Source organism: Culex quinquefasciatus, chromosome 2 (genome assembly GCF_015732765.1).
Source record: "Culex quinquefasciatus strain JHB chromosome 2, VPISU_Cqui_1.0_pri_paternal, whole genome shotgun sequence".
In the NCBI taxonomy this organism is placed as follows: Eukaryota; Metazoa; Arthropoda; class Insecta; order Diptera; family Culicidae; genus Culex; species Culex quinquefasciatus.
Window position 1 is genome coordinate 200,297,730 of NC_051862.1, and position 69,007 is coordinate 200,366,736.

Sequence of the window (69,007 nt, forward strand, 5' to 3'; positions counted from 1 at the left end):
TTAAACTTGAATGCATTACAAAAATGCTGACGTCAATGAAACCGATAAGCTTATCAACCTCCCATCAATGAATTGCAAGCTTTTGGGGTTGTTTATTCGAATGGAACTTATAGGCCATCAAATGTGAAAAGCAATATTTTTCCTTTTTTAATTTACCCCCGTTTTAGTAACGTGTTTTTTAACAGATTTGAATGTTTTGAAAACAGTAAATTATGTATGATTTGAATTTGTCACTTAAAAAAACACAATCGTTTTCGGCTTAATCTCAATATTTTAATATTTGTATTTAACTCTTTTAAAATACGTAGTTTGGATATCTTATCGTCAAAGCAACTACAAAACTAAAATAAAATCACAGAAAATAAATATTAATTCCCTACTAATTTCAATGCAGCGTCGTGTACGACCGCTGCAACTCCGGGGCAGCTCCCGACGCTCCCGAGCCACTCGCCGAAGAGCTGTTCCTCGCTTGAGACGACATAAACGCCTGCTCGACCCGGTTCGTCGTTTCCCGGACCACTCCGGAAATGTCCAGATCCGGCAAATCCAGCGTGATGTGAGCCGAAAGGCGCTTGTAAACGGAACTATTCGAGTCTTTCTTCGGTCGCCGAGATTCGACGTACTTTAGCTGTTGCTTCAGAAAGATGGCATTCTTCAGCGCTTCCTGAACGTTCTTGAGAGACTGGTCGGCCGCCTCGATTTCCTTCACGGCACTGAAAACAATTAAAAAAAAAGTTGTTAAAACCTAACTTTCCCCTTCAAATCAAGCGCAAATCCTACCCTATTGCGTACTCCATGTCGTAGCACTTGCCCTGCAGGTCCTGCTGCAGCTGGTACACCTCGCCCCGCCGTTCCACAATCAGCGGGATGACCTTCCGGACGTGCTCCTGTATCCGGTAGAAGGCCAGGCTGGGCTCGTTCGCGATGATGTGCATGTTTTCGGAGATTTTCTCCGTGGCTGAATTAAAATAAGGGTTAATTTTACTACAAAATATAACAACGGATAACGAACTTACTTTTCTTCACTTTTGCTTGCAGTTCCGGGTCGTTGACGGTGGTCATTTTGATAAAATTACTGATTTTTCGCTAAATTGAACTTGCCTGAAATCAGAATCTAAACAAATTTTAAATTATTTACATCACGGTGGGTTTGCGAAGTTCGATTATTCAACCGAAATGTCATTTTAATGACAAGTCACTTTAGGAAGGGGTAGGAATGTTGTGCGTATGTTATTCATGACACACTGAGAAAAAAAATATCAACTGTTTATTTATATGATTTTATATGACATAAAATTGGATCCATTAAATAAATTTTGTCATTTTTTTTTTCCAACATTTATTAACTATGATTAATATCATCTGGTTGACCTGCAGTTAATTAATCGAAAGTTTCAAAGTTATAGTTATAAGACTTTGAACAACGATTTTTAAAGTTGTTATCTAGATTGGGGTAGAATTGACGAGAAAAGTTACAATATTTTATTTTCATTTTACCTAAATAAAACAAGCACAACAAAAACTACAATTATCGAGATTTTTTAAAGTTCCCAAAAGCTATCCAGGTTTTTAAGCGAAGATGGCGTTCGAAAGGTGAACGTCACAAATATCAAAATCGCAAAGAAGCACCAACATTACAAAAAATGGTGGTCATGTCATGGAACACTTTTTTCGCAATGTTGGTACCACTGCTTGAATTTGACATTTCGGGCGTTCACCATTCGAACCGAGATTCGAACGCCATTTTCGCTTAAAAATCTGGATTGGGTTTTACATATTTAGAGGATTTTTAAACAAAAAAAAACTCTGGAATTGGAAGTGAAGTGCGCAAAATCCTAGACAAAATCAGATATTTTTTTCAATTATAATTTTGGATATATTTTAGGCTAAATTAAAAGAAGCGTAAATTCGCAAACCAAAGTGGATCCAAGAGTGGATCCAAATTTGGGATCATACCCAGTCACGAAATATTCTAGCAGAGCTGGTTCTGCCAGAATCCTGCTAGAACGGTTGAACATTTCTGCTAGAATGGTGTAAGAATATCAAGCTCTGTAAGAACTCTGCTAGAATCCTGCTAGAAAGTCGGGACTGGGCTAGTGACTGGGTATATGCTGAAGAAGTTAGAGATACGGCATGACGAAATCAATACCAACAATTTTGGAATAACGGTGAGAATCTCGGTGAGAATTTTCTGCCCTCTCAACACAAGACCATTTCCAGAGTTTTTTTTTTAATAGGTTCTATAAACATATGAAAGACAATAGTTTATAGGACCTTAACAACAATCAAAACTTTGGCTTTGTCAGTTTCATGGAATTTTTTTTTTAGATTTTTAGGAATTTTGATGCTTTTACCTTGAATTTCAAATTTAATTTTTGAAGTTTAAGATTTAGATTTTTTGAATTTTTATGTGTTTGAATGTTTTAATTCTAGATTTTTTTAAATTTCCGGATTTTGATTTATTGTAATTTTCAAAGATTAGATTATTTATTATTTATATTTTTAAATTTCTATATTTTTGAATTTTATTATTATTTTTTTTGAATTTTATTATTTCTTGATTTTTTTTAATTATTCAATTTTTTTTCTCAATGTTCGAATACACATTTGAATTTTGAAATTGTTTTTAGTTTTAAAAGTCTTAAATATTTTTTATATTTTTGAATTATTGTTTTGACTCAATGATCCGAAATCGATGATCGTATTATCCCAAGTTTAGATTATAGGATAGTATGTAGATCGGAAGGAAAGGGGTCAAGAAACAGCTTTACGAACAGCAGAACAAAGGAGAGGGAGCGATTTCTCGGGGCTTTTCTTCACCCTCTCTGACTTGCTTGCGCTGTCAAGTCAGAGAGGGTGAAGAATAGCCCCAAGAAATCGCTCCCTCTCCTATGTTCAGCTGTTTGTAGAGCGTATCCTTGACCCCTTTCCTTCCGATCTGCATACTAGCTTTCTGTTAAAACCTGCAAGTTTGAAAAATAACAAACTGTGTTATTTTTTTAAAAATTGAATATTTTTATACATTTCCCTCAGTGCTTTTCTCAACTTTCCTACCCCTACACGCAAAAATCGCGTTTCGCAATTTTTCTGACATTTCCAAACGCCAACAAGCCGCAAAACGAAGAGGAGGATAAAAAGAGCCCGCAGAGAACCAGAAACCGATTTTGCAAAGTTTTCGTCGGTCGGCCAAAAAAAAAAGGTTCAAATTCCGGGTTTTCGCAGCTCCTGTTGCGCGATTCCGGACAGCTTGCGCCCCCCCACCCGCCTCGGCAGTGGCAGTGAAGTTGGGGTTCGTGGTGACTCCGCCCCGAGTGTTGTTGTTCCGTTCGGTCCCGGCGACATTCTTTGAAGCAGCCCCAAAATGTCCGACCTCGACGATGACTTCATGTGCGAGGACGAGGAAGATTACGGATTGGTAAGTGGCCAAGTTTGTGCGGGACCGCGAGATGAGATGTGCGTGATTACGCAGCTCTTCTGATGAGGTCACTCGAAGGGGAGAGGGTAGAAACTTCCGAGACTGGGGGAGGGTTTGAGGTTATGTTTTCTTTGTGATTATTTTTATTTACGTTTTTTTTTATTTGGGCGCTAATTCGTTTAGGAATATTCCGAGGACAGCAACTCCGAGCCGGATGTGGACCTGGAGAACCAGTACTACAACAGTAAGGCGCTCAAGGAGGAGGCCCCGCACGATGCCCTGAAGTCGTTCCAGAAGGTGCTGGACCTGGAGAATAACGAGAAGGGAGAGTGGGGATTCAAGGCCCTGAAGCAGATGATCAAGATCAACTTCAAATTGGTGAGAAAACATTGCGCTGTTGGGAATCTGAGTCTATTTTAAACCATTGAATTCTTTGCAGCAAAACTACCCGGAAATGATGACCCGGTACAAGCAATTGCTGACGTACATCAAAAGTGCTGTAACCCGTAACCATTCGGAAAAGTCGATCAACTCGATTCTGGACTACATCTCGACCTCGAAGAACATGGAGCTGTTGCAAAACTTCTACGAAACCACGCTGGAAGCGCTCAAAGACGCCAAGAACGATCGGCTCTGGTTCAAAACCAACACCAAGCTTGGGAAGCTGTACTTCGATCGGAACGACTTTGGCAAGCTGCAGAAAATTCTCAAACAGCTGCACCAATCCTGCCAGACAGACGACGGCGAGGACGACCTCAAAAAGGGCACCCAGCTGCTGGAAATCTACGCGCTCGAGATCCAAATGTACACCGTACAAAAGAACAACAAAAAGCTAAAGGCCCTCTACGAACAGTCCCTGCACATCAAATCGGCCATCCCCCACCCCCTCATCATGGGCGTCATCCGGGAGTGCGGCGGCAAGATGCACCTGCGCGAGGGCGAGTTCGAGAAGGCGCACACGGACTTTTTCGAGGCGTTCAAAAACTACGACGAGTCCGGCTCGTCCCGGCGCACGACCTGTCTCAAATACCTCGTCCTCGCGAACATGCTCATGAAGTCCGGCATCAACCCGTTCGACTCGCAGGAAGCGAAACCGTACAAAAACGACCCGGAAATCCTCGCCATGACGAACCTGGTCGTGAGCTACCAGAACAACGACATCATGGAGTTCGAGTCGATCCTGCGGAACAACCGGAACAACATCATGGCCGACCCGTTCATCCGGGAGCACATCGAGGACCTGCTGCGGAACATCCGCACCCAGGTGCTGATCAAACTGATCCGCCCGTACACCAAGATCACGATCCCGTTCATCTCGAGCGAGCTGAACATCGAGCCGGTCGAGGTGGAGAGCTTGCTGGTGTCGTGCATTCTGGACAAGTGAGTAGAAACGGGTGCTAACGATTTCGGGAGGGTATTTATCACATTTCTGGAGCAACATTTGAAAACGGCGGTAAGACATTGCTCTTACGGCCTTTCATTACACGTGCTTAAATGGAAAGAAAGGCCAAATGTTGTGCCAAATTTTGCATGAAGAATATTAGAGAGTTAAACATAAGGAATCCCATAGAGTTATCTAAGCCCTAGCTCACGCACACTAGCACCCCATTTGTTTTGCTGGCGGGTACAAAATTTAACCTCAATCTTTTTCGTGTACGTATACGCAATACATGCGCACGTAGATAGCTCTATAGCATATAGGATCTTTAAAACAACTCCAAAATTGTTCATAGAGACGATTGGCAAACGTCAAACCAGTACAAATTGCTGCCGGATCTTTTTCGGTACAACGCATTCTGGCTCTTTTGAAATGTTTGTTTTAAATTTGAAACCCAGAAAAAAATATTATTTTCAGAATTTACTAAGACAGTTTTTTTGTGCGACTCCGATTCAGACTTTAAAACAAATTGAAAACATTTTTCATATGCTACTAATACATATTGGATGATGACATGCATTTGAGTAAAAAATTGCTCAACTATTTTCATGAATATATTTTTTAATCTTGACAAATGCCGTTGCAAATATTTTTCCCTTCAAAAATGTTCCGAAAAATCAGGGGGCAAAAAAAATATTTTATCAAAAATTTAAATGAAACTAGAAGTCTATCAACTGAAAACAAATCTGAAATGCATTATTCTGCATTGATAATAAATTTTAGCATTTTTGGGCTCGCTCGTTCAAAAATATTTTGCCGACTACGTCCTAATCAGGTCCCAGTACCGAAAAGGACCTAATTAAAAATAATTTTATGGAAATAAGAGCTTTTAAGCTAAGTACGGAGATCGGAACGAACGTGCTCAAGATATTCTTTCAACCATTCTTTACTTTTATTCTGGAATAAAATTTTAAATTTGCAAATCCTTTAATTCTTAAATTCCTTAATTCTTGAATTTCCTGTTTCAAAAATTCATTAATTCTTAATTTGAATTACTAAATTGTTCTTCCAAACTCAAAAATTATAAAATTTCTAATTTGTTATTTTTTTAGAATTTTCGAGTTTTTTAATTTTTAAAATTCATTTTTTTATTCTTTAATCCTTAAACTTTTAAATTCTTAAACTCCTCAATTCTTAAATTTCTTAATTCTTAACTTCTTAAATTCTTAAATTCCTTAATTCTTAACTTCTTAAATTCTTAAATTCTTAAATTCTTAAATTTTTAAATTCTTAAATTCTTGAATTCTTAAATTCTTAAATTCTTAAATTCTTAAATTCTTAAACTCCTCAATTCTTAAATTCTTAAATTCTTAACTTCTTAAATTCTTAAATTCTTAAATTCTTAAATTCTTAAATTCTTAAATTCTTAAATTCTTAAATTCTTAAATTCTTAAATTCTTAAATTCTTAAATTCTTAAATTCTTAAATTCTTAAATTCTTAAATTCTTAAATTCTTAAATTCTTAAATTCTTAAATTCTTAAATTCTTAAATTCTTAAATTCTTAAATTCTTAAATTCTTAAATTCTTAAATTCTTAAATTCTTAAATTCTTGAATTCTTGAATTCTTAAATTGTTAAATTCTTAAATTCTTAAATTCTTAATTCTTAAATTCTTAAATTCTTGAATTCTTAAATTCTTGAATTCTTAAATTCTTGAATTCTTAAATTCTTAAATTCTTAAATTCTTAAATTCTTAAATTCTTAAATTCTTAAATTCTTGAATTCTTAACTTCTTAAATTCTTAAATTCTTAAATTTTTAAATTCTTAAATTCTTGAATTCTTAAATTCTTAAATTCTTAAATTCTTAAATTCTTAAACTCCTCAATTCTTAAATTCTTAAATTCTTAACTTCTTAAATTCTTAAATTCTTAAATTCTTAAATTCTTAAATTCTTAAATTCTTAAATTCTTAAATTCTTAAATTCTTAAATTCTTAAATTCTTAAATTCTTAAATTCTTAAATTCTTAAATTCTTAAATTCTTAAATTCTTAAATTCTTAAATTCTTAAATTCTTAAATTCTTAAATTCTTAAATTCTTGAATTCTTGAATTCTTAAATTGTTAAATTCTTAAATTCTTAAATTCTTAATTCTTAAATTCTTAAATTCTTGAATTCTTAAATTCTTGAATTCTTAAATTCTTGAATTCTTAAATTCTTAAATTCTTAAATTCTTAAATTCTTAAATTCTTAAATTCTTAAATTCTTAAATTCTTAAATTCTTAAATTCTTAAATTCTTAAATTCTTAAATTCTTAAATTCTTAAATTCTTGAATTCTTAAGTTCTTAAATTCTTAAATTCCTAAATTCTTAAATTCTTAGATTCTTACATTCTTAGATTCTTAGATTTTTAAATTCTTAAATTCTAAATTTTCTAAAGAAAATGCCGTCATTAAAAAAAAATATACATTTTCAATCAACTGTTTTTTTTAATTTTCATGTTCTTAGGTTTTTAAATTTTGAACTTTTGATTTTAAAAAGATTTTTCACTTATTAAATTTTAAAATTTAAATAATTTATTTTTGAATTTGTAGCATTAATAAATATTTGAATTTAATGTTCTATACTTTTAAATTCTCGATATACTCAAACCCCGATGGTTTGACTACATTAGTTGTCAAACGAACGGAATCACTTTTTAGTTTGACACCCCTTTTACACGGAGTTCACAGACACTGCCAAACGTTGGTTTTGATAGTGTGCGTGAGCGCCGTGTGAAAAGTGACAGTTCGTCACTTTTTAGTTTTACTAATCTTTATTTTTTCATTTTAATTTTTTGAATTTTTCAATTATTAAATTTTAAAATGCTTGAGCTTTGTTATTATGGATTATTTGAATTATGAAGATTTGAATGCGTGATTTATTGATTTATTATCATTTATTTTTTATATATTTGTGTTCTTTAATTTTTGATACGCAGATTTATTATTTTTTTTATTACTCATTATCATTTGTATGTTTGAATTCAGAATTATTGCTAACATTTCCAGGCCTTCAAATTAATAAGTTTGTAAAAAATTTTTTTTTGATTTTTTTGATTTTTGACAGAAAATTTAATGTGATTTGTTTAAATTTCCCTTTGTTTTTTTTTTTTTTTTTTTTTCATTTGGAAGCAAAAAACAAAATCCTTCCTTATAATTTCAGGACCATTCATAAACCACGTGAAAACTGTTTTGGAAATTTTGAGTTCCTTCCGAGCTCCGTATCAGCCTTCAACAATAACCAAGCTTTTGAAAAAAAACCTTGTTAGAGCCGAATTTTAAGAATTATCATCAGCGTAATGTTTGAAAAGCGATTCCAATTGGAGTTCGACAACATTGTTTTTGTACTTAATATTTTTTTTCAATAATTTTATTGAAGGAGCTATTAGACTATAACAAAACAAAGCTCGCAAACTTGTTTGCGGCAAACTCGCAAACAAATCCTTATGTATGCCGGCTGACGATTCTACAAACAGTTGCAGGCAAACTGTCAAAAAGTCAACTATCAAATAGAATCAAAACGTTCTCGTTTTAAATGAACAAAAGGTTTTTTTTTTCACTTTTCGAAAATATGAAAAAATATTGAAATTCTAAAAATGACAAAATAATTACAATAAATAAAGAATAAATTTTCTTAAAGCTTTTTTTTAAATTTCGCGTTAAATGAAGGTAAAGCATGAAATCATAATAAAATACTGACAACTTGATAAATCAGCATTGATTATTAAATTTAACATCAAAATCTACTAAATTTAAAAGAAAGCTTGTTAAAAACATATTTTTAAACGAATTCTTAGATGATTCGACATTTTTGAAAGAATAATAGCAGTTCATTAATGTTCATGCTTTTAATAAAACAAATAATAAAAATATAATTTTAAATTTGGTTAATTTCAACTTTTTGTATTTTTTTAACTTCTATATTTTCAAACAGAGATGTTGAATTGATGTTTATGTTTGGCAATTATTTAAATGAAACTTTGTAATTTCGTGTATTGTAATGGTTTTAATTAGTTTTTAAAAACTTATTGTTTTCATTTTCTTCATGAATGAAAATAAGGGTTCTTTAATGTTTGAAGTTTTGTATTTTTAATAAATAAAGTTTGTTGTTAAGTTCATAGTTTAACTGTTTATGTTGACAGCCTATTTTTGTATTTTTAATTGTTTATTTGGACATTTTTAAGATAGTTTTACAAAAAATTATTATTCATATCTTTTCTCTCGCAGCACCATCCAGGGCCGCATCGACCAGGTGAACCAGGTGCTGGAGCTAAACAAGGAGGCGCGCTGCGGCGCCCGGGACAGCGCTATCGAGAAGTGGTCCAACCAGATCAACTCGGTACAGACGGCCATCATCAACAAGATGGCTTAGAAGCAGGAGCAAGAGATGAAGACGGAACTGAACGGTGATGAGCCCCCCACAGCTGAGAAATGAAAAAGCTACTTACGATAATATTCGACAGACACACAGCAAAAGGTAAAAACAAAAAGAATCCCACACACAATAAAGCAAAAACGGATGAAACGCGCTCGTTGTTATTAAGAATATTCAGCTGGTTTGAGTTGTTTTGTCATCGTTAGAGAATAAAAGAACGCCCTTGAATATGTTTTTCTCTTAATTATTATTCAATACTTGCTACGCATCAACCACACCCCATCAGACGACACCGGCGGATTCGGTCGTAACCTTCGAACCACCAAAATTACAACCATCGTTATCGCTAAGATTAAGGTAACGGCCACAATGACGCCTAGCGCCACCAACCCGTGCCCCTCGTGGGCGTGCAAGCAGTCCGGATCATCGACGGAGCAAATAATCCGCGACAAAAAGCCAGCCTGCGCAATCTCGTCCGAACTGTCCACCGCAATCGCCGCCGACGGCCTCCTCGAACCGGACTCCATCTGCAAGCGTTCCATCCGAGGACCACCACTACTCGATCCGCCGCCGCCGCAGAACGCATCACGATGGTTCAAATACTTGACGAGTCGTTTTCCAGCTCGATTCGCTGGCGATGCACAGCGCAAGTCGTCCAGTAGGTATTGTAAGTCTTCCTGGTCGTAGAGTTTGGGCAGGATGACGTCCACGAGCCACTGTTCGGTGCAGTCACAGTTCAACGGGTTGCCCTGGAGGTTGATGCCACCGTGCAGGTCGTCCCAGTTTACGAGGGTTTGCGGGATCGAGGTCAGTTGGTTGTAGCTGAGGTCGAGCTGGAAGGGAAATTTTTGATTTGGGTATTTACTGTTTTTGGAACTTTTTCTTTTTTGGATATCTAGGGGAACAGCATCTAATTCCAGCGTGCCTCTAATGTTGGCAGGTCAGAACTTTGACATTTATTTAAAGCTGATTACACTGGAACGCCCAACGCATGTCAAACTTACACGGACGCCCAAGCCTCCCAAAAAAGGTGGAACGGTAACTTCAACTCGCTGGTTCTCGGGCATTACTCAACCAATTGGGACGATTCTTGTTTCCAGTGATTTGTTAGGATGTTTAGATGATTCTAGATTTGTGCAGAACTTAATTTGATCAAATCTGTAATTTTTGCGACCAAAAACATCGTTCCACCTTTTTTAAAACAACTGCCTCCGCGGAATTTTTGGCGAATTTTTTTACACGCGAAAAAAAAGTGGGAACGATGTTTTCGATCGCAAAAATTACAGATTTGATCAAATTAAGTTCTGCAAAGTTCTAGAATCATTTAGACATCCTAACAAATCACTGAAAAGAAGAATCATCTTGATTGGTTGAGTTATGCCCGAGAACCATTGAGTTGAAATTACCGTTCCAACTTTTTCGGAGCCTTTGACGTTGGAATGTTAAAAGCGTTTTCAACTGAAATCGAGTGATAATTTAAATAGCTCAAAAAGAAGTGAGCAAGCAAGTTTCTATCAAAAGTTTTGCAAAATTAGTTGTTTAAATAGTGAAAATCATCAAATTGGATGGAGTTAGGAGCGAGTGCTTAACCTGCCAAACATACAAGAATTTCCCCTATATAATTTTAGGGGCTGCTAAATTTACTGAAGCTGAAATTAATGTGGCGCAGAATATTTTTTTATTTTAATACTTCACATTCTGTTACCATGGTTATTCACATTCTTGGCAGTGTTGCACTTTTTATTTATTCTTGAAGGGTTATAAAAATTCCGACTTGAAAGAAATAAATTTACGCAAAAATCGAAAATTATTTTAAAGAGACCCGTACGGAAGAAGCTTGTAACATTTTTTGTGTTGTTTTACGATTTCTATTTTGTTGTTTTCTGTTTTTTGTCTGCTGTCTTTGGTTTTTTTTTTTGTTTTACGTTGTTTTGATTTTTTATGTTTTTTGGTTTGTATGTTTTGTTTTCTGTGTTTTTTTCTGTTTAGTTTTTTTTTGTGCTTTGATTTTTTTTTGTTTTCTGTTTTTGATTTTTATGCTTTATGTTTTTTTTTGTTTGTATATTTTGTTTTTGTATTAGATTTTTTCTTGTAAAACAAAATCTGAATACATATAAATTTAAAAAAAAACTTTTTTTTGTCGTGATTCGATTACCCGAAGTTTCGATTATCCGAAGTCTTGACTGTATTTTTTGTGTGTTTTGATTTTTTTGTTTGTTTTTGTTCTGTTTGTTATTTTCTGTTTTTTTTTTTTTGTTATTTTGTTTTCTGTGTTTTGTTCTTTTTGTTTCCTGTTTTGTTTTTAATTTTATGTTTTGATTTTTGTTTGCTGTTTCCTGTTTTATGTTCCAAGTTTTTTGTTTTGTTCTTTGGTTTTTGTAGTTTTCTCTCTTTTTTGTATTTATTTTGTTTTGTTTTTTAGTTCGATATTTTTTGTTTGCTTTTATTTTTTTTTTGTGTTGTTTTATTTTTTACTTTGTTTTTTTTTTTGGTTTTCTGTTTTTGGTCTTTTGATTTGTTTTGTGGTGTAAGTTTTTTGATTTCTGTTTTTGTTTTTTTTTTTTTTTTTTGTTGTTTGCTGTTTTATGTTTTGTTTTATTGTTTATCTTTGTTTGATTTTTGCTTTTTTTGTTTTCTGTTCTCTGATTGTTGATTTAAGTTTTTTGTTTTCTTTTTTTGGTTGTTTGTTTTGATTTTTGATCATCTTCATTAAATGATTTGAAGATTTTGAAAATAATTTTAATTTTTCTGTTTTAAAAAGATTTTTAGATTTAATTATTTAAAAGAGATAAAAAATATTCGTTTCGTTTATATTCTCATAAAATTTCCCCCCAACAACAATCATTTCTAAGGAATAGGCCATCCTGGCGAATGTATTTCTGAGAAATAGTATTCAGGAAAATGGTCTCTTCTGGAGAATGATTTTTTTTTAAAGCACTGAGCCGTTTGAAAGCAGCAAATTAGATTTTAAAATGCATTCCCCTGCATTAAGAATAATTTTAGCGTGTTTGGGTTTATTGAAAAATTTCGAAAACTTTGCGGATTTTATTTTTTATAGGGTGAACACTCAAGTCAGAAAAAGTCGTGTGTGTGTGTGTGTGTGTGTGTGTGTGTGTGTGTGTGTGTGTGTGTGTGTGTGTGTGCAACCAACCAAACGGGACCACGCGGTCGCTTCTTACAAATTGAGTTGTTTCCATGTATTTTTAGATCTACATTCTATACATGCAAATAACTCGCATAGGCATTTGGAAGGTTTTAGCTCTGCCGAGCTTCGGTGACCCATTTCTACGCTGGCTAGCCGAGCGCGAGGTACTTCAGCTTTATCGACAAGCCCCGCCCTGAAGAACGTTTGGACCAATAGGATTCAAACGTTATTTAGAACTTCCGAACCCTTGTCAAATAGACAAGGACCCAGCGCGTATATAGTTGATGGTGGTAACAGTATTCCTAATTCCAGTCATAGCTCACCAAGTCGCGATGGCCTAGTGGTTAGCATTTTTGCTTACCAATCCAAAGGACGAGGGATCGAACCCCGACTCGAGCGACTTTGATTTTTCGTTCATGTTCAGAGTTTCAAGATTTATATTTCCTATACTTTCTCGTTGGGAGCAGATGGGGATCGAACCCAGGATCATTCGCTTACAAAGCGAACACCGTGACCAGTCAGCCACGGCCGCTCCTTAAGTCAGAAAAAGTCGGGTATTCTCAAAAATCCCCAAAAAATCTAGAAAAAGTCGGAAATTTTTCTCAAATAGTCGGGAATCCTAAATATATATATTTTTTTTAATATTTTCTAAATCTTGAAAATTATTTTAGTATTTTGTACAATTTTAAATTTACATTCACTCAACTCTTCCATAAGAACTTACATTAAATTTAAGGTTCCTTCCACTATTTCAATCTATTTGAGAATGAAGTGGTTATTTAAGACATTTAAATTCCTGGTAAATATTGGACGGATTTGACACAGAAAATTCATGATATGAAACAAGAGACTGTTATTATTTTATCAAACAAGAGGTAACATCTATCTTAAAACAAAGTTAATGAAAAACTCATTAAAAAATAGAGCCTAATTTTAACGATTGTGACCAGCGTAAAGTTATGATTTTGTTTCATTTTGTCACATTGATTGAATGTCTGAAAAAAAAATTTACAAAACGTAGCAAATGTTTTTAATTGTTTAACTGTTTTTTTTTAAATTTAAAGTTATTTCCAATATTTTTATTTTACAAATATTTTCATTGAGCTTTCTGTGAGCATGGGTAAATTACTATAAATAAAGCTTGATTTTAGCCATCGGAAAACATAAATATCGAACAAAATCCAAACGTTGTTCGTTTTGAATATTGAGATTTTGCAGCGCGACTGTGTTTCAAATGTAGGTGGCGCCAAAATGGTGTTACTTGCCAAAAATCGTATTCCTTTCTGCTGGATTGAAGAACAAAATCGCTTATTTCTCATGATTCCCTGCATCAATCTTAATGAAACTAGTTGCAAAAGACGAGAAAATTTTTTTGCTTTAAAATAATGAACATCATTTTTGGGCGCGCAAAAATTTGTGAACTTTTTCTTTAAAAAACATGTTGTGGAACACGAAAAAATGAGTTTCCCCGTAAATATCAAAGAAATAAACAGTTATATAAATGATAACAGATGTGTTAACGTATATTCAACAATTTTCATTGATTTTTGACAGACTTTCTTGCCAAATAGTCCAAATTACTATCTTTTTCTAAATTTCCAGTTTTCTCATAGAAAAATCAAACAAATATTGGAAAGTTATACACCAAATTGTTGGAAATATTTTTTCTCATCCGAATCCGACATAAGTTCAATAAAAATGTTGATTTTGAAGGTTAAAACACATTTTTTCGAAAAATCATAGGTTTACGCTATTTGTTCATAGGTGACGGCATGTGTCTTTTAGCTTTGCTGCAAATTCTCTATAAAAAATGGAAATAAGTTATTTTCGTTTTGAAAACATGAAAAAATAATTGAGATCACAAAAAAATATTCATGTTATTTTTATTTAAGTTATTGCAAATATGTTTTTGCAATTCCGTCGTAAAACTACTTACTTTTCCTGTCATTCTTGAACGATGAAATAGCCTACTTTTCTGTACCAAAAATAACAGAATCGAATAGCAACACTTTTCAAAATAAATGCTGAAAAGTTCTACTTTTCAGCACTCAAATGGGTGCTGAAAAGTTGAACTTTTCATCACTTGTTTTGAAAAGTAACACTTTTCAACATTTTTTTGATTTAAACGATTTATTGACAAAATACATGAAAATTTGACATCAAATTTCACTCAGTGTGTGTTTTTGGAATTGCAAAAATGTTGTATGGAACTCGTTGCAAAACTTGATTTTTTCAGCACTCTTCGTATTTATCCAACTCGGTGAACCTCGTTGGATAAATGTACGACTCGTGCTGAAAAAATCCTCTTTTTGCAACATGTTGCATAAACTACTATTTAACAATTTGTCACTTTTAGCATTTCCTATTAAATAAGTGGTGAAACATGAAAACTTACCAAACTGAATTCTTCATTGAAAAAAAATAAAACATTGATTAAAAAATCCAATAGAAAAATTCACAACATTAAAAGCGGAACTTTGTAAAATCATGTTCAACCAACTGAATAATTAAGTTTCTGTTTTTTACACAAAAAAATGTCAATAGTTTGATTTGCTATACCTAATTCATATAGATATTTTTTCGATGGTTGGTATTGACTTTTTTATAAAGAGTTTTTTGTTTCAAGTCATTTCAAGATAGGAAATGCCTATTATTTGAGTTTCTGGAAAAGTCGGGAAAAAATCGGGGATTTTAAAATGGGATTTGAGTGGTCACCCTGTACTAGATAAGTTTTTTTTGCTTGCTCAAAATTGCCGTTTTCTGAGACGTTCCTCAACCTTACCTTACAAATGGACGTCTCTTCAAAGGCCTTCGCATCGATATGCCGCAGCTTGGGACAGTTTGAGATCCGAATCTCAACGCAGTCCTGCTCCTTTTCCGACTCAGCTCCCACTAAAAAAAAAATAGTATTTTTGTTATTTGTGGATTAATTTATTCAGTAAACAAAAATTACCCAGCTTCCAAAAGCTAAACGCATCCAAATCGGTCAGCTCCGGCATAGAATTCAGCGACAGCAAACTCAGCGGTACTTCCGTCTCGAAGAACACCTTCTGCATGGGATTACCATCGAGCACCAACGTGCGCAACTGTTTGCCCAAGTTGCGCGGAACGTCCGTCAACGCGTTGAACGACAAATCCAGTTCGGTCACCTCGGGGAATGAATCTCCGGCAAATGTGTCCAATCGATTGTTGCTGGCGTTCAGGATGATCACGGAAACTTGCTGGCCGGTGCTCAAATCGGTTATGGCGTTGTTCTGAATCTCCAGGATTCTGAGGTTTTGGGAAATTTTGTCAAATGGCCACCGTTCCATGCCGTTCCCGGCGACGTTGACCATCGTCAGGGCTTCCGGAAGGACCAGATTAGCCTCCAGATTGGTCACGTGATTGTACGACAGATCTAGCCGTTCCAACAGCTTCAACCCCTCAAACGCCTGAGGATCAATGTGTTGAATTTCGTTGTAAGCCAGATAGAGCGCTTCCAGCCGTTCCAACGAGGCAAACGTGGTCGCCGAAACGACGGTCAGCTTGTTCCGGTTGAGATTGAGCACTTGCCAGCGCGTGGGTCGATCGCCGCTGTCCCAGTTGTAGATATCGCACGCCTCTAGCCGGACGAGGCTTACGGACTCCAGGGCGCGCACCAGCTGATGCGAGACGGCCTTTAGCTTGTTGTGCGATAAGTCGATCGACTCGAGTGCTTGGAAGTGCGCGCGTTCTAGCGCCGTTACCGCGGTTAGGGAGTTGTTGGAGAGATCCAGCTTCAGGAGGGTGTTGGGAGCGGTGAAGAAGTCTGAAAGATAAGTTTCTTTAATTTTGAAAAAAAAATGTTAGTTAACGCTAACGTTACCTTTATCGAGTGAAGCAAGGGCATTGTTGGTAATGGAGAGGACTTCCAAGTTCTTGAAGTTGTCGAAAGGTTCCGTGAGGAGAGATTTGATCGAGTCGTTCTCGAAATGCAGCTCGATCAAGCTGGTGCTGGTAGGAAGTCTGGAAAAGCGATTTGAATGTTTTTTTTTTGTTAATGCAGTTATTAGTACAGGTGGGTCTCGTGGCGCAGGGGTAGCGGCTTCGGCTGCCGATCCCGATGATGCTATGAGACGCGGGTTCGATTCCCGCCTTATCCACTGAGCTTCTATCGGATGGTGAAGTAAAAAGTCGGTCCCGGTTTCTCCTGTCTCGTCAGAGGCGCTGGAGCAGAAATCCCACGTTAGAGGAAGGCCATGCCCCGGGGGGCGTAGTGCCAATAGTTTCATTTATTAGTACAGTTGTAGTATAATAAGTGCAGTTGAAAATTAATTTTTAACTGTTAGTAAAAATTGTATATCAGGCAGGGCTTGTGAACATTCGAAATTTCTAGTGAAAGGTGACTGACTGGCGCTCCGCCTTTACTTTGTCAACCTGACTTTGATATTCATCTCGCGCAGAGCTCGTTCGTTTGCATTGAACTGAAATTCGGATCACCGTCCCCTTAACTGCATTCAAATGATTGCTGTCAGTGTCACCACGCAACACCGCACAAAGAGCATGAAAGAGAGAAAAACGAAAGGAGAAAAAGCATGTGCCTTCGTGTCGAGCTCGGCATTCGTTCGTTTCAGCTTCGTGTGCATTCACTGACGGTCACGTCTTGATAAAGATCAGACAGGAGCGCGTTCAACATTCAACGACTAGCTCTTTCAAATGTCGTTGTCTTATTTTTGTTTGTAAAGCTTAAGATGATGATTGTAAAGCTTAAACTAGTTTGAAATGATCTAGATTTTTTTAATCCAGGATGGCGGCCAAAATGGCGAAAAAAATCAATTTTTCATTTAAAAAAAATGGGGTCGCAGAACTCGAATTTGATGTTGAAAACAAGAAAATTAAAAAAATGCGAAAAAAATGTCATGATTCGAATATCCCAAGTCCAATACAAACCTTCGGATAATCGAACTTGGGACAATCGAAACTTTGAATAATCGAGTCTGGACTGTAATGTTAAATGAATGTTAAAGTTCGACCAAAAGGAAACTCAAATTTAAGATTCAAAAATTTAAAAATCCTCTAAAATTTTATTTTTTCTGCCATCTTAGATATAGAATATAAATGACTTTCAAGAATTTCTGAAGCCATATTTTATCGATAGAGACCCAAAAAAGAAAAAAATATTGCCAATTTTGCACCTAATTCGTCGCACAGCCAGAAAATATTCACACCTCAAATATGCACACATCAGAATGCACACCACCTCTCCACCCCGCTTGCCTACTGTGGTGAGTGTCCAGGATAAAAGCTATCATCGATTTGAAGCAGAGCTTTGGGGTTTTAGACAGTTTTTTTTCTGCTGTAGTTTGAGGTGTGCACATCCACAACTTGCTCGATTGTCTGAAAATCTTTGTAATCCGCAATAAAAGTTGTGTAATTCTATTATTCGCAGATTTTTTTAATTTTTTGCAAAAAAAAATGTCTTAAATTTTTTTGAATTTAAGATTTCTGGAGTTTTTTTAAAAAGGTCCAATATACCAAATTTCCAGTTTTTGCTTTTTGGGTGTTTTTGAAACCGCCTAGAGTCAGGGGTATTAAAAAACACTCAAAAAGCAAAAACTGAAAATTTGGTTTATTGGACCTTTTAAAAAAAACTCCAGATTTTTTGAACGATTGAATTTTTAAATTGTTGAATTTTTTAAATTGTGGATCTCTTAATTTCAAATTATTTTTTTAAGATTTCGAACTTTTTTCCATTTTTCAATTTTGCCTTTCTTACTAAAGAAAGGTATAGGTTTTACTTTAAGGCTGGACGCCATTTTCATCTCGGTAAATAAGACGATACAGCATGAATTTTAATCCGAAAAATCGTCAAAAAATCACACTGCATCGATTTTCGTCGCCCAGTCGACAAGTTGTCAAGTTGAGCTTCGAATACTGGCGCGAGAATGCTGGCGCATATGTTTCGGCTCGACTTATACTCGTTCGTAGTAGCTTGTCTACCGATGTTTCCTTCAGTTTTTGCATAACTGTCCAATGTTTATGCAAAAACTTTTGTGACATAGGACATTCATCCGGGTACAAACAATTTGTTTCCCTTGTGCTCCTAAAATCGCCTTTAAGTAGGCTTCATTTTGTCGTGATTTCGTAAGTTTATTTAACAGAGTTCATTGGATTCCAACAGGAGCTTTCTATGCTTCTAAGCTTTATATCGTTTTCAAAGTTTTCAATGCTCGCGACGCCAATGGCTATCTACCTAAGGTATTGCGATTGAGTGTGTAGTGGTGCGGTTGTAAAAATATTTACCTCTGACTCTCTCACTTTCGTAGACGCTGAATGGCAAGCTTCCTACTGTGCGGTTGACTCGGTTTTGCTTTGCGCCTGCTTTGTTCGGTTTTTGGGCTCGTACCAAAACTAGAAAACCAAAACCGCGGTGTGTGTCGTCACTTGCGCATTGGAAGCTAGCGATGCTAGCGTTTGTCATAAACGCTTGTTTGATTAAGAATTTGTACGATTAAAAATAATCTATTGGTGAAAATTGCGTTTTCAATTTCTTTTAGAAAACACATCATTAATAATACCTTGCTTACATCATAAGATTTTTTGTATTAAGTCGATGTTGTGAATTGAAAGAAGTTATATTCTTTAGTAAGAAAGGCTCTATCTCACCCCTGGTGGGATTAAATCGGGTTTTTAAAATCTTGAATAAAATATTTTTTTGTTCTTGATTCGATTATCCGAAGTCGTATACAAGTCGGAATTACGTAATACCGAGACTTCGGATAATCAAGTCTGGACTGTATCTGAAAATTTGCATGGGAAGAATTTTTTTTCTGAGTTTTAATTTGTTTTCTTACTTTTAACATCAAATTAGTGTTCTGCGACCCCATTTTAGTCAAATGTGAATGGTTAATTGCCTATTAAATCAAAACAAAATATTTCTAAAATAATTTATTACCGCCATGGGACCATCCACAAACCACGTGGACACTTTTTTTTGGAAATCTCAACGGAATACAGGCCACCGGAAGATCCGAATGTTAGGAAAAATTACCAGATTTATCCAATTGTTAACTGATACGCTTTCTTCTAATATAAAAAAGTCATGCAAAACAATCTTAGAATAATATGAAATACCATAGGACTCATTGGAACCGGTTCCACCAATCTCCGGTGGCCACATCCGGAACCCGTGGTGGGAAACAGCATAAACTAGTTGTGCAACGTATCAAACTTCTTGATTTTGGATGGGGACATGAGTTATACACTCCTTTTTTTAAAACATGAAGTTTGATATGTCGCAAGAGTGGTTTCAGGAATTTGCCAAATATGATCTTCGGATGTGGCCACCGGAGAACCTGGGAACCAGTCAAGGAGGCAAAAATACAACTTTAAACTACTCTCCATCCAAAATCAAGAAGTTTGATACGTCGCACGACTAGTTTATGCTGTTTCCCACTGCGGTTCCGAATTTGGCCACCGGAGATCGGTGGAACCGGTTCCGATGAGTCCTATGGTATTTAATTTTATTCTAAGATTGTTTTGTATGACTATTTATAGTAAAAGAAAGCGTATCAGTTCACAATTGGATAAATCTGGTACTTATTCCTAAAATCCGGTGGCCTGTACTCCGGCCACCGGTCAATGCAGTGGGATTTTTCATCGGAATATTGTTCCTGGTGCAAAAACTAAGCTTATGGTGTATAGCAATCGATGGTTTGCGCGAAATCATGTTGCGGCAATTTTTTGGGCCCTTTTATCCCACTGTGCGATGGTTTGACACCAACTGTTGTCAAACGAACGGGTTGATACCCCTTTTTACACGGAGGTCACACACACTATCAAATTTTTGTTTTGATAGTGTGCGTGAGGGCCATGTAAAAAGTGACAGTTCTTCACTTTTAGTTTGACTTTGACCAACCAACGGGGTTCAAATTAGAAAGTGTCAAACGAAAAAGTGACCTACCACCAAGTTTCACGAAATAAGTTGTTTAAATAGTGAACATAATCAAATTGGATGGAGTTGGGAGCGAGTGTTTAACCTGGTCAATATGCGAGAATTTCGGTGATTGTTGTTTTTTTTTGCCGCAAAATAAAATGATTATTGTTATGGCTTTTCCCTCTGTTTTACTTCATCGTGAGCAAAAAACCAAGTCTGTTCTTTTAATTTTAGGCATTTCAAGATTCTGCTTTTGAGCAATTCTCTACCAAAACCGGATATGGATTTTATTTGTATTTTTTGATTAGGCTCAAACTTTGTGGGGGCCTTCCCTATGACCAAATATACTATTTTGTGTCATTGGTTCACCCATACAAGTCTCCATACAATTTTGGCAGCTGTCCATACCAAAATGGTATGTAAATATTCAAACAGCTGTAACTTTTGAGTGAATTTTCTGATCAATTTGGTGTCTTCGGCAAAGTTGTAGGTATTGTTGAGGACTTTTGAGAAAAAATAGGTACACGGAAAAAAAATTGCAGATTTTTTTATCAACTTTTTTTTCACTAAAACTCAATTTCCCAAAATACGTATTTTTTGATTTTCGAGACTTTTTGATATGTTTTAGGGGACAAAAATCCGCAACTTTTGAGCCATAGAGCAAGGTCAAAAAATCGGCCGCCAAGTTATGAATTTTTGAAAAAATAGTGATTTTTGGAAAAAAAAATCGAAGTTTTATGCAAAAACAAGTTTGACATTACTTTTTAATGCAAAATTGAATTTGCAATCGAAAAGTAATTTACATATTTTTTGATATGTATTTTCAAGATATAGCCACCGAAAGTTTGATTTTAGCGAAACATTTGCAGTTTTTCGATTTTTAAAAATAGTGACCATGAGTGACCATCTCTAAAAATATTTTTTTTGAAAAGTTCAGAAAATTTGCTATAAAATTGTCTAAGAGACATTGAAGATTGGACCTGGTTGCTGAAATACAGCGGCTTAAAGAAAAAGAAACACGAAAATTGAAGTTTTGTAAGTCTCACCCAATCAGCCCACCATTTTCTAATGACTATATCTCAGCAATTAATGGTCCGATTTTCAATGTTAATACATGAAACATTCGTGAAATTTCCCGATCTTTTCGAAAAAAATATTTTGAAAACTTTTAAATCAAGACTAGCATTTAAAATGGGCGTAATATTCAATATTTGGCCCTTTTAAAATGTTAGTCTTGATTTAAAAATATTTTTAGAAATGGTCACTCATGGTCTCATGGTGTAAAGTACTTTTCGTTTGCAAATTCAATTTTGCATTAAAAAGTAATGTCAAATTTGTGTTTGCATGAAACTTAAATTTTTTCCAAAAATCACTATTTTTTCAAAAATTCATAACTCGGCGGCAGATTTTTTGACCATGTTTCTCTATGGCTCAAAAGTTGCGGATTTTTGTCCTCTAAAACATATCAAAAAATCTCGAAAATAAAAAAAATACGTATTTTGGGAAATTTAGTTTTAGTAAAAAAAATGTTGATAAAAAAACCTGCAATTTTTTTTCCGTGTACCTATTTTTCTCAAAAGTCCTCAACAATACCTACAACTTTGCCGAAGACACCAAATTGATCAGAAAATTCACTCAAAAATTACAGCTGTTTGAATATTTACATACCATTTTTGTATGGACAGCTGTCAAAATTGTATGGAGACTTGTATGGGTGAACCAATGACACAAAATAGCATATTTGGTCAGAGGGAAGGCCCCCACAAAGTTTGAGCCAAATCAAAAAATACAAAAAATAAAAATGATCGAAATCGGCCGATTTCTTAGAGAGTTGCTCTTTTTGAGATTCGGCCTTTCGAGTCAACTTTAGATTATAAACATTATTATATCGCGTACAAAATTATTTAAACGTTTGTAATTTTCAGTCGCATTGAAGTAAGCCAGCAAAAATCATTTGATTTTATTCATTAAAACATATTGCATATGAACGGAAAATTTTACAGAAATAATGAATAAAGTTAGTAACCGTTTTCTTCGTCGAAATTCAAATCTTGTTAAATATTTTAAACAGAAATTAAAAAAAAAAATCTCGATTATTTTTAGAATTTTCCTTTCAAAAACCGATACGCCCACTGGCAGTCGCATACGTGTACTTTGTACACACTTTGTAATGGCACTTGTATGAAACGCTAAACACGCGACTTCGAGAAGGTTAACTAATTTGCGAGATTATTTTAAAGAAAAAAAAAATCTAATTTCCCCATCTAAGAACACACCGCGAAAGCCTCTTGAGTAAACACTTCCCTTCCCAGCATAACTGAATCATTCTCACTTTATTGCTAAACAGTTCGCGCCATCGTTCTCTCCACCACGTGTTGATTTTGCATCACGCTCCCCTGCCTAGAGCGTTCCCTTATCACGCCTTATTTACCTCTCGCGATGATATGATAACGCGCTGCTACCTTCGCAAGCATTCACCCTTTTTGCTGTTGATTCACTTATTCTGATAACACGAGACACACTGCACAACACTGTGTTGCCCTCGCTCGCTCGCCCGTTATCAGTTTCACGTTCTGAGCGCTGAGTTAGTCCACTTTCCGAGAAGCAACCCCGCTTAAAGCTTGACAAACTATGAAAAATACTCATTCCTCGATTACGGCGACGCGGATATTGATTGAATGCATCACCTTGACCACACAAGGTCAACGACACTCACTTGGGCAAATAGTGCAGCTCCAGGTCGGCGAAGTACGCACGCACCTTCAGCGTCCCGTTGCGATCCTTCGCCACCGGCCACACGATGCCACGTAGATCCAGGCGGTGGTTGTTCCTCTGCTGGTCATGGCGTAGAGATTCGCCGAGGCACTCGACCGCCACGGTTGACTCTTCCACATCTTCCAGACAGCGACAAACGGAGCAAACTTCCACTACGGGGAGGACTTCAGCGCGGGCTGAAGTCGTTACGAGGACCGCTATCAGGAGCGCAAATATTCGAAAGAGATGCATTGCAAACGGCTGCCACGACCAGACTGTGCGAGCTGCTACGCAAGGGCGTCGCGTTGTGCGCGCGGACAATCGATTCATTGTGCTGTTTTCTTTCTACACCGCGGGGCGCGCAAATGATAAGATATACCAGGGTTTGAACACGGCGCGAGAGTTGCTCTTATCAGTGGCTTGAAGGTATGAATCATAAGGACATTTCGGACGCACAGCAAAAAAAAAGCTAAACTCGCGAGTTTCACTTAAAAAATGGATACATTTCTGGTTTGTAACGTACGTGTAACTCCTACTCACTTGTAGTCAACCTTCTTCAGCTCTTTCCTATTCTTAATGTGCTTAAACTTCATCTCCCCCTTCTTGTCCTTGTTCAGCGACTTGAAGTGGCCCAACCCGCGATTGCCCGCCCGCCGGTCCGAGTTCTGGATCTTGTAGCTCTTGCCAAAGTCCACGTGCGGCGGCTGCGTAAAGCCAAAATTCCGCGCCACCTGCAGCAGGTCCAAGTTCCCCACGTTAAACACGTCCTTCATATGGTGCCCCTCGTACGCCCGTACGTACGACTTGAACGCCAACTTCCCCGACTGGTTCAAAAAGTAATTCTTCGCCAGCAACGTCTCCAGCTGCAGCTGAATGTCCGCAATCTTGTTCCACGAAAACTCAAACTCGTTCAGCGGTACCTTCGCTTGCTTCAGATACTTCAGGAAAGCCACCTCCTCCGGACGGAGCAGCAGCAGCGCGTGGCCGCACAGGTTGTCCCCGCGAGCGGTTCGTCCCACCCGGTGGATGTACTCCTTGGTGTCGTTCGGGGGGTCGTACTGCACGATCCAGTCCACCGCCGGAATGTCCAGACCGCGGGCGGCCACGTCCGTGCAGAGCAGGATGCCCGACTCGGCGTTGCAGAACTGGAAGAAGACGGACGTGCGCTTGGCTTGCTTTTGCTTGCCCTGTGGGGAAGGAGAGAGAAAGATGGTTAGTTTATATGAAACACGTTACTTAATCTAGCTTAACCATGTTAAACAAAATTAGTTTCATGAAGCAGGTATTAGACTATTTTGTTTGTTTGAGTTGTTTGCGAGTTTGGCAAACTGTAAAACACGAAAAGATCGAATGCCGTTGCGTTTGTTTGATTATCATAGTCTAATAGCTCCTTCACTAACTTCTTTTGATAGGGTTATCAGATCTTCAATCTTTCTAGCTCATTGATAAGGTAGTTTAGATAATATTTTCAACGATAGTTCGCATTATAGAACCGGACAATATTTCAATCAAAATATCTGACACACATATATAGACATTTGGTCAAAATTTGATTCTGAGTCGATATGTATACGTAAAGGTGAGTCTTCGAGGTCAAATTTAGATGTTCATTTTTTGAGTGATTTTATAACCGTTCCTTATTATGTATTGAGATAAGGAAGGCAAAAATAAATTAAAAAGCTAGATGGACAAACTGTGCCTGTCACAAAACAAGAAAATTTAAAAAAAATGCTTATCTGAATAAGACTGCACTCTTTGTTTACAAACCCACAACGGCCCTTTGGCATTGTTTTGCTTGAAATAACGCAAATATGTAACAGAAGTTTAAATTACGTTGCATTTGAAATGGATTCTCTGCTCCAGCTGTCAATAAATTTTTCAGTCCCTTCAAATAGATTGCTTTGATTTTTCGTTAATCAATAATTTGATAACTCCCGCTCCCGACGGTCTTTTCAATATCGAAATCGAGAGAATCTATCATTCAGAAAATTAAAATACAAAACAAATACAAATATACAAAACAAAAAAATAATAAAAACCGACTATAAATTACAAATTCAAAAAATAAATTATTCAAAACTTCAAAAATTTATTAATTCAAAAGTTTTAAAATTCTAAAATTAAGAATTCTAAAAAATATTGAAGAATTTAAACGTTAAAAAAAGTTTTAAATAAAACAAAAAAAAAAAACAAAAAGTAAGCAATTCTAAGATATAAATACAGTAGTTGTTCGGTAACTGGACTGAGAACGTAGCCCAATCACCGAATGTTGCTCGTTAACTGGGCTGAACAAAAAAAAACGAGGGGACCACCGATGCATAACATTTTCCAGATGAAATTTAAAAATAAAAGTTAAGTTTATTTACAATGCTTACTTTTCATATTTCTTTAATTGTAACTTGAAATTAAACAAAAGTTTGAAAAAAGTTTTTTTATTTATTGAATATGATTTTTGCATCCATTTACCCCTCGGTCATTTTGGTTTGTTTTGATTTTTTGACGTTTGTCTGCTTTTTAAGTGGGCTACGGCCCAGTTATCGAGCGCCCAGATAAAAAGCAGCCCAGTTAAACATCGCCCAGTTACCCAACAACTACTGTATCACAAAGTTTGAAAAATAACAATTTAAAAAATATTAAAAATTCAAAATTCTGGAATTAAAAAAATATAAAAATTCGAACTACTAAAAACAATCTAGAGATTTCAAAACTTTAAACACAGTTTGTACTTGAGAATCGAAACATGACAATTTTTTTTTTCAAAATTTGGACCTCTGTCCTCTAACCAAAATTAAGACTCAAAAACTTGTCATTGGATTACTTGTTATTGGGTTTTCTGTAAGATGGCGACATTTATGTTTTTAGCAATTTCAGAATTTGAAAATTTACGAATGTAGAAATTCAGGAATATACGAATTTAATATTTCAGAGATTGAAAAAAATTGCGAATTTAAGAATTTTGAATTATAAGAATTTAATAATTCAAGAAATTAAGAATTAAAAAGAAAAGTATTAAAGAAATTCAATTCAGAAGGAATTAAATAATTTAACCCTCTAACGCCCAGAGCTGTTTGCTTATCGTAAAAATAGTAAATGGCTTAATTTTGGTACAATAATGCAGGAAATACTTTACTTTGACCCACAAACATCGAATTGAGGCAAAAAAGTAGAATTTGAAGTGGTGCACCAGAGCACCATCAGGAAGATGAGCAACTTTTTTTTTTACCACAAAATCTCGTTTTCTTCAAATCTATTGGTTCATTTGTTTGAAAACGCTTCGAAATGTGTTAAAAACTACTTATTCTTTGCTGTAAGACCATATTTCTGAAGTATTAACTACAAATTCTAAAATCTCTGCATTTTCAGGTTTCTTTGATTGGCTCATTCAAAACCCACAAACAACCATTTTCATGAAAATGAGGAAAATAATAAAATTATCGGTCTAATAACAATGTTTTGTCTTGTTTATGAATAGTCAAAACGTTTATAAACTTTTGTTTTGATAAAAATAAGCTATTTCTGTAATTTAGAAAAAGTGCTCCTGAATATTTAGTTGCTCATATGCCTAGGTGGTGCTCTGGTGCACCAAATGAAAAAGGTTGAAAAACACTTAAAACCGGTCCAAACTCACAATGTTATTCACAGGGTTCTTGTCCAAGGTTCAAATGATAGCAAAACATTTTTTGTTTCATAAAATTTTGTGTTTGGTATTTTTACGGGCTTTCGAAAACAGGTCTTATTTATTTCCTAAAATTGGCCCATTTTTGTTTACATTTCACACTGTAACTTTGCTTGTGCTTAACCAAATTTGATGAAATTTGGGGAGATGTTAGTATACATTCTACATGAACACCTGCAACTTAAAGTATCATGAAAAGTTGTGTCAGTTCCGAGATATTTGAGTTCAAAGTTTTGGTGCTCTGGAGTAACCATGGGCGTGAGAGGGTTAAGGATTTAGGCAATTAAAAATTTAGGAATTTATGACTTGAAGAAGTTATGCATGAATTAAAAAAATCTGAATTCAGTAACTTAAGATTTTAGGACTTCAGGAATTTAAGATTTTTTAGAATAGGTATAAGAGTTCTTGAATTAAGAATTTAAGAATATAGCAATTGAAGAATTCAAAAATTTCAGAATCCAGGAATTTTGGAATTTGGGAATATAAGAATTGAGGAATTTGAAAATTTAAGAATTTTTTTTCATAAGAATTTGAGAATCTAAGAATTTAAGAATTAGCAATTAAAGAATTTAGAAACTTAATTTTGGATTTAAAGAATTTCAGGATTTAATAATTTCAGAATCCAAGAAATTAGCAATTTAAAAATAAAAGAACTTAATAATTAAAAAAATTAGGAATTCAAAAATTTAAAAATTTATGCATTTTGGAGTTTTCAAATTTATTAATTTCGTAAATAAAAAAAAAAGAATTCGGTGGCTAAGAATTTAGGAATTTAGGATTTTGAGAACTTGAATTTAAAAATTTTAAAATCTTAGAATTTAGAAATTTAATAATTTTGGAATTCAAAATTTTTAGAATTTATGAGTATAAGAATTTAGGAATTAAGTATTTTAAGGAATTTTAGAATTTGTTGGAATACAAGTTTTTTTTTATAAGAATTTTATAATCCAAGAATTTAAGAATTTGGCAATTTGAGAATTAAAAAAATTTGGCAATTTAAGAATTTAAAAATTTTAGAATTTAGGACTTTAAAATTTCAGGATTTATGGGCAGGGTAGGCAAATGGCAAAAAACCATCGCGAAGCCCTCGTTTGATTTATTACCTTCCAGTTACAGAATTCACTATAATGATGTATGAAGCAATAGTAGATTTTGAACAAACGGACAATTTTGTAGAACATTGTTTTGTTCCAAAGTGAATGCTGTTGACACTAGAGCGTAAACAATGTCTAAAAATGCCACCATCGGCGTCCCTCACTCGCGATGGTGAGGGGATTTTTGTTTACGCTCTAATGTCAACAGCATTCAGTTTAGAACAAAACAATGTTCTACAAAGTTGTTCATTAGTAAAATATCTACAAGTGCTCCATACATGATTATAGTAAATTCCTTAACTGGAAGAAAATAAATTTAAAAAGCTTTTTGGAGGCCCATCGGCAAATACCTTCCCTGTTTATGGGATTCCCAACTTTTACCGACTATTTGACAAAGAAACACAAATTCCCGACTTTTCCCGATTTTCGCGGATTTTGGCGAATGCCCGACAATTTATTAATATAAATTCAAGAATTGGGAAATTCAAAAATTAAAAAATTGAAGGATTCTAGATTTTAAGCATTTGGGAATTTAAAGAATTTAAGAGTCTAAGAATTTAAGATTTTAAGAATTTCAGATTTTAAGAATTTAGGTATTTATTAAATCAAGAATTTAAAATTTTACAACTTAGGATTTTAATAATTTCAGGATTTAAGAATTTAGGAATTTGAGAAGCCAAGAATTTAGCAATTTAATAATATTAAAAAAATCAAGAATTTAAAAATTAAAGAATTTAAGAATTCAAAAATTTAATAATGGAAGAATTTTAGAATATAAAAATTTTAGAATTTAATAATCTTGGAATTTAAAACTTTAAGGATTGAAGGGTCTAAGGATTCTGGAGTTTAAGAATTTACAAATGTAAGAATTTTAGAATTTTGATATCTAAGAATTAATGAATTTTAGAATATAAGGTCTAAAATTTTATAATTAAAAAGTTTAGGAATTTCAAAATAGATTTTTTTCGAATTTTTGTTTTTTTATTTTAACATTTTTGAGTTAAAGTTAAAATTTTTGTTGAATTTTGAGTTTTGAATATAATGATTTATTTATATTTAAATTTTTGTCTTATTCCTCCCCAAGAATGGCAAACGCAACACAAACTCTATTTCTTCCAAATTTCTTCAGCTTTTTTTTTTTTTTTGCTTTTGTCTTCCTAGATCTTAAGGTGAAACTGGACGTCGGTCATAAAAAAAAACTTTTAAGACGACTTTAATCAATTTTTAGACTCGGCAGACTGTTTGCTTGCTGCTTAATTACCGTCTGGCAAACAGATATTTTTTTAAAGATACGGCGTTTTTTCTTAATACTGCTTTCAAAAACGCGAGTCGGAGATTATGTATTTTTGCGATTACAAACTCCTGATTAACGCAATTACCTAGATGTCTGATCTCGACAGTTTACTTGCTATCGTCCTTTTTCTCGTTTGCAACAAACTGAATACTTCTACGTTAAGGCATTTTCTTTAATACTGCTTTTGAAAACTCAAGTCGTCGAATCAATATGGGGAGCATCCCGTATTTTATCGTCATCGTAGAGAAATATCTTGCTTGGACAACTTAACCATTCATTTCTAAGGGTGTTTGTAAGAGAAGCCAAAAAACGAGACATCCCAAATGTTAATAAAATGATAGGTAACACTTACATGAATCGAGTTCACCGGCAGGTCGATATAATTGAACAGCTCGTGGTGGAACTTGACCGACAGGCACGACGAAAAAAACACCATCACCTTCTTCTTGCGATTCTTCTTCAAGAATGTAAACAACACCAGCAGCCGCTTCTCCGACGGACACACGATGTAGCCCTGCTCGAGCCCACTCACCGTCGCCTCCGTCTTGTTGTCGTCCACGCCGACGTAGATCGGCTCGGACTTGAGCGCCAGCTTGCCGAGTTCCTCCGTGCGTGAGGTTTGCGTTGCAGAAAACAGCATCGTTTGACGCTTTTTCGGCAGAATGCTAATGATCTGCTTCATGTCCTCCTCGAAACCGATTTCCAGGATCCGATCGCACTCGTCGATGATCAGACATTGAAGGTTTTTGAACAGGAAGTTGGGAGTTCCTTTCAGATGGTCCAGAAGGCGACCCGGCGTGGCAACAATAATGTTTAGTCCTTTCGACAGCTTCTCGTTCTCCGTGTGTCGACTGGCCCCACCCATCAACAGTCCGTACGTGTAATGGTGGTGCGCACTGAGTTCCTTCAGCACGCCGAAAATCTGCATGGCCAGTTCGCGCGTCGGCGAAATCACAAGCACGCCGGTTCCATTTCTTGGCTTAAACTGCAACTTGTAGATCAACTCAACGGCCGGAATCAGAAAAGCTAACGTTTTGCCGCTGCCCGTTTTGGCCGAACCAATCAGATCGCGACCGGCCAGCAGAGGTGGAATCGCTTTGGCCTGGATCTCCGTCATCTTGGTGAAACCCATTTCGGTGATTGCCTTCAGCGTATTATCGGAAACTTTGCCCTTGAGCGATTCAAACTCTTGGCTTCCGAGCAAGACCTCGTACGCATCTCCGGAACCAACGGTCGGGTGTTCCTCCTGTTCCTCCGAATCATCATGACCGTTCTCCTCGTCGGCATCATCATTCTCCTCTTCGTCACTGTTTTTGGGACGTTTTACAACTAAAAATTTGAAAAGCCCAGGTAAAATCTTCCAAGTTTCAAACCCCTCAAAAGTTACTCACAAGCACCAGCAACGGAACCATTTTCGCCCTCCGAGTTCTTGCGTTTCTTTTGCTTTTTCCGCTTGTCCGCCTTGGTCTGTTCCGGCTCAAGCTCGAAGTTTTCCTCCAAATCCTCCACGGAAGCTGCAAGTGCAAAAATAGTTCAGATAAACAAAAACACGTTTTAAAAAATTTCCCAGCACAAACCTTTGCCGTTTGAAGTGGGCTTTTCCGCGCCCAGCTGGGACTTTATTTTCTGCTTATTCTTCCTGCCCATGGTGGAAATGGACAGAAACTAGTAAATTTCAACGGATTGACACGAAAATTTCTTGGAAAAGTCCAGAAAAACGAGTTATTAACAAAACTGCACGCGCACGTGTGACCGGAGAATGCTCGAATTTGGGCCGCGGTAGTTTGACAGCTAGATGTGTGGATGACGTGTTGTGGATGTGGTCTGTGGATCGTGTTGGTCAGCCCAGCGGGTGAAACGTTTTCGTTTTTAATACGACAGTGGTGCCAGTTTATTTGTAAGTCCAATAAACCAAATTATCATTTTTTGCTTTTTGGGTGTTTTTTGAATACCTCTGACCCAAAGCGGTTTTTAAAACTACCAAGGAAGCAAAAAATAAAAATCAGGTTTATTTGACCTCTCTCAAATTTGGAATTTTCAAATGACGTTGTGTTTTAGGCTAAAAAAAACTAAAAAACTTTTAGCTGTACATTTTGACACTTTCTGGGTTATTGCATATTCTAAAAGTACTCCTAATAAGCTACCTCTCCACCAAAAATGAGAAAAAGTTACTTAAGTCAATAAAAAAATAGAAAAAAAAAACTTCAATGTGAAGTATTCACAGTTAAAACTGAAATAATCTTTTTTTAGTTTCATTTTGTACATTTTTTGATAACAATCCAAGTTTTTTTTTCATAAATTTCACAATTTTACGAAATGGATTATTTATTTTCTTGAACCAGTTTAAATCAGAATAGTAGAAATTAAAAGAATCAAATTCAAACATAAAGAATGGTGTTATAATATGTTAAAATATGATCTCAATCGTATTTTTTTATTTAATTCAGAAAATTATTTATTTAATATTTCATGAACAGCCCTTAAGGGCCGGTCATAGAACTATTTTGAAAATCCGTCGCGGACCGGACGATGGGCAGGTCTGGTTTGGACTATTCCCCCGATGGTTTATTTGATTATGCGGGATGAATTTCGGAGAAAAATTATAGAATTTTCAGTTTAAAAAAAGTATTAATTAGTAATTCCATGTCAAATATGGAAAGGTTGTACCGGACCCTCTCCGATTTCAATGAAACTTTGTAGACATGTTATTATACGCTTATGTAACCAATTTTGTTGTATATGGAGCCAGTTTCACTCGATATTGACATTTTAGAAGGGCGTAATTGTTTTAAATATTTTTGTATTTCGTAATATAACTAATTGCTGTAGCTCGAAGCCATTGCATCGTATTACAAAGTGATCAAAGATAAACTTGTAGGAAATTTGACGGGCTGAAAAACAAAAACACGTCACTTTTATGAGATTTTTTGTTTTTTTTTTTCTTCAAGGTGAGCCTACGATTTTTTTTCGTCCAAATTTTTGTGAAAATTGCCTAAGATGTTACAAAAAAGAATCACGAAATATGCAGGATGGAGCAACTGACCAAAAAATACAAAAAAAATATTAACTGAAACTGTATTTTAAAGTGGTCCAAACGTCAAAATTTTCAAAAGCTGAATACGGGAATCGATTCTCCAGACAATTTTTCATAAAAGTCTCAATATCCACCACTGTCTTAAGTTCAATGTTGGAAACATTGGTTTTTTGATGGTTTTTGACAATTTCTTTATAACAGACTTGCTTTTTCAGTCTCGTAAATATTTTTTGATATCTTTTTTACACCGTTAAGCGGTATACGAACTTCGAAAGGAATCGGTCAAGAAAAAAATCAAATGGGCAGCAGCAGCAGCGCAAGCGAGTCAGAGAGGGTGATGAAAAGCCCCAAGAAATCGTTCCCACTCCTTTGTTCTGCTATTCGTAAAGCTGTTTCTTGACCCCTTTCCTTCCGATCTGCATACAAGCCTTTATCAAAGAATATATTATAACAAAATAAAGTTATTTCACATTTGGGAAAAAAGTTTTCACTTTGAAATGAACAATTTTTTTTTCAAAATAACATTTATTTCAACACTCTTTTTTTATATTTGTTAAAAAATGAAGGTTACTTTTAGTGTGAAAGTGAAACTTGGCACTTGAGGGTTACAAAATTTCACATACAATTTGGCAACACTGCTGCCCGTCAAAACGCAACAGCGTCCACTCACTGGGCACATGTTTACCTAACTGTCGGTAAAGTAGACTAGCTAGTGATGTAAACAAACCGTGCTGTGTTCCTTTCCGCGTAGCCTTTCGTTGCATTCAAAATTCAATTTGGCTTAATTTGCATATCAAATTGCAAATAAACGATAAGAAATTTCTGCGTATCATGCTGTAGTGCTATCAGTAACAATCTTACTATCACCCTTTCCAAAATGTTCCGCAAATTACTGTCCGGTAAGTTAGCTTAAATCTACCGAATTTGCACCGACTAAGTCCAACAATTTCGTACAGTTCCACCCCCACTTCCGTGCGCATTCCGCCACTTTAGCATTTGCGAACTTCCGCCGGAACTGGCCCAACTCCAGCAGACATGCCGCGTCTTTGTAGACTCCCAGCTCAAACCAATCGCTGCCGAACTGGACCGGGAAAGCCGTTTCCCTAAGGAAGTAATTGAGCAGTTGGCTGACCTCGGGATGATGCGAGTTACCGTCGGGCCGGAATATCCGGGTGGTTCCGGGCAGGGCATGTTGGCGCTTTCGCTGATCGTTGAGGAACTGTCCCGGGGGTGTGGCAGCACCGGGTCGATCGTTTCGATTCACAACTGTTTGTATGCAAATTTGCTAGACCGGGTTGGAAGTCGCGAGCAAAAGGACCGGTTCTTCCGGAAGTATTCGTGTGCCACGTTGGGAGCATTTGCGCTTAGTGAAGCGGACGCTGGGTCAGATGTGGCCGCGTTGAGCACCAGGGCTGTGGAGGATGGCGATGGGTTTGTGCTGAACGGGACAAAAGCTTGGGTCACTTCAGCGTTGGAGGCGAAAAGTGGGATTATTTTTGCCACAGTTAATCCGGAACTCAAGTATAAAGGGATAACCGCTTTTTTGGTGGATTTTGAAGAATCCCCAGGGCTTACGATAGGTCGCCCCGAGGAAAAACTCGGCATTCGAGCAAGTTCAACGTGCAACTTGATCCTGGAAAACGTTAAAATCCCAAAATCAAACCTCCTCGGAACGATCGGCGGTGGCTTCCGGCTGGCCATGGAACAGCTTGATCGCGCCAGAATTGGCATCGCCTCCCAAGCACTCGGAATCGCACAAGCCTCCCTGGAAGAGGCCATCGCGTACGCCAAGCAACGAATCGCCTTCGGAGAACCACTCCTCAAACTCCCAGTCGTGCGAACCCGGATAGCGGAAATGGCCGTTCGCATCGAAAGCTCGCGGCTGCTGGTTCGCAAGGCGGCCACGGAGATTGATCGCCAGAGGCCAGCGACCAAGTCGTGTTCGATGGCCAAGTGGGTTGCGGGAGAAACAGCCACTTTTGCGGCGCACAACTGCCAGCAGATTATGGGCGGGATGGGGTACGTGAAGGATCTGCCGGCGGAGCGGTTATACCGGGACGCGAGGATCACGGAGATTTACGGCGGCGTGACGGACGTTCAGAAGGGCATCGTGGCGGACCAGGTGATTAAGCAGTTTGACTAGGTGGTTGAAAGGTAAGATATTCTGTTGTTGTTTACTCATTGTTATGTGGTTCAGGGATTTTTATTTAGAAAAAAAGCATATCTTTTGAAGATATTCCAATTATTTTTCAACTTTTGAGCAATAACGTAAAATATAACAAAAATATTTAAATCATTTTGAGAAAATCCAATTTCAATACAAAGAAGGAAAGAAAGCCTCTACTTTACCGACAGTCTATTTATACATTTTCTAAAGAATTCTTGTTGGATTAACCCTTATGCGTCCATGCTATTTTTACTAATCTCTAGATGGAATTTTCCTGGATTTTCGATTTAGGTGATTCGATTATCCGAAATGAATTTTTGACGAGGACGTTGGGTAATCTAGTACGAACTGTGTTATTTTTTTTTTAGAATTTTAAAGTTCCTAAGGTTATGTTTTTTTATTCCTATTTTTTTAATTTTGAAATTTTGAACCTCTGCATATTTTTATTTTATTTTAGTATTTAAGAATTTTTGTGTTTATAATTTTTGGAGTTAACTTAAGTATATTTTGTTTGAAGCTAAAAATATTTTTATTTTCTATTTTTTCAATTCTGAATTTTTGATTTTTTTTTTTGTCAGAAAATTAAACGATTATGATTATGGCTGTTTCCTCTGTTTTACTGAATTCTGAATAAAAAGAAAATCCGTCCTTTTAATTTAATGCATTTTACGATTCTGCGTTTTTGAATTCGGCCTCGTTATCTGGAGTTTTGAGTTCCTTCCGAGCCAGCATGTATCGAAGTCATTTTGAGTAATTTTTACTCTACGAAAACTTTGGCTTTCGTGTTTTATGCTTTTTTTCATAATTTTGTATACGCATTTCTTGACAACGCGTACCAAAACATATTCTGGGACTAAACAAAAATTACTCACGGTGTGTATCCTAGAACAAACTTAAAATTAAAAATTTGGCAAGTCTGATATTTGGCCCCATGAAAGAAGGGCTCTTTCCCGTTTCCAGTTCCAACCCAAATTTAACAGATTTCTAGCTTTCTTTGAAATAACCTCAAAATCCAAGCTGGAAGCCTCAAAACGACCGAATAAAAATCTTTTCTTTGTTCAATTTGTCATGAAAATACAGCAACAGATTGTCCGGATACAAATTCGAGCTTAACCTTAAAAATATCATAGTAGGCAGTGTTCGTCATTTGAATGGGAACTAAATCCTCAAATTTAGGAGAAACTCACTTAATACTTTACGAAATTTGATATATCTCTGCTTAAATTGAACCAAAATAGATACTTTTTTATGAAAAATGTTCAAAAAACCGTTTTCTTCAATGTGATATATTGAACCAAAATTGATACTTTTTATGGAAAATGTTCGGAAAACTATTTTCTTCAATGTGATTGATATGAAAATGTTTTAAAATATTATATTGTTGTACGGCAGAGGTTTGAAAAAATAATGTTGGGTTGGGAACCTTTTGGGTAATAAATAGCTTATAAATGAAATACTCTAAGTTTAGCAATGGTTTAAGCTCGAATTTGCGTCCGGGCAATCTGTTGCTGTATTTTCATGACAAATTGTACAAAGAAAAGATTTTTATTCTGTCGTTTTGAGGTTTCCAGCGTGTATTTTGGGGTTATTTCAAAGAAAGCTAGAAATATGGTAAATTTGGGTTGGAAACTTTTTATTTAGGGTCAAATATGTAATTTAGAATCTCTTGAGGCACATTCATAAGAAATTTGATGGATATGAACATGAACCCATCGATTTCTATCGACTTTTCTGAAGAAAAATCCCTAAAATAAAAAAAAATCTTCAAAAAAAGTTGCTCTAGACCTCCGACGAAATATTACGCCGGACCCCGCAAAATGTCTGGAAAGAGCCGTTCTTTTATTGTGCCAAATATCAGACTTGATTTAAAATCGGCTCAAAAATTGATTTTTGATGATTTTTTAGATCGAAACCAATTTATAGGCGTGGTTGGGTCTTAAAGAGTCGATTGGTAAACAGAAAATGGTCACGAAACATTAAATCAAATTTGTTTGCTTTTTACAAAAAAATCTTTTAGCAACTTCTCACATTTTTTTTCAAATCCTGATTCCTGATCTTGTTGAATGATAAAATGCTGAAAGGATATCATTTTCTAAAAACATTTTTAGAGTTTTTTTAGGTCCAACAAACAAAATTTTCCTGTTCTGCATTTTTTGTGTTTGCAAAACCTCTGACTCATGGTGGTTTCAAAAACACACAAAAAAAATCATTGAACCATTGATAAATTTTCTAGTTTCAGCCTTGCAGAAATATATTTATTTTTATTTTGTAAAAGCAAGCTAAAAAAATTTAACCGACAAATGAGAACAGTTGTGCCACATTTGTCCTGCGGGCCATACTTTGACAAACAAAATTGAAAATTTATGAATATTATTTTCTAATCTAATCTGATCGAACATAAGCGCAGCCAACAAAAATAAAAAATAAAAACATGGTCATAAGATATTTATTGAAAGTGTTTCAACTGAGATAATTTGGATTTCTTGTACAATTTTTGTAAATCTTTAATACCAAAATTGTATTTTAAAATGTGAATTTTTATTTACTTTAGCAAATATTTCTAAGGGTAAAGTGAACTTTAGTTATGCACACTTCTTAAGCTTTTATTGAAAAAAAAGGTCCAAGAAACAAGGTTTTATTTGTTTTTTTTTTCAATTACCTTGTTGAGTTGGGGTATCCAAGAACACCTATAAAGTAAAAAATTAAAAGTATGTTTATTGGACCTTTAAAAAAACCCGACTAATTTGTTGTTTATTCATTTTTTAAAACATTTTTTTGATGAAAATGAACCTTTCTAATGACTATAACTATAACCCTTACTAATAAAATTCTTAAAACGTCTTAATTTTTAGCTGGGCAGAAAGGAATTGAATATTTCAGATGCAGTTTTGGGGAGAATGCATACGTAAGACATATTTACAGTGACCTTGAATAAATTTATCAAATTTGTAGGACTCAATTAAAACAAATCTAAAAATGCCAACGACACGCAAAGTTCCTCAGCCCGACCCATTTGTTATTTAAACATTTTTTTAAACATACTTTAACGAAAATAAACCTTTCTAATTACCTTTACTAATAAAGCTCTAGAATTCTCAAAACATCTAAATTTCAAGCTGGGCAGAAAGGAAATGAATATTCTTGAAGCATTTTTTTGTGGCATGGAAGCAAAATTACTAAATATTTACAGCGACCTTGAATAAATTTTTCAAATTTGTTTGACACGATTGAAAAAAAGCAATAAAAAACAAATTCAAAAAATATAAAAAATGCCAACGACACGCGACGTTCCCAAGCGGTCACCCATCTAAGTACTAATCGCGCCCGATGTTGCTTAACTTCGGTGATCGGACGAGAACCGGTGTTTTCAACATGGTATGATCGTTGACAAGAGTTGCTGCACTGTGCGCGGTACAAATGTTGCTTGAAGGTTAAAAATGGCAAACGATGGTGATTTTGTGTTTGTTGTTACGGACGTTTTCGCATGAATGACTTTTGGCTGCCCCTTTCACATGTCCCATATTGTCTAGTGGTTAGGATATCCGGCTCTCACCCGGAAGGCCCGGGTTCGATTCCCGGTATGGGAAGCTTTTTTGCTTCGCAGATTTTTTTTGTTGTTCAGAACAAAACAAGTGTGCGTAGCTCAGTTAAGATTTATTTTAAATAAAGGAGATTGAGAAAAACTAATTAAAAAAATAACAAAACACATTTTTGCAGTAGCGCGTGCAATAAGGTTTATTTCAAAATAACTAATTAGAATCAAATGCAAACGGTTGAAAATACCCATCATTTCAAGTAACTTTCAAGCTCAATAACTATTTCATGTCCTTCTCATTCGCTCCGGGTCCGCTTTACTTCGAGCTCGCCTCCTGCTGCTCAAACTTGGGATACTTGGCCTCGACGTCCGCCCAGCTGAGCCGTCCGGTGGCCAGGTCGCGCACCACTCCGGCCACTTCATCGAGCTGTTCGAAAGAACAAAAGCCAAAATTAGTATTTAAAATTGAAGAAACAGTTTCGCCGAACTTACCCCAATGCGAACCTGCTTCAGCGAGTCCCGCTCGCGCAGCGTCACCGTGTGCGGTTCCTTGAGCGTATCGAAGTCAATCGTCACACCGTACGGGATGGCGATCTCGTCGGTGCGCGCGTACCGCCGACCGATTGAACCGCTCGAGTCGTCCACCTTGTGCGAGATGTCCACGCTGGTCAGGGCCGATGCTGCGAATTTGAAAGCTCGAGTTAGTTACAATTTGAAGTAAGCGGTTTTGGGGAACTTACAGATCTTCTTGACGAATGGGGTGAAGTCGGCGTTGTTGCTCAGCGGTAGGACGGAACACTTGAGCGGGGCCACGACCGGAGGCAGTGAGAAGTAGCAGCGCTGTTCGTCGCCTTCGCGCATCTGGAAGCTGTGCTCCAGTAGCGAGTACATGATGCGGCCAACGCCGAACGAAGGTTCGATGACTGAGGGAGTGATCTCCTCGACGTGTACCGTCTTCGAGCTAGACTTGACGGCAATCATGTCGCTTTTCAGGGTGACCGCAGTTCCGTTGACGTCCAGCGTGTGTTCGCCGTTGCCGGCGAGGTTCTTGCCGATGGATTCCACCTCGTCGAGGCTCAGCTTGGCCAGAAGTTCGGTGATGTTCTTGGCGTCCTTCTTGAACACCTTGCCGATGGCGGCCTTGTTCGGCACGACCTCCGTAACTTCGATCGTCTTCGGCGCCGGGAGCTTCTTTTCGGCGACCAGCTTGACTCCGGTGGCGTTCGTGTGCTGAGTTAGATCGTACGCCGATCGATCGGCACAGCCGACGCACTCGACCCAGCCGTAGCTGGTCAGACATTCGGCGTCCCAACAGTCGCACGCGTAATGGGCCATTTCGTTGCCCATGTGCTGCCGGAAGCGTAACCGATCGGGCAGGATTCCAATCTTCAGCATAAACTGCTGAATTCGAGCCATAAAGTAGCCAAGCGTTTCGTTCGCGACCAGCCCACTCGCGACGGCGTCCCCGATCTTGATCTGCTGGGCGCTCTTGCCGTCCATCTGGTTGCAGGCCGAGTACAGCGTCATGACCACGTCCCGGACGTTCTCAAACTTGGGATGGTCCTTGAGCTGCGGATCGCAAAAGTGTTCAATCTCGCACATCGTGAACTCACGCACCCGGATCAACCCAGACCGCGGCGAGATCTCGTTACGGAACGAATTGCCAATCTGGGCGGCGGCAAACGGCAACTTGCCCTGGTTGAACTCCAGCAAGCGCTTAAAGTTGACAAAGATTCCCTGAGCGGTCTCCGGTCGCAAGAACCCTTTAACCAACCCAGTCGGACCAATCTGCGTTCCAAACATCAGATTAAACTCGATCGGCTCCGTCAAGTCATTCCCGGTAATCGGACTCTTCATGCCGAACTTGGTCAAAATCGCGGCCATCTCCGCCTTGTTCATTCCATCCAGCTTAATCACAATGTCCTCGCACTCGTCCTTCAACTCCTTCGCCGCGTCCTTCGCAGCGGCCAGCTTCTCCAGATGGTTCTTAATCAAATGGTCCAACCGGAAGCACTCCCCGTTCTTGACGTCCTTCACCATCAAATCGGCAAACCGGTCCACATGCCCCGAAGCCTTCAGCACCGGCTCCGGCGTCAAAATTGAACAATCCACCTCCAGCATCTGCTCCTCAAGCACGAAGAACTGCCGCCACACGTTGATCATGTTCGCCTTCAGCGCGCAACCCATCGGTCCAAAGTCGTACTGCCCCGTGATGCCGCCGTAGATGGCAAAGCTCTGGTCGTAGAAGAACCGTCGCTTCAGCAGATCCTCCATCCGGGCGCGGTCGAAGCTGGCCACCGACGGCGCCAGCGCCAGCTCCCTGTCCTCCAGGATCTTCTTGCGCGCCTTCAACTCGTTGACCGCCTTTTTGACGTCGATCTCCGGCGCGCCCTCGGCCTTGAGCTTGCGCACCAGGTCACCCTGCGGAAGTATCGATTTAGTAACATTCGTTAGATTTCACCTTAAGGCAACACCCACCTGCTCCTTAACAGCCTCCCGCAGCGGGGCCAGCTGTTCCTCAATCTTCGGATCCGCGGCCATACTCTCCAGAATCTGCGCCTTCAACTTAAAGTCCCGATGCTTCTTATTGGAGCCCCAATTGAACGGCTTCCTAGCAGGCTTTTGCTGACTGTACTGTCTCGCCGAACAAACCTTTTCAAAAGGATGATGAAATTTCGCGACCACGAACCAACTCCGGGGGGTGGTTGTCAACGGCAGTAGGCTAAGAAACGATGTCGCACCGGTGCTTCTTCGGAACAGGGCTATTCTACTAAGGCAAACGGGAAGCGCCTGGTGCATTTACACGGGTTGGTTCGCTTTTGGTGAAGGGGGGACGGACCACTTTGGTTGGTGGCCAACGCGTCAGCACATTCACTTCGAGCAGTCGCGAAACGATTTTCTGCCGGGTCGCGAAAAAAAAAGTTGAGAGTAGAGAACGTGTTGGGAAAGTGTTATTTTGACAGTTTTGCTTTGATGTTTTGGTTTGTGATGGCTGGTGAGAGTGCGCTTCAGGTTGTGAAAGTGGGAACCAAGGAACGCAAAGATGAGATTGGAGGAGTGGCGTAGAGATGGCGGTAGTTAAAAACCCGCAATAAGATTTCGTGACGGATTTCACTTAAATATCTGGAGTTTTTTTTAAAGGTCCAATAAACCAAATTTCCAGTTTTTTTTTGCTTTTTGAGTGTTTTTGAAACCGCCTTAAATCAGGGGTATTAAAAAACACCTAAAAAGCAAAAACTGAAAATTTGGTTTATTGGACCTTTCCAAAAAAAAAAAAAAAAACTCCAGATATAGAAAATTTAAAATTAATGCGCATTTGTCAGATTGGTCAGAAACTTTAAATGGAAGTTGTTTAAAAAAAAATAAAAAAATATAAAGTTCAGTTGTTTTGCAATCATTAGTTTTCAAAAAATCTAAGATCTGACAAAAACATAAATTGTATCGAAAAAAAAGATTTTGCATCGAAAATTTTCAAAAAATCTTAAGATTTTTTAATGAACCCAAACATGCTAAAAATGATTTTAAACGCAGGAGAATGTATTTTAATTTGATTTCAGTTGGTTGCACTTGAATTTTCATTGAAATTTTGAAGTTTATTGTAAAAATATTTTTTTTGCCCCCTGATTTTTCAGACCAATTTTGAAGGGGGGGTGACAAAAACTTTTAAAAATATTTGTACCAGTCTTAAGTGACAATAAAAAATCATCATTTTTTTAACGTGTATCATTTTTTTTAGTGTAGTCCTTATTATTACCTACAACTTTGCCGAAGACACCAAATCAATCAAAAAATTCCTTCAAAAGATACAGATTTTTGAATTTTCGTATATCATTTTTGTATGGACAGCTGCCAAATTTGTCTCGAAAAGTATATGGACAAACTAATGACGCAAAAAGGCTTCTTTGGGCATACCGAAGGCACTGAAAAAGTTTTAGCTGGATTAAAAAATACAAAAAAAAATCGAATTACCGAAATCTCAGAGAATTGCTCAATGGACTTAATAAACACTTATTTCGGACTTTTTAAAATGTAGGGCCGATTTATTTTTAAAAAAATACCGTTTTTATTTTTATTTTTTTTTCGAAAAGTTTTTCGTTTATGAAGTATTTTTTTTAAATTGCACAAAAAATGTTGAATTAATATTTGATTGCAGATTGATTGTGCATCTAAAATTGAATTGTTGAAGTTTTTTTGTTTTTTTTTTTGTCCAAAAATCTTATAAAAAATGCTTTTTTGTCACCTAAAACATAATTGTTTGTGAAAAAAAGGAAAATAAAAAATCGGGACTTTTCCGTGTACCTGTTTAAAATGTTCTATCCTACAACTTCCAGTAAATACCTTCTTATGGTTCAAATTTGCAAATATGGCAATATTGCGTCTTTTAACATAGGAAATGCATCGATAAAGTTTCTTCAAAATAAAAATAAACACAAAATAAAAAATCGCAGTTAGTTTTAAATTCTTTTCAATTCTAGGTTTTAATTAGAATTAAAAATTAATTAGAAAAGAAAAATAATCTATGCCGTGTGAGAAAACCGTGGGAGAAAATTGTTTTTTTTTTGTAACGTATTTCTGTTAAAAATATAATTATACAGCAATTCCATTTGAAAAGAGCCTAAACCAAAAAAAAGTTCTCCGATCGGGCTCAAAATTTTTCTGGGGGTTCCTTGGCCAAAATAATTAGACCCGTATTTTTTTGTTTGGCCATTAGGGTGGCCTACATCGTGCTAGGGTGGTTCAAAAATGGCAATTTTCGTCATTTTCGCAAAACCACTTTTTCTAAAATCATATCTCCGCGCCATTTCATCCGATTTTAGCTGTCTTAGACGCAAAGAAAGGTGATGAGTTTGGCTATTTGGGAAAAATAGTAAAAGTTCCAAAATCTAGCTTAACTATTGAAAAGTCGTATGAAAACTTAAAATGGCGTTTTGACCGTGTCTGGACCAAAGAGCCTATGTCTGAAAATATTTTATCGGATTCCTCGGAAAATTTCACATAACATATCAAAAAATTGGCGATGTCGAACCGTACGTTTTGGAGATACGATTTTTGAAAATAAAAACTGCGTTTTCGACGCGCCACGCGCAAAAACGGGAAAATGACGAAATCGGCAAAAATCAACTTTTTCACTAAAACTGCGATAACTTTAAAATTTCAGCGATGACCTATACATGTCTGGGTACCAAAATTTTCGTAATTGAGAGACGCAACTTTTGGTACCATAACATCTATAGGTCATCGCTGAAATTTTAAAGTTATCGCAGTTTTAGTGGAAAAAGTTGATTTTGCCGATTTCGTCATTTTCCGTTTTGCGCGTGGCGCGTCGAAAACGCAGTTTTTCAAAAATCATATCTCGAAACGTACGGTTCGACATCGCCAATTTTTGATATGTTATGTGAAATTTTCCGAGGAATCCGATAAAATATTTTCAGACATAGGCTCTTTGGTCCAGACACGGTCAAAACGCCATTTTAAGTTTTCATACGACTTTTCAATAGTTAAGCTAGATTTTGGAACTTTTACCCAAATAGCCAAACTCATCACCTTTCTTTGCGTCTAAGACAGCTAAAATCGGATGAAATGGCGCGAGATATGATTTTAGAAAAAGTGGTTTTGCGAAAATGACGAAAATTGCCATTTTTGAACCACCCTAGCACGATGTAGGCCACCCTAATGGCCAAACAAAAAAATACGGGTCTAATTATTTTGGCCAAGGAACCCCCAGAAAAATTTTGAGCCCGATCGGAGAACTTTTTTTTTGGTTTAGGCTCTTTTCAAATGGAATTGCTGTATAATGATTATTAAAAAAATATTAAATTAACTAATCTTTTCATTCATTCGTCGCTCAAAATAAGTCGCCTGAAGTATTTTAAGCTAATCAGACTGTGTTTTGATTTGCCACCTTATCAATGGCGATTCCAGTGCAGCTGTTTAGAAAAACAGTGTCAAGAGCCAAGTTTCTTCATCAATTAATCATCAATCTGTGCGAGTAGATGGCAATGAGACTTCAGTTGTGCATCCCCGCCTAAAGGACTTGCACGCTGATTTTAATTACGGAAAATGTGCTTCTCTTGTATGCACGCCTCGCGGACCTAATCAAGTCCCGGCGAGCTTGTTGATCAAGATCGAAGAACAAACAACGCTGATAATGACTGGCGTCAGTTGGATTTCCTAGTAGAATTCCGCCAATTCTTGATTTTTGTTGGAAATGATCTCTAATTAGTTTTTTTTTTTCAGTAGTAAATATTTAAGCGATTCCTGGGAAAATCTCTTTGAAAGAAAATCGATACGCATAAATTTTCCTCGTTTTCCAATTCTCTTTGTCATTCTAAGGAACAATTTACGATTGTCTCGAAAGGGTTCTGAAAGGGTCGTAAATTTTACCAAACCCAACCAGCCCTCCAGGGAGAGCTCAACACTTTATTTATTAACAACAACATTCCCGTCGTTGTCGACAGTCGTTTAACATTCCGCATCTGTACACTAAACGTCGAGTGCGTTTTCAAATAATGCAATAATTACTTGCGCCTTCAGTTGGGATAAATCAAACGGGACGGGGGCATATTTTTGCGTCAGCAGCAAATTACCACACCGCGAATGATTAAAATTTTAAAACTATAAATATTTACGAAACCTCGGGGGCACCCGCGGTGCGAATAAATTAAAATTTGTGTTTTTTCTGCTCTCAACCTGTTTCATGCCGTAACTCTTGCCCGTGCAATAAAGCACTGAAATTCCTGGGAAAAACTGGAAAACCCATTATTCAGGTGGTGGCAACAGCTGTTGGGGTGGTCGATTTTCCGAGGAAAATTCGAGCGGTCGGAAAATTACACGCTGAGGGTGAATTAGCAAGTCCCATATTGTCTAGTGGTTAGGATATCCGGCTCTCACCCGGAAGGCCCGGGTTTGATTCCCGGTATGGGAAGCTTTTTTGCTTCATTTTAGAGGGGGCCACTCATGTTTGAAACCGGGAAAATGCAGGAAATTTGAAAAAAAGTGAAACATAGGAAAAAATCTAAAATTTTCTAAACAGTAAAAAATTGTGTCATTTTGGTAGGTGTAATTTTGGAAGGTTGAATATTACCTCTTTTATGATATAATTTTACCTCAATTTAGAATGAAAAAGTGACATTACAACAGAAAAGTAGTAAAATTACACATTTTCAGAGGTAAAGTTACATATTTTTTTGACACAAAAAATGTACCTTTTCCCAGATGTAATATTACCATGATTTTTTTTCTGTGTAGTTTTAGAACAAAAAGAAATGAAAAAAAAAATCGCAATCAAATAATTTCATAGTTTTCCTAAAGTCTCTTTTTTATTTTTCAGTTGATTTTATTACTATTTTTATCATATTTTATATTAGTTTCCAAATCGCATAAAGATCTTTTTTAAATCTTAAAATTCTGATTAAATTTTGACGATAACACTTTTAATAGTCTGAACAACAATGGACGCAATTCAACATCATTATTTACGTAGAACCGCCAGTAAGAAATCCCTGCCACTACTATTAAGCCCATACCAAGTGACGATTAGTTCTTTTTTTATTACCATATATTCCGGACGCGCCATGAAACTCGATCTGTTCGGTCACATAAACAAATTTAATGACTCTATTATGAGGCAACCAGTGGCGACAGTCAGTTAGAGGAAACCCGTCTGCAGAAATGTGCTTGGCTAGCGCCAAAACGATTTACTAATCGATGATTTATAAACCATCTAATCGAGTTCTAGTTGGTCTGATCTTGATCAAAGATATATGTTTTGCAAAACATTTTTAAATAGTAAATAAAGTTGAGTTGCTATAACTTATTTATTTATTTTTCATGCAAAGTCAAAATATTGAATATTTATGGAAAATATTTAGATTCAACATCAAAATCATGTAATGAATGTTTTCAAACTCAAGTAAAGTTTACGACGTAGCCTCTGCACAGATGCAGTCGAGATTAAAGTCTAAATTTTCGTAAACTGAACTGAACAAGTACAACAAACATCACACTCGCAGATACAACATGTCACGGCGGATCATCGAAGCAAAAAAACGAAAGAACATCAACATATTCAGAGTGGGTTTTTAGGAGGACCTTCTCCGCGCCGCAACTCCCAATAAATAAACATGTACACTCATCCCTCATATTCGGAACAGTTTACGGATCGGCCAATGTTCAGCAAATCATAGCAAATCGATAATAGAACATAATGATTAGCTTTTACCTTCATTTGAAAGCTATCCTTGCGATCTTTCGAAACCTGTATCGAACAACTGCAAATTTTAACTTTTCTATCAAGTTTTTGAAGAAAAACATTGACCCATGAAAACCACAAATTCGGAACACTTTTTTCTTACGGATGTAAACAAACTTTGATTCTCTCTTAGAGTACATATTTTTTACAAAATAATTACTTCACTCACTGAAATCAATGAAACTCATGCTTAGTGATGTTTTATGAATGGTCTGATAACTTTTTTTGTGAAAATATCAGTTTAATCCAGGTGTTCCATAATTGTGGGAGGCACAATAACATCCCACAATTATGGAACGGGCAATTTGGAGGCATTGTTTTGATGCTCTGAATAAAATAGTCTCGAAATGCAGTTTTTTGTCCAAAATGAACTACTTTTGCTAGTGAAATAGCAAAAGAATGTCCAAATAAAGGTCCTAAAAATAGCAGGGGCGACAGAAAAAATGCATTTGGCATGCTATTGACAAATTATCACAAAAGTGTTCCGAATTTGTGGGTGTTCCGAATATGTGGGATGACTGTACGCCCCGAAATTAAGAGGCAGGAGCACGTGAGTGATTTGGTAAACATGCCAAAAAAGTTTACTAAACACGGTAGTAAATATTTTCAAAACAGTAAATTAAGAAATGGTAAACACTTACCGAACCGGGCCCAATAATCATGAAACGCCGCGCAACAAGTGATGAGATTTGTCTCGTGACGAGAGCTTTTTTTGTTGGGAATGTTTTCGCCTCTTCATTGATTGTTTGGCGCTTTCTTGGCGAAAAATATAAACAAAAGAAGCATCAAGTGTATATAAACAGACTAATTTCGGTTATCGCTTCGGTAATTATCGGTTTGTTGCTAAAAATGCACATGGGATCAACAATTATTTGCGGTTTTTTTTTTTTTTTTTTTTTTCGTTAGTTGCCTGGCGGACGCAAGGAGTGGACTTCTTTGGACGCGATCGGCTCGGGGAGCGAGAGGCAACGACGCAGGCTGGAGAGTGCAACTGGCGAGAGCAGAGCCCAAGCTGTTCCACCTGCTGCTAAGGGGAAGTTTGATGAAGAAGGGAGCTGCTGCCAGAGGAGCGCAGGAAACCGAAGATAAGTACTGTTTGTCGTGCGAGGGAAGAGCTCAAGAAGCTCAATCTCTCAGCTATGCCTGACGTTTCATCATCCTGAAAACTTGCCTTAGGGGTTATTCAAATATTACATTCAGAGATTTTCGGGACTTCTGAACCACCCTCCCTCCTGTCACGCACTTTTCCTATCTTCAACATGGGCTTTACAATCTGCAAACCCCCTTCCGTCCCTTTATTCATGTGCGTAATTTGTGAACAAACCCTAACAGTGCTTCCAGATTGTATCCTATTCAGAGAATTCAAAAATATGTTTCATCCTTCATGTTTTTACCACGTTTCTTATTTCCATTTATTCTTCTCTTCTTTATAGTTATTTCTTCTGAAATTATCAAACTTCTCTTTAAATCTCTTTTCTCAGTTTTTCTTACTATTATTTCTTACAATCTCTTCATTTCTTCTGATAAAAAAAATACTGTGCTGTACGCTCTACCTTATTTCAATTAATAACGTATTTTATTTCAGCTAATAATGAAGGTAATTCACTATGTAACATATTGCTATTGATTATATTCATTGATTATATTTACTATATGGGTCATTCCATCTGAAGCGGAACAGCATTTGAAAATTACCCTCTCCGATCCTGCTCAAATTTGGCAGGGCTGTTGATACTATCAAAACATGCAAGAATCCCGAATTTCATCCAAATCGGACCACCCCCTCCATTTTTGTACCTCCCCAAAAAATCGACTTTTTGACGATTTTTGACCAAACCTCCTAGTTTGAAACGACGATAACTCAGGAGCCACAAATCTTAGAGGGTCGGTCTTAGACTCAATTTTGAAGGAAATTGGACGTAGAATCCATTACCGTGATCAAAATTTAGATTAATTTATTTTTTCTACCTGTATTGCGCAATTGAAAACTTTAAACGGCCGTATCTCAAAACACCCCAACTTATTTTTTTAAATTTGACCTTACCATCGTGTTCCCCGGCCAATTTTACATAAGAATCACTTATCGACAGAAATGAATATGTTTTGTTCCAGAGATATCGAATTTTAAAGTTTTGTGTTTTCGAGATTACCTAAATCAGCTTCATTCGCCGCATCTGCTAGAAGCGCACAAGCGGGCTGATCAATAACTGCTACCTGGTCATTTATTGAAATAATATTTCATCATAAATAATCTTTATCAAATTGGGCAAAAATTAACTGTATAACACTGTAGGAAACTGGAGTTTAATCGCGAATGTTTATCTGTTAAAAACAATGAATGAAGTGAATTTCTGTGCTAACCCACAGGACAGAGCAATAACGACACACAGTAAAGGGCAGAATTGGATTCCGATGCAAAATGCAATTAATCTTGTTAGTAACACTGAACAATAAGTGCATGATACATTATTGAGTTAAAAATATGAATTAAAATGAATAAAATTTTGTTGATTTGTTGTACTCTAGTGAAGGACGATCAAAAGGAGTAGGAAAAGGATTTCTGTGAAGTATAAAACTGAAAAATGTAAGAAAATCACCAAGTTTGATCTGCTGCAAAGCGGCTAATTCCCCAAATTTTGTTGCGATGATTTCGACATCGTCCGAACAACAGTGTTTTTTCTTCTTCTGTCATTCTTGGATTCTTGGAACACAATACGGCTGCTGTCCTCACGTATAAAGGATTTTTTTAAATAAAATGTACCTTGACCAAAATCATCTTTTAATCAAATGGAGCTGGCTCACAATATAAAAATTGATTTAATATGATCAATCTTTTAACCCATAAATGAGATTTGCCAAATTATGGTAAAGTGTCAATAAAAAACTATAATAATAATAATAATAAAGCAGGTTTTGGGGTTTTTGCTGAATGGTACTATTTTGCTACCGCCCATGATAAAGGCCCTAGTCATGGCCTCGGAGGTTCTCTAAAACGGTTAGCAACACATAGATAAACGGTGCATTCAAAATAACCCAATAAATATTTTTTTCACAAAAATGGATTGATCAAGGTAGGGGAACAGCATCTAATTCCAGCGTTCTTCTAATGTTGCCATATCAGCGCTTTGGCATTCAATTACAGCTGATTAAAAGCGTTTTCAACTGAAATCGAGTGATAAATAGCTCAATAAGAAAGAAGTGAACAAGCAAGTTTCTATCAAAAGTTTTGCAAAATTTGTTGTTTAAATAGTGAAAATCTCGGGTGAGTTTTCAAAAAGCCGTAAGAGCCACCGTGACCTCCGACACTAATATTTGTTTTTCTCCCAATTGTAACAAAATTTCATTTTTTTTCAGTTTGGGGCACTTGAGAAACAAGTTGATGAACAATCTTAAGCATTTTTGAAATTTGTTTTTTCGTAAGTAGGTCGGATACCGATGCAAAATAGGCTTTGTTTACCATTGGCAATTACGGCTTTTTGACTTAACCTGCCAAACATACGAGAATTTCCCCTATTAGCCATTTGAATAAATATTTGCGTAAAATTATAAAAAGATAAATTAAATTAACTATCTCCCAGAACACCAGGTAGCAGTTATTGATCAGCCCGCCTGTGTGCTTCTAGCAGATGCGGCGAATGAAGCTAATGTAGGTAATCTCGAAAACACAAAACTTTAAAATTCGATATCTCTGGAACAAAACATATTCATTTCTGTCAATAAGTGATTCTTATGTAAAATTGGCCGGGGAACACGATGGTGAGGTCAAATAAAAAAAAAATAAGTTGGGGTGTTTTGAGATACGGCCGTTTAAATTTTTCAATTGCGCAATACAGGTAGAAAAAATAAATTAATCTAAATTTTGATCACGGAAATGGATTCTACGTCCAATTTCCTTCAAAATTGAGTCTAAGACCGACCCTCTAAGATTTGTGGTTCCTGAGCTATCGCCGTTTGAAACTAGGAGGTTTGCTCAAAAATCGCCAAAAAGTCGATTTTTTGGGGAGGTACAAAAATGGAGGGGGTGGTCCGATTTGGATAAAATTCGGGATTCTTACATGTTTTGATAGTATCAACAGCTCTGCCAAATTTGAGCAGGATCGGAGAGGGTAATTTTCAAATTTGCACTTTTTCGTGCACAGTTGAGATGGAATGACCCATATATCATTACACTCAACACACCCTACACAACACCAATGCAACTATAAATCGGAGCGTTTGGTACGGTATGTCCACGCATCCCTCCTCCCCTGTAGATTCTGTGAAATGTGATCCGTTCACAGAATCCTCTCTGCGGTAAACACAACGTAGTAGGGCTGGCCGCTTTAATTTTTGTTTTACATTGTCGGGTATTCTCGGATGTACTGCAATTATTAATATTGACAAGAAAAGTGCTTGGGGCGTAATCTAATCACAAGACTTTCCAGCATGCTTTCATCGGACTGGCTACGTTTGTGTTAGATTAGATTAGATTAGATTAGACATGGGATCAACAATTATTTGCTCCGATTTTCAACAGAATTTATCTGATGATGTCTACAATATTCTCAGATGTTTTGTCCTCTTACCTCAAGGTAAGAGGTAAGAGGACAAAACATCTGAGAATATTGTAGACATCATCAGATAAATTCTGTTGAAAATCGGAGCAAATAATTGTTGATCCCATGTGCATAAAAACGTCTTAAATAAAACAAAACTCAACTTTTCAATAATCTACCAATTTTGTTAAAAGGTCACACAAGTTGCAGGTTATATTCATTTTTAGCAACAAACCTCTTACTGTGTTTTTTTAAATAATTTTATTTCAATATATTTTGAAATTCTTTTTTTGGAATTCTTTTTTTGAATTTCTTTTAAAAGGTTTTCAAAAAATGATTTTTGAAATATTTTTTTGATTCTAGAGGTGTCTTTTAAGGGGTTACGTACATGTAAATCGTCTAAAATGTTGGTATGAGCACACATTTAAACTTTTTTTAAAATCTTTTTGCAGGACATTAAAATATACATTTTCATCTAATAACAAAATAAATAAGAAAACATTTGGGTGTACCATTGCCGAGATAACTATAGCAATTTCAAGTTAGCAGTTTCAAAAAACAGGTGCCACGATATCTCAGCACTGCTTTGACCAAATTAACTCAAAATTTTGGTGAAGAATCGTTAAACCAGTCCTGTGTGCATGACGAAGGCCGATTTTCAAAAACTTAAAAAATCGTAAGATTTTAATTTTTGTATTTTTTAAAAAGCAAAATTTCCAAATCGGGCTTCGTCATGCACACGGGATATGTCTTGGGAGTCTTCACCCAAAATTTCAGCCAATTTGGTCCATCCCATCTCGAGATATCGTGGCACCCGTAAATCAACTCGGTGTTTAGAGGAAAACGTTCACGAAGTTTGACAGTTCGCTTTGCGCAAGGCAAAAAAGTGAACAAATCGTCTCTTACTTAGTTCAGTCAAGAAAAATCTTCATGAATCTTTCAGGAGTGATTGAAAATCATCTTTTTAGTGAATTTAGTGAACTTTCTGTAATATGAAATTTTATGATTTTCTACATGTATTGTACGATCAGTACCTAGCTGGACTCGGTCACTGGAAACGACCGGCGATTCAGTGACCGACGAAATAGGCGGCGGGCCAGATGCGGGCATAAAAATGTCAAAATCTCTTCCCCCCTCACTTCGTCTCACCATCCAGCTGCAGCTTTGTTGACAAACAAACGGAGCACGCGGTCGCATGATGGCGGCATCGAGCCAGAATTAGGGGTGATCATGTGAATAAAAATGAAAGTTTTTTCAAGAAAATAATATTTTTCCGACCGAATAAAAAATTCCGAGCATGTTCAAACAATTTTTCCTGATGTCGGAGAAGTGATAAAAAGCAAAATTTTAATCCATATTTTTTCTATAAATTGAATTTTTTCACTCCAAGTGGGAACCCCTAGGTATATCCACGACCGTTTCCAATGACCGTGAGAAGGTGCCAGAAAATCCAGCTACGAGCTAAATCCACAATATGTAACCCCTTAAATAAATATTCACAGTCTAGACTAGATTATCTTGAGTTCGATTCTAATCATGAACAAAATAAAATCATTTTTTTCTCACTTTTACCATCAAATTTGAGTTCTGCTACCTCATTTTAGTCAAATTTGAATGGATGATTTGATTACCTATTGAATAACCAAATGCATTTTCTCAACATCAATCATCACCGCTTTTTAGTCGCCATATTGGATCTAGAAATTCTTAACAATTAGATTTGTTCAGGGTTCATAATGAAACTCGACAATCAAAAATGTGGCAAACATTTTGTAAAAAAAATCCCCTTTAAAATCGGTCCAAAAAATAAGAGGGCAAATTCTTTTTTGTCAAAGCACTTCAAAATTTAAATGTGATTTTATGGTCAATCAGCTCAAAATATTCCCCAGTGTTTATAATCATTTTTAACTTGTTTGAGTGAATTTGTAAAAATTTTTAATTTTAGTGATTTTTTTATGTGCAGTAATACCGTAAAAAGTTTTTTTTTTTGCAGATTTTTTGAAAATTAATGATTGCAAACCGACCGTACTGCTGAATATTGAATTTTCCATGTTTTTTTTCATTGAAATGTAAAAAAAATTACATGTGATTTTAATTTTTATTTTTTGACATTGGGTCTGGTGGGTGAGATTGGGTCATACAATTTTCAGCATTTTTGTATGACCCAATCTTACCCCCAGACCCAATGTCACCCCTAATGACGGTACATTTAATAGTGTTAGTTTCTGCATTAGTAGAAAAAAGTGCTTTTCAAGCTTTTTACAAATTTTTAAATTTGGAACCACATATTGGAAATAAACCTTTTAACTTTAGGAAAAAGAATATTTCTTTGGCTAGTTCGCAATACGTCGTAAGAGCCATCGCGACTTCCGATACTTGTTTGATTTTTTTCTCTAAAACAAATCAAATTTTCAAAAAATAAAAAATAAATAACTAAAAATAGAAAAATTTTAATAACAAGCCACAGTCTCAACATTTTAATGAAAGACACTAGTTCTACAAGGGTGACACAAACTTTAAATAAAATTTCTACCAGCTAAATTTGGTGAAAAAATATAAAAAATATTACAGAAAAACAAATATACCACTTTTTTACCACTTGCTATTTAAAAAAACCCTATAGCTCGCAGAAGGTATCGAACTTTATATTGCCTTTAGAACAACCTGTCTTTTGAACACTTTTTTTTAGAGCGGCCGCCATTTTCTGGAAAAAATTTGATTACTCTAAATCACATCATTGCGTTGTGTGCGTGTTTTTGAATTCTGGTTCAAGAGATAAACGCTCCTCCCCTCTGGAGTCTCTCTTTCTCTCGTGAGAACGCATGAGAGCTAACAGCAAGAGAGAGAAAAATATCAACCCCTTCCACCTATGCTGAAGCATGAAATTCCACCACCCTAAAATTACCCAGCCAAACAGCTGTTAAAGTACAATATACAGGTAAAAAGAGACATTACTCACTCCGACGCGATGCGCACAAAAAATCTTGACAGCGGTGGGATTCGAACCCACGCCATTTCTGACTGGTGCCTAAAACCAGCGCCTTAGACCGCTCGGCCACGCTGCCTTGGTGCCAGTGAAGGTAACCCAACGTTAACCGGTCCCATTGCCGGGGGTAGAATTCTTATCAGAAAATCGCTTCAACCGGGCTTGGTCTGGCAAATTGTTGTTGGGGTGGTTCTTAAAATAACCCCGCGGTTCTAATTCGAACGCAAACTTTTCTGTTCGTGAACGGTGGAAAGGTTTACGGAAATGGGCACGTTTCGCCGGAAGCTCATTAGTTACGATGTCTATGGATATAGTTTTCCTAACCCTATCATTAGTCAATGCTCCCAGCAGCCGCGCTGCTCCAAAATAAAGGAACATGTGCTCCCATTAGTCATAGACTATAGTGCAAAAGACTGATCGTCTCATAATCGTCATATCAATTTCAGTCAGTTTCCCCCTTCTTAAGAATTAGTATTAAGATGCACTCGCGCTCATAATGCAGCAAAGTGACTCTCCGGTCGCCATGATTGACGACGTTGTGACAGCGATCTAATAATATTTAAAATGTTAAGTATTTTATTTCGAGCGAGTGAAAAACAAACAAATTAGAACCGATTTTCGTCGAATCCTTCCATTTGTTGGCGATTGTAGTCGCAGCCGGCATGTGCGCCAGCAGTTGTGCCGAAATCGTCAAACCGTGACACGGGAGGCGCAAGGGAATCCCTTGGCTCGACCGCTCTTCGGGAAGATGAAATATGAGGCCCAGAAAGTGTGCGAGAGCGAAAGAAAAACGCATCCCAAGACATTCCTATTAACATAGTCTTTAACAAATATGAAGCTTATCCCTCGCACGCCCGTGTTCGATACTCAGCGTTGTGCTTTGTTGTCGTAAGTCAACTTTCTTTGGTCTTTATCTCTCAAATGAAACGATTATCTCTCAAATGAAACGACTTTTTTATTGGTTATAATTTGCAGTTTAAAATGTTTTTTCTTTAAAACTTTAAAAACCCCATTCGTGACAAGAAGGCACAACCACGACGTAATGTGAGTGGGAAATCACGAAAACGAATCTGTTTCAATTTTTCTCGACGCGCGTTTCTTCCGGCGCTGCTGCCCTGCCCGACGACAGTTTTAACGTGGAGGAACATGTGTTTTCATAAATGCATGTAATTTATTTGCTTTCGGTGCATTCGTCCGAACGAATTGGGGAATGTAGCAGCAGGGACATGCCTTAAGTGGCCTTAAGAATTCGAGCATGCAGCTTAGAAGTGCACGATTCGGTGGTTAGCTGACAACATCCAAAAATACTTGGACGCTTTCGGTTGAACATGCCTTAAGGTGAAAACACTCCTTTGCTAGCATCTACGAAAGGAACTGTAATTCAAGCCGTAAATCAAAACCCAATCCTCGATCCGTCACCGCGACACGCGGAGTCACATTATTCCTTTTAACACCTTCCTTCTAATTTTTCACCATCATCAAAGTGACACTTTGGTTAATGACTTGCATCCTCCCGTATCGTGCTCATCCCTCACACCGCGGGGACTGATTTGTCTTGGCGAGAACTCATCTCCTGCTCAAAGTGAGACGTAAAACCGCTCTTTTTCCTTTCTTCACACATTTTCCTGACACTGCAAGTAGCTCGTATATCATCTGTCTGGTTTCGTTCCGTCGAAAATTAATTGCTAGTCTAATTGCTGATGCGCGCCTCTCTGCGGAGCTCGTTGCCCAGATGCTGCGCGCGCTAGTACATCTTCAGCGCATTGAATTACTGCAAATGAGCGCAGCGTTTACCGAGAAGTTACGGGATCCAACAAGTGTCACCGCGCGGTAGACGAAATTTATGCGCAATTGATGGTCTTGTCATCTTGGAAGAAATGTTTCGCTCGCGATTACAGTTTCACATAACTTTATTTCGTAACGTCAATTATGTAGGAAGAGAGGGAAGGTTAGAGGAGTGATACGCATGTTCGCTCGTGTTTGGACGGACAATTTTATCATTTACATCGAATCGCCAAACCGTTGCAGTTTTTGTAGTGTGACCTCCTGATACAAGACTGAGAGTTACGGTATCGTTAGACCTAATGCTAGACTTTATTAAATAAATAATTTACTTGTGTGTGTATAGCCTTCCTCTTTTTTGTTTAACTCAGTTGTTACCTAACGCCTAGAGATCCCGATCATATTCTTGATTTGAAGCATTTATATTTCTTTTTATATACACGAAAACTAAGTTACGCTTACAATTTTGTTTGTACATCAATTTGGATTGATATGAATCGTTCAAATTTGCGCTCTCGAAAAATCGACCCTGTAAATGCAAATGTTCTAGAGTGAGTTTCGCCCAACTTTGCGCGTTGGTACATCGAAAAAAAATCATGTTCCTATACTTTCTACACTTCTAAATGTTAAACAAGGTTAAAATTTCCTTCTGTATCTACAGAAAAATGTTGGGCTGAGTTTGGCCAATGACAATGATGGTGGTGGTAGCGTCGTTCTGGTGGTGGTGGTGGTGGTATTGGTATCCGACGGTGGTAGAGTTGGTGTTGAGGCCCCAAGCCTGCTCATTCGCCGTTACGGTTGCGGCAGGTAGTTCTTCTGGTAGGACTGCTGCGTGGAGCTTACACTCATCTGATTTGAGGCTTCATCCTTCACCACGGGCAGAACTGAAATTAGAAGAAACATGTTTTGAATAAATTTTCGATTTTTGATGTTTTGAAAAAAAAATCTTGATTGATATTATTTAAATACTTTATTTATCAACATCAATAGAAATTCGTTTTTCATATAAAAATATATAACGATTTACAAACCATCAAGTAATATTCACACATGGTTTCAACATTTTAATGAAAAAAATAAGTGTTTTTAAATGCATTATATACCTGTCCAGTTGTTTTGCCATCATTAGTGTCCAAAATATCTAAGAATTGGCTTTTTTTCATTTTAAGTTGTTCTCAGTTGTTTAGACCTTTGATTTTTTTTTTTGGAAAAATATTGTTTTGCCCCCTGATTTTTCAGACAAATTTTGAAGGGGGTGACATAAAATTTTAAAAATGTTTGCAACGGCCTTATTGTATTAACGAAATATTTGGTGTTGCGATTATGTTTTTAGCTTACATTTTAAAACGAAATTCAAATAACTTTATAAATATTTAGAAAAAAATACCAAAAAGTGCTCAAGAAATAGGAAAAAGCAAACAAAAATAACGAGGCGTCAAAGTTATTGACTGTTTTAAAGCAAAGTAATTTATTTATTCCTATTTCAATCATTATAGTTCGATTTTTTTTTATTTTATATTTCGAAAACGAGCAAGAACGTCGGACTCAGTTTTTTTACTTTTGTAAGACTTATTTATAGACATTTTTTCGTTAGGTCAACCCTAGCGCAAAACTGCTGGCCAGAAAATGGCAAATTCTTACCCCTTCCCTCGCAAGTCCCATATTGTCTAGTGGTTAGGATATCCGGCTCTCACCCGGAAGGCCCGGGTTCGATTCCCGGTATGGGAAACTTTTTTGTCTGTTTTTTGAGTGTTGGAAATATTTTAAGACCACTTCAGTTTGATGGTCTGGCAACACTGTCGGGGATATCGAGACATAGCATAGTAAGGAGAAAAAGCTCGAAAATAACAAGTCATAAAATATTTAGACCATATAGTGTAATTTATTAATTTTTGGATTTAAATTCGTTATACGATTAAAAAATAATCCATCTTCGAGCATCTCAGACCTTTCCTACTAGTTGTAAAATTTGATTATCTGGCAGCACTGTGACGAGATATTCATACTTAAATGGAGTTCAAAAAACAGAAGATGTTGTATAGATTTGGATTAAATACTTATGAAACAACATTTTAAACATCTTCGAAAAGGTATTTGAATGGCCTTTCTTATGAGTTTCTCTGGCAACAATGTCATAAGATATTTAAATTTAAGTAGAGTTTATAACAGTTTAAAGACAAATTTTTGAAAACTTTTTTGACATATATTTCCAATAATTTCTTTGTTTAAGTGATCTGTTATGAGTTATTTTTGAATTCACTTTAAATTTTAAACGCAAATTCAAGAAACTACTTACTAGCAGTGTCCCAGTGTGTGTAATACGGCTCGAATCTCCGTGGACAGGGGGGTGGTGTACTGCCGGAAACTAAAATAGGTAAAAAAAGCATTTAGTTGAACTAATTTGCACAAATTACCCTGCGTTCTGCCATACCTAAGTTTTGCGATAACGATCCGTAGGTGTTGATGGTCACAGGTTGCACAGGCTGCTGCAGCTGGAACAAAGTTGGAGGATTATAGCGGGGTTGGTCCGATTGGGACTTGGGCTGGTGAACTTACCTGCGTTGAGTATGAGTAGTTGGACCGCGTGGAGCACGAGGTGTACGAGCCGAGCTGTGGCGTTGGCATCCACGTTGTTCTGGAGAGAGAGAGTTGGACTTAGGTGTTGTTTTATTTCAGGGGGTTCGTGGAAGTTGCTTACCCGGTGTCGTACCGCGGGTACGTCTGGTATGGACTCTGCGCGAAAACCGGCCGGTGCGTAAAGTTGCCGGCGTTGGCCATGTACGAGTCGCCGAACATCTTGGAGTAGTGGCCTGTCCGGTAGGGTCGCTTCATGCGCCTTCTCCGCTTGTAGTTTCCGTTCTCGAACATGTCCTCGTACTGGGGGTCCAGCGTCCAGTAGTTGCCCTTGCGCTCGCCACCGCCCTCCCGCGGGATCTTCACGAAGCACTCGTTCAGACTGAGGTTGTGACGGATCGAGTTCTGCCAGCCCTTTTTGTTCTTCTCAAAGTACGGAAATCGGGACGTAATGTAGCCGTAGATCTCGCTCAGCGTCGCTCGCTTCATTTGGGAGTTCTGGGGGAGGAGAAGAAAAGACCAACAGTTACGTTACAAATCCTCCCAAAATGACCGGATCAAAGAAACGTCCAAGTCGTGCCTTCGCTACAAATGACCGGAGATGATTACGATAAATTAGCCCCACAACTGCGCGACTTAAAGACGGTGACGAAAGCCCGGACTATCAACTTTAATGGTAATTATAAATTAGATGTTTTAATAATCTTTCGCGCGACTTTCCCCGATTTTTCGTCCACGACTCGAGTCTTCTCTGGGACGCGATGACTGAGATGAAGTGGCATCCGTTTTTCCTCTAGAAGAGTCTCGCGCGATGAGGCCGGCCGGATTAAAACGTGATTAATAAATTCTCGCCACTAATGAATGCGTGTAATTTATGACGTGAATTCTTGCTTTTTTTTTCTTGGCACTGGAAGACGTCGCGAGCGCGTGTTAGTCTACAGCCGAGATCACGTTTCAGCTGGGATTCGGCGCTAGACTAAGACTCTCGCGTGGTACTAACCTGGATCGCCATGGCTATCAACGCCACGTAGCTGTAGGGTGGTTTGGCGTTCGAGTTTCGACTCGATCCCGTGGGACTGACGGAACTGAAAATTTTAAAGAGAAAAATCTAATTTTCGACGCAAATTACAACAAAAATTTAACAAACCTCGGATTGGTGGTCCTCGGATCGTCCCCCGTGAGGTTGCTGGCCACGGTGATTTCGTCGGTTTTGATTGTGATTCCGGCGGCCGAAATGGACACGGGCACGACGGTGTTGTTGTTGTTCGGGTTGTCCCCGTTGTCCGACTCGGAGTTGTCGTGGACGCGCTCGATCACGGTCGGCAGATGCTGCTGGTGCTGCTGTTGGTGCTGGGGTGTGCCCGGGGATTTGACCTGCTCGTACGCTGGCAGGGCAACTGTGGGAATCGAACAAAAAATGTTATAACTTATTTTTAACACTTGTTATCAAAAATACAATGAATTTCAGAAATTATTTACGCAATCGACTGGCACATGCGAGTGATTACAAGAAGAGAGTATTTCAATGCTTCAGTCAGAAGGCAAGACCACATCCCATGTGTTACGTGTCAATGACGATTGATAGCACACTTTCTGTACAGATTTGGATCGATGCGTGGAACTTTTCATTCAATGCGTCGCGAGAAGTACTCGAGAAGTCTATGCCTCCTAATCAATGGATTAAGAATTTCAATGGCAACAATCGCGTGTTGTTTCAAGTTGTGATGTGGTGATAAAGAGTTGCACTGATGCTGCAGCAGATTGTAAAAGTTTGAAAAAATAGTATTCTGAAAATTGCCAAAGTATCAATACTAAATATGTTAAATATATTATTTTTTTAGTTTTAGTGTCGGAAAACTAATTTTTTTAAACAATTAAAAACAAAAACCACTTAAATTTTATTCAAAAATAAAATTAAAGCGTAATGTACGGTTGGAAAATAAATATTCATAAATGGCATTTTTTCAAATATATTATCAAGACCAGTAAAATCACCAATTCAAATCAAAATCAAATTTAAGAGTTAGGCGTCATCCATAAAGTATGTCACGCAAAAATCGGCCAAAATTAACCCCCCCTCTCCCCTATGTCACACTTTGTCACACAAAGTTGAACCCCCCCCCCCTCAAAAAGTACGTCACATTATGCCAGACCCCCTCCCCTTTTATATGGGGTTTTTATAGTTTTTATTTCTTTAAACTTTCAAAATTTTGGTATTTTTGCCAATTTTAATAGGAAAAAAAAATGTCTAATTATAATTATTATATAATTATTAATGTAAAAAACAGTTTTGTACCTTTTAAAAATTAGAAGACCTGGTATAACATTCAAGTATACAAAAATCTTGATTAAGTTCAAACCATTTATAGCAGTTTTCTTATGAACACCCTGCTTTCAAAGCATTTATTTTTATCGAGCTAAAATTTGCAAAATATTGAAGTTCCAGCTGAATAAAAAAATAGACTATATAATAAATTATAATGTGATACTTCTGAATAAAAGTAAGCAAACAATTTAGAAAAGAGGATTTAATTTAATTGTGTACATTTCGAATAAATATTATGCAATCATAAAAAAAAAACTAGTGTGACGTCACAGTCCCGCAAACCCCCCTCCCCCCATCGTCACATCTTGTCACACCTACGGTAACCCCCTCCCCCTAAGAGCTTATGTACTTTATGTTCCGCAAAGTGGGGAGGTAAGGAAAAAAATGTTAATATAAATAAATAAATAAAAGTCAAGGTTAAAGAATGCAATTACAGGTTATCGTAATTTTACGAGAATGTTTTTTTCAACAGTTTTAATTTTGACTATTTTTGTCAATTTTAATAAGTTTTTCAAAGTTTTTGTCTCTTGAACTCAATCCTATGCTTCTATTTTTAAAAGCAATTTGCTGTTCAGCAAATTCAACATTGGAATGAATGCATGAGATTTTTTTCTAAATCCAGGAATGAACTATTGGTACTTCAATTTTGTAATTTTTTATAGAATCCCCACTATAACAAAAAAAAAAAAAAACACTTCGTATGAAAAATGGGCTAAACTTTTAAATAAAATAATTCAAAATCATGAGACTGAGTTTTAGAGGCGAAAACATTGAAAAATAAACAAAAATGTTCAAAATCCTAACATAAAAAAACCTTGTCGTAAAATTTAATACGTCTCTTCAGAAGTCATGGAAGCGGTCGTACCGGTACCGCTACTACGTCAATAGATATTTAAAATTTAACCATGTCGTGTGAGTTCAAGAGAATAATTACTAATATTAATTCAGAACAAATAATTAAGAGCTGGTAAAAAATCTTTAAAATTTCTTATATATTTTGCGGACTTCTGACGATGCAACAAAAAATAATATTTTTTTAAAAACTTGAAAATCACAAAATAACATAAAATTTAGTTCGATTCTTGATAGCCATCATATTAAATCAAATATGATCGCTTATCAAATCAATGATAGCTTAATATTTTAGGTTGGAAATCTTTTAAATATACTTCGTTTTAATTGTTAAAATTATTGAATTATTTATAATCTTGACAGATATGTTTTCCGCCAACAACACACAGAACTTGTTCAAATTACAACATTTTCCCTAAAACTGATTTCGAATAAACTCGAGTCGTGTCAAGATGGCGGCTTCCTCTTAATGTAAAAAAACTTATTTAGTGTGCTTGAAATTAAAGTCAAGAGGATTATACCTAAATCCTCTCAAAATATAGCATGTTCAAAGAGTCTTAAAATGCATTTAAAACCAGTCCAGTTTTTTTGCATCATAAGTTTTCAAAAAAAAATTCAGTTGATTGGGTTTCAACACCATTAAAATATTGAAGTTTTTTTTTATTTTTTCCTCCTTATTTTTTTAGGACGATGGAATCCAATTTTGCTTCGACCCCTTATTTGTTGTGTTTGATAAATGAGCATTTTTTTGTTGAGCTTTATACAATTTTTTTAAATATTCGATTTTATGGACTGCAAAAGGAAAACACCGCTTTTGTTTAGATTGAGACAATGCTTCTCTTTATTTACTTTCAATATCAATCCAATTTTACTGTTTTGTTTTGACAAATTGTCGCCGTCATGCTAACTTGTCGTACGTGCATTTGCAAAATTCGATTTCAATCATAAGATATTCAATGAAAACCAAAAAAGCTCCGAAAATTTTTGTCACTTTTCATATAAAAGTAGTTTTAATCTTGTCGTACTATCTTGTCACTCCCTGAAAATTGATGGAAGTGCGACAAAAGGCCAAAGGGATTTCAGGTCAGGATGCGTTTGACGCACGTACAAGCTAGACTACCGTAAACATTTGTAATTATAACTCGGGACTCCAGCAACCAACTTCAACCAAACTTCGGAACAATGCACAGAATGGTCAGCCAAACAAAACGTGTTTGTCATTGTTTACATTGCGTGCTCTCGTTTTTGTTTATTCAAGGTCAAACATTAAAACGCGTTTTTCTCGGAACGTCAAAATGGCGGTTGCGACAAGATAGCACGACGACGTCGAAATGGCATCTTTGACATTTTTGAAATTATATCATAGTCAAAGTTAATCTTTGAGATTTGATATGGTTTTCCCAGAATTCGATTAAATCAAAATTTAAAATCATGTATTTTCTTTAAATTTTCGTAAAGTTAATTGAATATTTTTGATGATATACATATTTTATACACAACTCGAATTTTTTTAAGTTGATGTCAGTAAACGCTTTAGTTTCGTCAAGAAATGTTTTAGTGAATTTTCTGCCAATAAATAAAATTGTAAATTTCTGGTGTCTGTGAGGGTGATTAGGGGATGCGCATGGTTGCCTATGATAGTTCCATGGCATTTAGAATTAAACATTTTACAATGTTATTTATTACAAAAAAAAAATCAATTGTACATAAACTTAAGAAGTTATTCACGGTAAAAAATGTTTGAAAATTATACTATCGAACACGGAGAAAAAAGAGTTCCCAAAATCGTCAATACCCGTTCATGAAATTGGGAACCACGAACGAAGTGTTCAAATGCCATGGTACGATTTTCAAAAACGTACCATGGAATTTGAACACTTTTTTCGTGGTTCCCAATTTTATGAACGGTGCTTCACGATTTTGGGAACTCTTTTTTCTCCGTGCAGTACTGCACAAGATATATAAATAACTAACATTAATTAATCACGTCTATTTTTTTTAATTCCTTGTAGCACTCACCTAGGTGACTCAGTCCATTGAAGCTCTCCTGTTTGATTTTGGGAAGATTTATCAGATTCTGAAAAGAAGAGACAAAAACAAATGACACCTGATAAAATCAACGAATTATTTCAAGGCAAAACCCATTGTCAATCCGTGTGGCCAACCCGAGCTCAAATCTACCGGAAAATCCCCAAAGCTCCTGGTGGCGTCCCACCCACCAAACGATACTGGCGTTGAGATATGGTTATATTTTTAAATCGTGGGAGTATTATGGATTAAAGCCGGAGCATAGAATCTCTCGCTCTTGGCTCGCCTGTTGTCGCCTTGTTGCCCAATTGAAATATACGGAACAGCTGGTTTGGCCGGGGTTCGCACACGTTCCAAATGGAAGTATAATGTTACCTCTCCCGAGAACAAATGTATAGCCGGGCGAGAACTATTCGCCCAATTGAGCCTGCCAAACCGTGCGTGCGATGTGTCCCACGCGAACTCCGCAGCCATTTGGATGGTGTGATAAATTGAAACGGGCTACAGATTACAATCAATCACGCCGTTCACGACGTCCGCCGTGACACGGTTTTTCACGACGAAGACGGCGCAGTTGCGAAGTGTTGTTTCTCTTTGCTGTTAATCGTTTCGTCTAATGAGTCGGCGATTCTTGTTGAACGCTTGTTTTCTGAACTATTCAAATCACCCATCGAACATGTCAAAATGTTTGAGCGGAACTTGATTGGTTGTAGCTACAACCGTCCACCGTTGTTGCCAGTTATCAATCTAAATAATATGACTTGGGGAGATAAATATTTGGTGTTTTCACGAACCACGCCCCGCTAAACAACAACATCTCGACCGTTTCAAAATATATAAACCGCGCGAAAGCGAAACACTTGTTCGTTGGGGGGGAGGAAACGTCTCGGAGGAGTCGTCACCCAAATTAATTAACTCATCTAATGCCATTAAATCCAACATGACCTAATGATGGCCCCCAGGATGGGGGATTCGGGTGACAAAGTCCGACATGGCCGCAACGCCGTGAACATGTCGTCGACTACAAAGTCGCTAAACCGAACACGTGTCACAGCGCAGGTGAAAGAGTTATTTTCGACTTAGAAAAATAGATCCGACTTAAGCTGCGGTGACTCTTCTCTGTGGACAAAGGTGAATGCGAATTAATCAGACTTAAAAATTTAAATCCATTTCCGTCCTTGGCGACTTTTCTTTGCTTGACAATCTCAAAGTTGATAGCGGACAATCTTGCAAAGAAAATTGTGCATTTTTTTTTGTTCACGGTAAGTGTGTGCGAATTGACCTGAAAATTTGCCACTTATTTTCGCTTGACCGCCTTTTTGCTTGCAAGCAAGTGAGTTCGGCGAAAAAGAAAAAAAAAAGCTGCAGCGAAAATAAGTGTGCTAATTTTTAATTGTAAAATAATTACCGCTTTCTTCGCGCTTGATCGGCGCATTAAATAGAAGAGCGGGCCGAGCCGAGCCGAGCCGAGCGAGGTCCTTGGACGACGTCTGAAGGCGGAAAATGGGGGCATTTTTCGATGGGCGATACCGGCCGGGGGAGTCAGTTTGAAACCTTCAAAACGTTTTAGTTTACATTTTTATTTATAACTGTTCAATATATATTTCAATATATATTTTTTATATGTTTGCCTCCAAAGTTAATTTATTCAACGTTTAGTAAGAATAAATTTCCAGAATTTGTTGTATGCCTTTTGACAAAATACTTTGATAATGTTGATAAGAATATTTGCCAAATTACATGAAATTGACAAATTTCACAATTTTTTTTTCAAATGTTTAATGACGTCTATATTTTTTACAACTTCCAAGTTAACTTATTTGAAATGCCATCGGAATACAAGAAGATAATTATTTTAATCAAAAAGTACCATCGAAAATCTTGAAGATATAAAACATATTTTTTGTAAATTTTCCTATTAGAGTAATACAGTCCGTACTCGATTATCTGAACTTCGATTATACGATGCTTCTCATTAAAGGGACCATTTATAAACCAAGTGGACACTTTTTTGTAGTGGACACTTTTCATACAAAAAAAAAAAAAAAATAGATTAGATTAGATTAGAAAAAAAACATTATTGTATGGAGCGTGGACATTGGACAACCGCAGACCCCCCCCCTCCCCCCTATAGTGTTCACGTGGTTTATGGATGGCTCCAAACTGAGGACGATCGAATCAAGTTTATTTAAAAGGTATCATTTGAGTTCAACGACCTTAAATTAGTTGAAGGTGACAGAGTCTGGTGCATATTATATTATTTTTGAATCGATACCTAATGAATTATCAACAAAGTTACGCTATATTTAATTTATTTCAGAATTTTTCTCCGTCAGCAATGTTGGAAGAAGGAAACAACAACTTCTCCGGTTGACGTTTACACTGAAATTCAACCCGACTGGTTGCCAGTAAAATTACTGAATTGAAAATTCTTCTGCAGTTTCTGCTGTTTTTTTTTTTACTATTTAACAACCCTTTCGAGCAGCGTTGGGATTCGAGTGAGAAGAAGGAAAGCTTTTCTCACTCGCGAGCGAGGGAGAGAACTTCTAGTTCTTTTCTCTTCTCGCTCGCGCTCGCCTTTTTTCTCGCGTTCTCGCTCTCGCCACGAGCGCTCGCGAGCACCTCGTGCTAGCCTTTCGTTCCAAGATAGCAATTTGTTTAACAGGTTTATGAATGTGAACGACACGATGGTAAAGAGCTGTAACTTCAATTGTTTTGCTGTTTTTGTCTTCGTTGCCAACGCGTTTTACTTCTCGCGAGCGGGCAATTCTTTCTCGCGAGCTAGCCCGTTCACGAGCGGGGGGAGAACAGGCAATCGGCGAGTTTCTCTCGGCAGCTCAGGACTCGCGGCGAGACCTCGAGAGAGACGATTTTTTTTCTCGCGAGGGTGCGAGAATGTCAACACTGCTTTCGAGAAACAACTAAGAAAAGTTACTTGTTTGCTTTTATTGAATCAATTCATCACATTTCGGGACCGAAAACGCTTTTTTGAAGTTTTAGTTTTATGCAAACCAATACAAAGTGCCAATTGAAATCAAATTATAATTTTTTAATATATATTTTTTAAATTTATATTTATTCAGATTTTTTTTTGCCATTTACATTCTTTCAGTTGAAAAATATTATTGAGTGTGCAATCACAATCGGTGACTTTTCACTTCAGTTTTAATAACATCAGCAAATAAATGATGAAAAACAAAATATTTGATATCGAGACATTTCTAAATCCGTTCACTGTAAAAATACATCGAAAAATTATTGGTTTGAATTATCCCAATTTCAACTCCAAGAATATATAAATTTACATTTTTGTTTGCGCTTTTTTCTCGTTAACAAGCTCATACAATTTTTATTCAAAGTTTTTGTCTCTCGCCTAGGGCAAAAACAACCCAATTTTACAATTTATTTGTGCAAGCTTTTAAGCAAAATGTATGACAAACGTTTCTTCAAAGCTTAATAGGCCCTCAAAACCAAAGCTAAAAACTCTATTCGCCACCTATATTCGAGTAGGACAACTTTGGTGCAACGTTTACGTTTTTGCGCGATAAGTGCAAAGGGGAGTGAAAACTATTTTAAGATTTTTTAAAAGAAGATTGATTTTTTGGAATAAAATAAAGTTTACAGAAGGTAAGAAAAAAAAGTTCTATAGATTGACTTTGAGATTTTTTTCCTAAGTTGCCTTTTCCATTGAAAATTCTAAGATCCGGATTGAAAACGCGAAAATGAGGTTAGATTGCTAGTTTTGAAAATCATTCCAATCAACATTTTTCAAGCAGAGCGTTGCTTTATGGTAGAAGTGACTTTAAAAATATTTATAAACTTTAATAATCTACATTCTCAATTGATTAATTAGGTTGATTAAAACTTTTCCTTATTTTGAATCAGATAATGATCAGGTTAAGTCGGACATCACAAGAATATTTTCGTTTACAACAATTAAGCTACTTATTTCTTACCTGAAAATTGTATAATTTGTTACTAATGTCGATTTTATGATGAAACAAAACAATTTCAAATCAATTTACTCGCTGTTGGTTATAATGAAAACATCACCCCAAGTTTCAGCGCCCTCTAGCGGGGGGTAATTTTGACGTTTGATTGCCTATACAGTTATGTTACTGCCAAAAAATTACAAAATATCAAAGAATTTCTTTAAAAAATTGTGGAGCTGCTTTCGCTATTTTTTAAAGGGTTTATTTACCTAAAGTAAAGTAACATAAAGTTGAGAAAACATACACTATCAAACATCATTCAGGTTAAAAATTTTCAGCTGTGCAGTTAGATCTTTTTTTCCTATTTTGTGTTTAAAAAACAAATTTATTTGTTTATTTGTTCAACCCTCAATAGCCAAATGGTCTTTTCGAAAAAAATATCTTTTCATTATGATTGTCAAAAATACATTCAAAGCTAGCCACAAAAGTAATTAATTTACCTAAAATAAGACATGATGCCACATACCGTAAACTGGGGTGACTTTGATAGCCCGGGGTGACTTTGATAGGTTTTTCAAATGCCCGTCAAATTAATATTTAAACATTTTTGAGAATTTTGAGTATGTAAGCATTAAGGGAAAGCTTATTATCGAACATACATGCAAAAATGTGACTGTTACATTGGATGTATCAAAAATAGTGGCCAAACAAATTTCTATCCATGTCACCCCGGGCTATCAAAGTCACCCCAGTTTACGGTAACCGATAATGAGCTGGAAATTGAAGATTTGATTTTAAAAGAATAAAAATCGATTGAAAAGATGATTTTGACGATATTTTTAATATTTTTTTTACATGGGTGAAGTCGGGTTGTAGATGAGTTAATCATATTGTGTAGTTAAGGTTTCTTGAGTGCAAAAGAAAGATAAAATATAATATAAATACATTAAACGAAACCCGAAATGATCACATTACTCATTTTTACGGTAACATAAGTTCTGCCTCAAACACGGAACCACCATATTTCTCCGTCGTCGGTCAGCAAAAAAGTTGATAATTTGGCAGCAATTTGTCAACAATTTGCACTTGTTTGCCTGCAGCAGCAGCAGCAGCGTATGCATTTTCCCGACGTAGATGTAGTGCTAAGGCCGATGCAGATGCAAACGAATATCGACTTTCTTGGTGCATTTTCACAAATCAACCGCATCGAACTCGTCAGGAAGGGAGAAACAAAACACGAGCGAAAAAAAATCGAGAGCAAAGCACCCAACGAACGTTTCACGCTGTAATATTGCACCGAGAGTGACGCGTCACGCGGTTCGACGAGAGATTTATTACCTGTTTATGAATACGTTAAATTTCATTCTAGTTTGTCAGCTTTCGTAACAATAATCTGCAACGGGCGGGAGCGAGCGTGATTTTGCTGAGTTGTGAAAGAAAGTCGCGGGATTGCAGTCGGTCGTGAACTCGGTTGAACTTTAGTTTAATAAAAGTTACATTCAACCTTTTTTTACAATTTATTTTGGAGCCAAGCCGAGTTATTAAGTATGCTAACAATAGTTAATCCGTCTTTATTGAGCAATTCAAGTTGGAAAGCGGGGGAAGGAAACCCAAAATCAGACCCAAAGAAAGAACGATACGAAAAATTTTGTTGACCGTGCACTAACGATAATGCTGTAAAAATAAACATCGCACATTTCTCGGCGACTAAAGACCCTTTCTTCGCTGAAACTCTTTCCGACTGACTGACCAATGGCTGTCATTCACAGCCAGCGCACAGTAGCCAAACGGCAAATGGCAAACGACGCGATCGTTGATCGTCGCAGCGCGTTTGTTTGCTTCACGGGTTAATTTTTATTCCTCGGATCGTAAATCAAATCGCGATTTAGTCGTGGCCTCGATATGTAAGCACTTCACTCCATTCAGAAGGATCAAATGGCT

The 69,007-nt window shown here is 36.7% G+C and overlaps 7 protein-coding genes and 5 non-coding genes across 12 annotated transcripts in view; 5 read left to right on the forward strand and 7 right to left on the reverse strand.

Annotated features, from left to right (window-relative positions):
* Positions 1–259: 259 nt before the first annotated feature.
* LOC6043469 (BLOC-1-related complex subunit 8 homolog) lies at positions 260–1,158 on the reverse strand. The gene is made up of 3 exons (XM_001859179.2): positions 1,017–1,158; positions 781–958; positions 260–713 (listed from the first exon to the last, which is right to left on the reverse strand). The coding sequence occupies exons 1-3, from the start codon at positions 1,060–1,062 to the stop codon at positions 386–388; spliced, it is 552 nt and encodes a 183-aa protein (XP_001859220.2). The 5' UTR covers positions 1,063–1,158; the 3' UTR covers positions 260–385.
* Positions 1,159–3,089: 1,931 nt separating this feature from the next.
* On the forward strand, positions 3,090–9,380 carry LOC6043468 (COP9 signalosome complex subunit 2). Its single transcript, XM_038252205.1, has 4 exons — positions 3,090–3,415; positions 3,599–3,793; positions 3,855–4,795; positions 9,060–9,380. The coding sequence occupies exons 1-4, from the start codon at positions 3,362–3,364 to the stop codon at positions 9,202–9,204; spliced, it is 1,335 nt and encodes a 444-aa protein (XP_038108133.1). The 5' UTR covers positions 3,090–3,361; the 3' UTR covers positions 9,205–9,380.
* Positions 9,381–9,430: 50 nt separating this feature from the next.
* On the reverse strand, positions 9,431–23,377 carry LOC6043466 (protein artichoke). The gene is made up of 5 exons (XM_001859165.2): positions 22,963–23,377; positions 16,197–16,336; positions 15,306–16,139; positions 15,135–15,244; positions 9,431–10,040 (listed from the first exon to the last, which is right to left on the reverse strand). Exons 1-5 carry the CDS (start codon positions 23,328–23,330, stop codon positions 9,459–9,461), a joined length of 2,034 nt encoding a protein of 677 aa, XP_001859206.2. The 5' UTR covers positions 23,331–23,377; the 3' UTR covers positions 9,431–9,458.
* A 98-nt stretch (positions 23,378–23,475) lies between these two features.
* Positions 23,476–30,849, reverse strand: LOC6043465 (probable ATP-dependent RNA helicase pitchoune). Its single transcript, XM_038252204.1, has 4 exons — positions 30,642–30,849; positions 30,456–30,578; positions 29,417–30,393; positions 23,476–24,187 (listed from the first exon to the last, which is right to left on the reverse strand). The coding sequence occupies exons 1-4, from the start codon at positions 30,709–30,711 to the stop codon at positions 23,537–23,539; spliced, it is 1,821 nt and encodes a 606-aa protein (XP_038108132.1). The 5' UTR covers positions 30,712–30,849; the 3' UTR covers positions 23,476–23,536.
* A 1,957-nt stretch (positions 30,850–32,806) lies between these two features.
* LOC6043464 (short-chain specific acyl-CoA dehydrogenase, mitochondrial) lies at positions 32,807–34,394 on the forward strand. Its single transcript, XM_038257308.1, has 2 exons — positions 32,807–32,997; positions 33,055–34,394. The coding sequence occupies exons 1-2, from the start codon at positions 32,976–32,978 to the stop codon at positions 34,239–34,241; spliced, it is 1,209 nt and encodes a 402-aa protein (XP_038113236.1). The 5' UTR covers positions 32,807–32,975; the 3' UTR covers positions 34,242–34,394.
* Positions 34,395–37,535: 3,141 nt separating this feature from the next.
* LOC119768170 lies at positions 37,536–37,654 on the reverse strand. The gene has a single exon (XR_005277987.1). It is a non-coding gene; the product is annotated as a 5S ribosomal RNA (ribosomal RNA).
* Positions 37,655–37,780: 126 nt separating this feature from the next.
* Positions 37,781–37,852, forward strand: Trnae-cuc. Its single transcript has one exon. It is a non-coding gene; the product is annotated as a tRNA-Glu (tRNA).
* A 121-nt stretch (positions 37,853–37,973) lies between these two features.
* Positions 37,974–40,767, reverse strand: LOC6043461 (glycine--tRNA ligase). The gene is made up of 4 exons (XM_038255255.1): positions 40,279–40,767; positions 38,541–40,221; positions 38,293–38,480; positions 37,974–38,227 (listed from the first exon to the last, which is right to left on the reverse strand). The coding sequence occupies exons 1-4, from the start codon at positions 40,597–40,599 to the stop codon at positions 38,117–38,119; spliced, it is 2,301 nt and encodes a 766-aa protein (XP_038111183.1). The 5' UTR covers positions 40,600–40,767; the 3' UTR covers positions 37,974–38,116.
* Positions 40,768–44,653: 3,886 nt separating this feature from the next.
* Positions 44,654–44,725, forward strand: Trnae-cuc. The gene has a single exon. It is a non-coding gene; the product is annotated as a tRNA-Glu (tRNA).
* Positions 44,726–53,571: 8,846 nt separating this feature from the next.
* On the reverse strand, positions 53,572–53,651 carry Trnal-uag. The gene has a single exon. It is a non-coding gene; the product is annotated as a tRNA-Leu (tRNA).
* Positions 53,652–55,464: 1,813 nt separating this feature from the next.
* LOC6043458 (forkhead box protein S1) overlaps positions 55,465–69,007 on the reverse strand; it is a 31,703-nt gene continuing 18,160 nt past the window's right edge. The window contains exons 3-10 of the mRNA XM_038256804.1: positions 63,126–63,183; positions 59,076–59,325; positions 58,929–59,013; positions 58,053–58,426; positions 57,911–57,989; positions 57,786–57,846; positions 57,651–57,719; positions 55,465–56,238 (exon numbers count right to left, since the gene is read on the reverse strand). Of these exons, the coding sequence (XP_038112732.1) occupies positions 56,147–56,238; positions 57,651–57,719; positions 57,786–57,846; positions 57,911–57,989; positions 58,053–58,426; positions 58,929–59,013; positions 59,076–59,325; positions 63,126–63,183 (1,068 nt within the window). The 3' untranslated portion in view covers positions 55,465–56,146. The remainder of the gene's footprint in view (positions 56,239–57,650; positions 57,720–57,785; positions 57,847–57,910; positions 57,990–58,052; positions 58,427–58,928; positions 59,014–59,075; positions 59,326–63,125; positions 63,184–69,007) is intronic.
* Trnae-cuc lies at positions 57,011–57,082 on the forward strand. Its single transcript has one exon. It is a non-coding gene; the product is annotated as a tRNA-Glu (tRNA).

What these genes read in the sequence shown, in the direction of transcription:
- LOC6043468 (XM_038252205.1), top strand. Translation starts at nt 3,362, where the DNA reads ATGTCCGACCTCGACGATGACTTCATGTGCGAGGACGAGGAAGATTAC. An exon ending in TCAAGATCAACTTCAAATTG is followed by an intron (nt 3,794 to 3,854) that starts GTGAGAAAACAT and finishes AATTCTTTGCAG; the next exon opens with CAAAACTACCCGGAAATGAT. An exon ending in GTGTCGTGCATTCTGGACAA is followed by an intron (nt 4,796 to 9,059) that starts GTGAGTAGAAAC and finishes TTTCTCTCGCAG; the next exon opens with CACCATCCAGGGCCGCATCG.
- LOC6043469 (XM_001859179.2), bottom strand. Translation starts at nt 1,062, where the DNA reads ATGACCACCGTCAACGACCCGGAACTGCAAGCAAAAGTGAAGAAAA. An exon ending in GCAAGCAAAAGTGAAGAAAA is followed by an intron (nt 959 to 1,016) that starts GTAAGTTCGTTA and finishes ATTTTAATTCAG; the next exon opens with CCACGGAGAAAATCTCCGAA. An exon ending in GACATGGAGTACGCAATAGG is followed by an intron (nt 714 to 780) that starts GTAGGATTTGCG and finishes AATTGTTTTCAG; the next exon opens with TGCCGTGAAGGAAATCGAGG.
- LOC6043466 (XM_001859165.2), bottom strand. Translation starts at nt 23,330, where the DNA reads ATGAATCGATTGTCCGCGCGCACAACGCGACGCCCTTGCGTAGCAGCT. An exon ending in CCTTGCTTCACTCGATAAAG is followed by an intron (nt 16,140 to 16,196) that starts GTAACGTTAGCG and finishes CTTATCTTTCAG; the next exon opens with ACTTCTTCACCGCTCCCAAC. An exon ending in AAGAGACGTCCATTTGTAAG is followed by an intron (nt 10,041 to 15,134) that starts GTAAGGTTGAGG and finishes TTTCCCTTCCAG; the next exon opens with CTCGACCTCAGCTACAACCA.
- LOC6043461 (XM_038255255.1), bottom strand. Translation starts at nt 40,599, where the DNA reads ATGCACCAGGCGCTTCCCGTTTGCCTTAGTAGAATAGCCCTGTTCCGA. An exon ending in GGGAGGCTGTTAAGGAGCAG is followed by an intron (nt 40,222 to 40,278) that starts GTGGGTGTTGCC and finishes ATACTTCCGCAG; the next exon opens with GGTGACCTGGTGCGCAAGCT. An exon ending in TGAAGCAGGTTCGCATTGGG is followed by an intron (nt 38,228 to 38,292) that starts GTAAGTTCGGCG and finishes TCTTTCGAACAG; the next exon opens with CTCGATGAAGTGGCCGGAGT.
- LOC6043464 (XM_038257308.1), top strand. Translation starts at nt 32,976, where the DNA reads ATGTTCCGCAAATTACTGTCCG. An exon ending in GTTCCGCAAATTACTGTCCG is followed by an intron (nt 32,998 to 33,054) that starts GTAAGTTAGCTT and finishes AATTTCGTACAG; the next exon opens with TTCCACCCCCACTTCCGTGC.
- LOC6043465 (XM_038252204.1), bottom strand. Translation starts at nt 30,711, where the DNA reads ATGGGCAGGAAGAATAAGCAGAAAATAAAGTCCCAGCTGGGCGCGGAA. An exon ending in GCCCACTTCAAACGGCAAAG is followed by an intron (nt 30,579 to 30,641) that starts GTTTGTGCTGGG and finishes TTGCACTTGCAG; the next exon opens with CTTCCGTGGAGGATTTGGAG. An exon ending in TGGTTCCGTTGCTGGTGCTT is followed by an intron (nt 30,394 to 30,455) that starts GTGAGTAACTTT and finishes TCAAATTTTTAG; the next exon opens with TTGTAAAACGTCCCAAAAAC.